The sequence below is a fragment of the Thamnophis elegans genome, chromosome 2 (genome assembly GCF_009769535.1).
Source record: "Thamnophis elegans isolate rThaEle1 chromosome 2, rThaEle1.pri, whole genome shotgun sequence".
NCBI classification, from domain to species: Eukaryota; Metazoa; Chordata; class Lepidosauria; order Squamata; family Colubridae; genus Thamnophis; species Thamnophis elegans.
Genome location: NC_045542.1, coordinates 99128782 through 99199826, shown reverse-complemented (window position 1 = coordinate 99199826; position 71045 = coordinate 99128782). Strand labels below are relative to the sequence as shown.

General features: G+C 38.6%; 5 protein-coding genes across 12 annotated transcripts in view; 1 reads left to right on the top strand and 4 right to left on the bottom strand.

Annotated features, from left to right (window-relative positions):
- Window positions 1-4600, bottom strand: part of LOC116523980 (bromodomain-containing protein 8-like) — a 5518-nt gene extending 918 nt beyond the window's left edge. The window contains exons 1-4 of the mRNA XM_032239074.1: window positions 4393-4600; window positions 3430-3519; window positions 1988-2056; window positions 1-63 (exon numbers count right to left, since the gene is read on the bottom strand). The exon at window positions 1-63 is cut by the window's left edge and continues 168 nt beyond it. Coding sequence (XP_032094965.1) covers window positions 1-63; window positions 1988-2056; window positions 3430-3518 — 221 coding nt within the window. The 5' untranslated portion in view covers window position 3519; window positions 4393-4600. The remainder of the gene's footprint in view (window positions 64-1987; window positions 2057-3429; window positions 3520-4392) is intronic.
- Window positions 4601-13729: 9129 nt separating this feature from the next.
- BRD8 (bromodomain containing 8) lies at window positions 13730-35561 on the bottom strand. Of its 4 annotated transcripts, none has more exons than XM_032209165.1 (22): window positions 35453-35561; window positions 34946-35042; window positions 32109-32178; window positions 31600-31649; window positions 30634-30756; window positions 30450-30530; window positions 29613-29677; window positions 28983-29119; window positions 28503-28718; window positions 24952-25096; window positions 24208-24417; window positions 23465-23763; window positions 22527-22991; window positions 21855-21948; window positions 21703-21749; window positions 21047-21252; window positions 20615-20707; window positions 19650-19718; window positions 19251-19428; window positions 18824-18928; window positions 18512-18556; window positions 13730-14093 (listed from the first exon to the last, which is right to left on the bottom strand). In XM_032209165.1, exons 1-22 carry the CDS (start codon window positions 35469-35471, stop codon window positions 14034-14036), a joined length of 2874 nt encoding a protein of 957 aa, XP_032065056.1. In that variant the 5' UTR covers window positions 35472-35561; the 3' UTR covers window positions 13730-14033. The 4 variants fall into 4 exon arrangements, with proteins under 4 accessions (XP_032065056.1, XP_032065057.1, XP_032065058.1 ...); XM_032209166.1 differs by having other exon boundaries at window positions 22701-22991; XM_032209167.1 differs by lacking the exon at window positions 24208-24417.
- Window positions 35562-35682: 121 nt separating this feature from the next.
- NHP2 (NHP2 ribonucleoprotein) lies at window positions 35683-39409 on the top strand. The gene is made up of 4 exons (XM_032210922.1): window positions 35683-35898; window positions 36005-36074; window positions 36389-36494; window positions 37784-39409. The coding sequence occupies exons 1-4, from the start codon at window positions 35739-35741 to the stop codon at window positions 37907-37909; spliced, it is 462 nt and encodes a 153-aa protein (XP_032066813.1). The 5' UTR covers window positions 35683-35738; the 3' UTR covers window positions 37910-39409.
- On the bottom strand, window positions 38947-49028 carry RMND5B (required for meiotic nuclear division 5 homolog B). Of its 5 annotated transcripts, none has more exons than XM_032210919.1 (10): window positions 47293-49028; window positions 46676-46837; window positions 44939-45084; window positions 43784-43918; window positions 42618-42718; window positions 42123-42289; window positions 41183-41348; window positions 41015-41117; window positions 40751-40905; window positions 38947-39989 (listed from the first exon to the last, which is right to left on the bottom strand). In XM_032210919.1, the coding sequence occupies exons 2-10, from the start codon at window positions 46812-46814 to the stop codon at window positions 39926-39928; spliced, it is 1176 nt and encodes a 391-aa protein (XP_032066810.1). In that variant the 5' UTR covers window positions 46815-46837; window positions 47293-49028; the 3' UTR covers window positions 38947-39925. The 5 variants fall into 5 exon arrangements, with proteins under 5 accessions (XP_032066810.1, XP_032066808.1, XP_032066811.1 ...); XM_032210917.1 differs by lacking the exon at window positions 47293-49028 and adding an exon at window positions 47104-47282; XM_032210920.1 differs by lacking the exon at window positions 46676-46837.
- Window positions 49029-51796: 2768 nt separating this feature from the next.
- On the bottom strand, window positions 51797-59949 carry N4BP3 (NEDD4 binding protein 3). The gene is made up of 4 exons (XM_032211242.1): window positions 59529-59949; window positions 57540-58076; window positions 53587-53844; window positions 51797-53238 (listed from the first exon to the last, which is right to left on the bottom strand). The coding sequence occupies exons 1-4, from the start codon at window positions 59931-59933 to the stop codon at window positions 52663-52665; spliced, it is 1776 nt and encodes a 591-aa protein (XP_032067133.1). The 5' UTR covers window positions 59934-59949; the 3' UTR covers window positions 51797-52662.
- Between the last annotated feature and the right edge of the window lie 11096 nt (window positions 59950-71045).

The window sequence follows — 71045 nt, the reverse complement described above, 5'->3', positions numbered from 1 at the left end:
TGGACCATGTGCTGAATCTGGCCTTTGGACAGGCTTCTCTTTATGGAGGAAAGATCCATTGGTCTTCAGAAAGGCAGGAAAAAGCACAGAATTCAGCTTTGCGTAATAATTTACAGCGTTTGCAAAATAAAAAGGATGCTTCCCAGATCCTTTTCCGTTATCAATATCCCAGAACTAGTGAGAAATCAAATTAAAATTAGACTAATAAAAGCAAGTAGATATGAAACTGTCATTTGTGTTTACAAGATATCTAAACGTAGAACAGAAAACTAGGTTTTCAATAGTACTCAGCTTTTGATAAAGTAATAGCAATTCTAAATACATTCCCTTAATATTGTTATTTAATACTGATATTTATGATGGGCACTTTCAAGTATGCCTACGATCAGTTTATGATTATACTGTTACCTCGGAGAAAATAATGCTGAAGCAAAAACCAATATTATAGCATCTTCAAGGCTACATCTATCACACTTTGGGGGTAAGCAACATTGTACCAAGGAAATACTAAGCCAAAGAAATTGAAAGCTTGACAAGAAAAAATAGCCAATATTTTAAGACTGATAAATATATTATAGGGTTTTGTGAATTACAATCCTTTCATCACCTTCATGAAGAGTCATTTTGAGACAAAGAAATGTGTGGAGGGATATAAGCAAAAAAGAGATGGGAGAGCAAGAAGAAAATTGAATGTCTAACAAGGTACTTGCAAGTTACTTGCGAATAGGGGCAATTCAGGAAACAGTAGCTATGCTATGAAATCTCTTACATTATTGAATTGAGTAGCACGTGTACATTAATGCAAGCTAGGAGAACCCCATGTTTGTCACCCAAATAGTTCCCTTGATTGAAATATCCACTTTTTCATGGGAAGAAGTTCCACTATTTTTTTCTGAGAACCTAACAAACATAGAAGGGTGGCATCTTTACACTGGACTTCAGCCTGTCACTAGACTTCACTTTTCTTTGAAGTGACTCGTTCTCTCTCCTTCCCATCTCCAGAACTTTGGTTCATACCTTCTGAGTTAAATCTAGCCAGGTTCCACTATTTTCTTGATTTAAAAAAAACCCCACTGTTCCTTCCCTTTCAGAATTATTTATCAATACATGAGTACGTATATAGAGGGGGAAGAGATATAATATTAGTACCAGTCAATGGTTAATTGCACATGCAATGAGAAAGCCATTCAAGCCAGAAAAAGGTCCCCAGCCTTGTAGTACCAATTCATATCCTACCTTTCGAAAAACTGATAGAAGAAAGTGAAAGGACATAATACAAAGCATTTCGTCTTTATTTATGACATGACATTACAGCAAATTAGTAGCAGTGCTTCTATATCCCAATAATTCCATTTCTTCTCTCCTACTTAAAAACAGATTTTCTTCCCCTGTTGCATTTCTTCCACAGCTATCCCAGTGAGATAACCCTATGTTTTTCTTTTATATTTGACAGGCTGCTTGCAATGCTCCCACTTCAGTTGCATAGTTCAGGGGAAAACACCTTGAATGCAGCTACACTAGGAGAATTATTGGAATTACACACACCATATTTTTGCCTAAATAGTGCATAGGTAGTTCAAAGCATTTGGGGGGTTGAAGGGAGTGGAAAAAAACTCAGTGGTTGGCATTGATTGGTTTCTGAACTCACCTACTGGCTTACATAGACTGAGCAGTGATTGGCTGAAGGTGAGGCCAAAGCAGGGGGGAAAGTGGATTAAACTTAAACTGTTTTAGGGATTACTTGGAAATGGAATGGGTGGGGGTGGGGTGGAAAAGCTCTTGAATTTTTGGACACTCATAAGCAGTACAGGAGGAACAATTCCTTGCCATAACAAAATAGAAATCGGGATTACAAAATATATTGCACAGAGAAAATTATTTTCGAATTTCTAAAGAGGGACATTCTCATAAGCAGTGGACAGAGACAGAGGAGGAAAAGCAACTGAAAAACACATCCCTTACTAGCACTCCCTTTTCGCTCACTGACCTTTTGACCACATCCTTGTAACCAGGAGCCTGCTTCTCTGAAACCGGTTTCAGGAAGGGACCGCTGTATCTAGGGAGAAAGACCAAAAAGTGGGCTAGCAAACAAACTGCACATCCTTTCCTGTGGAGTTTGAATTAATAGTGAAAAGGCAGGAGGATGAAAGTCAACTCCTCCAATCAGCCCAGATTCGTTACAATAGCAGAGTAATATTTTGAATGTTGATGTTAAATATATCATTTCAGGTACAAAAGCATCTGGAAGTAGTTTATGGAATATAAAATACACAAAACAAAAGCAGATTCCTCCTCAGAGCATTTCTTGAAGCATTCATAGATGGTCTACCATCTGTCGGCTGTGACCAGGGGGGCGTTTGCCCAGGTTCGCCTGGTGCGCCAGTTGCGACCCTACCTGAACCGGGAGGCTCTCACAACAGTCACTCGTGCCCTTGTGACCTCTAGGCTGGAATACTGCAATGTGCTCTACATGGGGCTGCCCTTGAGGAGCATCCGGCGACTTCAGCTAGTCCAGAATGCGGCCGCGTGAGTGATTGTGGGTGCACCTCGGTTCGCCCACATAACACCTATCCTCCGCGAGCTGCGCTGGCTACCTGTTGATCTCCGGGTGCGCTTCAAGGTGCTACTTACCACCCACAAAGCCCTTCACGGTAGTGGATCTGGGTACTTGAGAGACCGCCTCCTGCCAATTACCTCCTCCCGACCCATCAGATCGCATAGATTGGGCCTCCTCCGAGTTCCATCTGCCAGTCAGTGTCGACTGGCAACTACGCGGAGGAGAGCCTTTTCAGTAGCAGCTCCGACCCTTTGGAACGATCTCCCCATGGAGATTCGTACCCTCACCACCCTCCAGACCTTCCGCACAGCCCTCAAGACCTGGCTATCCCGTCAGGCCTGGGGTTAAAGATTATAATCCATCCCCGCCCGAATGATGAATGTTGCTTTATTCTTTTAATTATGTATTGTCCTATATGTCATTGTATGTATCCCCCTCCTACATAAGTTGTAAGCCGCCCTGAGTCCCCTCAGGGAAAAGGGCGGCCTATAAATAAACTTATACAATACAATACAATACAATACAGTCTAAATGAAAAAAAAAGAGTGAGATCAATAAGCACTTAAAAAAATGTAAGTTTGGATCTCACGGATTTCAAGAGAGACAGATTCTCTCAATCTCAAAAGATTAACCTAATCTTAGAGCACGCAGTAGAACCTCCTCTCATGTTAAAAGTTATCAGTTCTGCAAGGTGAAGATGGTTCACCAGGTACCTTGTATAGGGCTTTGATACATAGAAACTGGTTCAATAATTAACTGGTCACACCAGTTATGGACATGACACACACTTTCTTATAGATCTTTACTCTAGATGATTTTTTTTAGTCATCTTCTCCTCAGTGGTCAGTAGTTTCACTAGTTTAGCTGTTTACCTATGACCAGCAACCATCTTCCAGATAGATAATAGAGTTTTCTTGAAGAGCAAATGCTGTTGAAGTGGATCATCTTGGCTCAAGTGCATCCTGGATAGAAAAGAAATCAAAATGATTCATTTGCATTTGTGAATGGGAAAGGAAGAGGGCAGGAACAATAGATGACAAATCCTTCCATTAAAAAATGTAATCTTATGAAGCTCAGAAGCATGCTATTTCTGTCACAGCTCCTACCCTCTGGAATACCATAACCCCTCCCCCCCAGATAAGATTGGAACCTACCCTCTGGTCTTGGGTGAAATATCAAAGGCCTGAATGTGCTCCAGGGCTTGGGAGATGGAAGGCTTCAGTGTCAGGTTTTTGCCAATTGTTTTATTTGGCCAGTGTGGGCTTTTTTTATCCTTTGCTAATATGATTTTTCCTATTATTAAATATGTTATTTACCTTTTGGTTAGTTATATAAATTTATTTAGTAAATAAATGTATCAGTAAGATGAGCGGTGTAGAAATGTAATAAACAAGCAGCACTTTTTAAAAATTCATACGAAATGTGCTAATTCAGCTACTAAACCTAGCAATAGTTTATTCCTTTACTGAATAGAGCTGTACAACTCAACCAACCCACATAATTGTTCTGATTCAAAGCTATTGCTGCAGTTGCATATAACCTGTTGGAATCCACTTACACAAAAAACAGTCGTTTTCTAATAGCACTCTTCACTTCAGATTCTTGATACTCTTTTCTCCCTCCTTTATTGGTCAGAATGTTTATAAAATAGCCAAAGTCCCCCTCTTTCTATAGAGTTTTAGGCTGCAATATCTACTTATCTAAGAAGATTATCCTATTGAATTCAGTGGACGTGTTTCTACATAGATAGGTATAGTGTTGTGCCATTTAACTTAAAGTGGCAGGCATAAATTAGAGAAATAATCCCATTCAAAATCCATGTTACCATTACTTACAAAGGCAGGGAGGCTGTACTTGTTGAAGGAGAGCTTATTAGGGGTGTTCCATAAGGACTGGAGTCGTCATTGCTATAACTCAAATGGAAATCACTGTCTTTCCAATCCTCAGTCTGATCTTCAGTATTTTCCACAGCCGCCTCCTGATGATCACATAGTAGGAATTAACCTCTTGACAAAATAACAATAGGAATCCTAAACCCCATGAAATTCAGCCATGAAGTTCCAGCATGGAAAATGCACTCCTGTGGGAGAAGTAGTGCCAAATACCTCAAAGGAGTTGGTAAAGTGCTCACCCCTCAAAAAAATTAAGAATTAAAAATTTAAAAAATTAAGAACTTTATAAATTCCTTAAAGCTTAAGAACTACCATTCCTTAGCTAACATATGCTTTTTAGGGAAGCTATTTGAAGGGGTAAAGATTGTACAATTGCAGGCACTCTGGAAAGAAATGGATTATTCCTCTATTTCATCCACTCTGGGTTGTTTTAGTTTATGGAGTTGAATGAGCCTTGTTCAGCCATATAAGACAATTTGAGGAGTTCTGGGCACCATATTGTAATGTTCCCGTGCCTTCTTATCCAGATATGTTCAGATGCAAACATAGAATGATTGTAGCTCAGCCTCTTATAGTTGGATGTAAGGTTTCGCAAGGATTCCATTCTCTCTCTTTCTCTCTCTCTTTCCCTCTCCCCCTCCCTCCCTCTCTCTCTCTTCATTATAAGATTTGGAGTTTAGTGTTACACTAGAAGTATGCTGATGATATCCTATCCTATTTCTTCATACTATCAGTTGAGTTAGGGAAGGCTGAACTGGTTGTGCAATTAAATGAACACCAGATGGAGGCTTTATGAAAAGGCAGTTCCCCTCTTTAGAAATCAGGAAATCAAATGTAAGTAGGGTTGCATTCTCCCTAAAGAGCTAGTGTGTAATCAGGTGTGTGTGTGTCTGTTTGTGTGTGTGTGTGTGCGCGCGCTCCTAGAACCATCATCTTGGTGGAAACACAGTGGTCTCTCTGACATGGAATGTTTTCCAGCTCTTAGTGCTGTACCATTCAAGGCAACCGGTCCTTGATAAGAATAATTTGGCCACAGTGATCCATTCATTGGTTACCTCAAGATTATTGCAATGTGGTGCATGCAGGATTACTCTTAAATTGCCCCTGAATCTGCAACTAATCCTTGCAATCCTTGTATGTCATTTATAACGACATACAAACATTGTCTAGATCTAGTCATTTAACCAAATGGCTTGACCAATCTAAGTTATATTTAGGAGGTTCCTTGGAAGGTACCACATCTATGAAGCAGTCCAAGGTAATCATTTCCAACACAAACAGCTTGGTTGTTTGTGGATAGGAAAACATATTTTCCTGTTCAGATGTTGGTAATGTCAATGCCTTAGATTTTGGAGTCCCTTATGTTTAGGATATTTGTATTCATTTATGTAATACGGGTATTACTGTCCTGCATTTTAGAGCTTTTTATGTTAAGATATAATTTTCCTATATCATAGGAAATCACAAATATTTTAATAGACTCCACACCCCATTGGAATTACCTTTAATAATGAAAACACAACTAGTGATTTTATATATAAAATAACAATAAATACATCCAGCTGTCACTTTTTTTTGCTCCCACTTTTCTTTATCCCACTACTAACACACTATTATTTTCACTTTTCCTTGGTTTGTACCTGGCTGGGTTTCTCTATATTTGTCTTTTCAAAAGAACACAATTTCGCCCTTCATCCAGTGAAATGAAAGCGTTTCTCATACAATTGGTTTGCCTCAACGTGGAACTTACAAGGGTTCAAAAAACTCTTTTAACCCCGCCACAAAACATGCTTAAGGAGGGCAAGATGGGGCAGCCAAACAATGTCTTTTGATTGACAGCTTTGGAGCTGGATATTTAACAATCCACAAAGGCAAAAGGTAAGATTCTCCAGTGATCATCCAACCCAAGTAATCCATCTACCTATAAAACAATGTTCTGAGCAAGCCATAGCTTACCATTCTAGTTGGTGGCATCTCTTTCTTCCGTATTTTCCATTCACAAGGAGTTTGGGTCATAAGTTGTAAAGTTGAGGCGTCATCTACATCCGTTTCTGCCGTATCGGCCATCAGGTAGTGCATGACTTTCGTTTCTGAATCCTCATCAAACTGGCTATCCTGAAACCTTGAGCATCCAGGCTCCTCACTCAAACCAGGATGTCCTTCCATGGCCTCCACTTCCAAGTTCACAACCGGCAGTCCTTCTAAGGTCTGCCATGCCCAATTTCCCCTTCTCTCCTTAGCTTGCTTTTTAAAAATCTCTGAATTACTTCCTTGCTCTTTGGCTACAAGTGATCCTTTGTGAGCCACGGCAAGCCTCCCATTCTGCTCTCCAGCACCAGAGAAAACCTGAGATCCCTGTGCCAAGTAAGAGTTGCTAACACGAACGGGCTCCATTAAATATGTCACCTGGAACAGAAGATAAGAAATTAACAGCTGAGGCTTGTAATTAAAACCACTCTCAGAAAAGCACACCTGAGGTTATTTTTCTTTCAGATATTATGTTCTTTCTTCTTAATGAGCATGCTTTGCAGTGACACTGAGACCACATCCCTAATGTGGCAATTTCTCTCTCCTCCAGCCCTCCAGGATTTGCACAGCAGGTATTTGTTGGCTAAGCCCTAAGCGTTGTTGCCAGTCTTGCCCAAAGGGCATTCAGCTGAGGCTGGCTAAAGTGGAATAACATATGTGCTTCTCAGAGATTAGAAAAATTTTCCAGGTCTCCTGAAAATTATTTAGTGTCCAGGTGCTAAAAAAAAGGCCAATATATTAAATTGTCATAACAGATTGCATAAGATTGGAAAGAAATCTCACAGATTTCAGCAATTTTTATTTTTATTTTGGGAGAGTTAAAAGTACCTTGGGGATCCACTGGAAGCCACTTTGCTAACCCCTGATAAATATAAATATATATATGTATGTACGTATGTATGTATGTATGTATGTATGTGGGTTAGGTAGGTAAGTAGGTAGGTAGATATAGATATAGATATATAGATATAGATGTGTATTTAAAGTCACAACCCCTGGTATGCCCAAATATGGGAGGAAGCAGACTGCTTCCATTCTCTGTCTATCGGCTCATCACAAGAGACCATCACGACAGAAACCCAATATTTTTATTGTTGAGTTTGTTACATTTGTGTTGTATTTGTGCTGATAAATAATCTATACTAGTCTCCCTTTATTTATTTATCAGCACAAATACAACATATAGATATATAGATATAGATAGATAGATAGATAGATAGATAGATAGATAGATGATAGATAGATAGATAGATAGATAGATAGATAGATAGATAGATAGATAGATATGGTTTCAATAGCACTAGATCTCTTATCAGAATTAGGTCCCGTATAAATAGTTAAGACCACCATTACTTGGCTTACTATTTTTGAAATAGTAGAAAATATTAATCTTTGCTCATCTTTACCATTTAGATCCTGTCTTTCTATCCTTATTGAAATTTGCCTCTGTAAGCAGACTACCTATTTTACTGAGAACTCTAATCCCAGCCAACGGAGGAAACCAGTATCATATCCCACCGCTTGAAGTCCTCCCTACTAGCTGCTATACCTCAGACAGAAACCTCAAGAGGGCGTCCTCTTTGCATTTCCCGCTCTCATCTTGCTCTCCTTCGTTAGCATATTCCCACGCCGTGGAGTCACCGGCTTCCAGCTGGCTCATTGCCTCCTGGCTGCTGCTCTCTTCTAACTTCTCCTGAGCATCCTCCTCAGTTTCCCTCCAGCTGCTCAGTTCCTTGAGGTCGAGGTCTAAGCTAGAGTCTGGAGAACTACAGAGCGATTTGCAGCAGCTGCTCTTCTCAGACTCAGTGAAGTATTCTTCCTTGGATTCCAGCCAGGTCCACACGTGACCCATCTAAAAAGGTAGAGAGGGAAAAGTTGGTGACTTATGGGGCTGCTTCCTTTCCTTTGAGACATTCTAGGCTAGGGTCTCCTGGATCTGAAGTGGTTCCATCTCTGACGCTAAATAGGGTAGCAATCCCCCATACAAAATGAACAAGTGTGTGTGTGGGGGGGGGTTCCTTTGGACTCAGGGCTCCTGTTTGAAAGGTCAGTAGCAGCAGCCGTGGCCAGAAGAACCTTTGAACAAATCCATTGTGTATATGAATTATGCCCATTTGGGGGTTGGGAGGCTTTTCTCCTAACCATTCACCTTTTGGACTACTGTAATGTACTCCGCATGAAGACCATTTAGATTCAGAAGCAGCACTAGTCTCAAGGTACAATTCAAGACGCCTTAATAAAGCTCAGTATAATTCAGAGTTGAAACCACTTGTTTCCAATGATTTCCATTCATCCCACCATATCTGGCAGAACAACGAGCATGCTCCCAGATTCCTGGAATGCCATCCTGTGGGACTCAGGAGGCATGTTTTCTCTATTACAGTGTATGCTCTTTGAAACAGCTTTCTCTAGTCAAATGACCCCCAACATTACTAGCTTTCCAGAGGACACTGAAGAACAGGCTTTTTCCTTAGACCTTGGGGCCAGCATATTACTTGACCCCGGAACGTATATTTCTTCACGAGATAATTTTGTCGGTATCTCTCATAATAGAAAAATGTTTGGAGCGTCAATTGTGTTGTGCAGTTTGTACAAGTAGTCCTCAACTTAAAATTGAGCCCAACATTTCTATTACTAAGTGACGCAGTTAAGTGAATTCTGCCCCGTTTTATTACCTTTCTTACCACAGTTGTTAAGTGAATCACTACAGTTAACTTAATAACATGGTTGTTATAAGTGAACCTAGCTTCCCCAATGACTTTGCTTGTCAGGTCACAAAAGGTGATCAAATGACCCCAGGACAATGCAACCATCATAAATATGTACCACTGTTGGGCACATATTTGTGCCTTCAAATATTGATCATGTGACATGGTGATGCTGCAACAGTTGTAAGTGTGAACAATGGCCATAAGTCACTTTTTTTCAAGGCTGTTGTAACTTTGAATGGTCACTAAAATGCACCAAAGACAAATTCCTTTTGTCCAATCACACTTGGTCAATAAAGAATTATATTCTATTCCATTCCATTTCCATTCTATTCTATATGAACTGTTGTAAATTGGGGACTACCCATACTCTATTTTATTTTATATTTATTGTTAATTGCCCAAAGTCATTGAGATTGGTGACCGCATGTATTCTTTAAATACGTATATTCCTACACATTCATTGTTCAAACGCAACAGCCATTTTGAGCCAAGACCTTCAGTAGGAAGGCTGAAACCTGGAAGAAAGCCATTTGTTAACAGTGAGGATTGAGACCAATGCATTTCAAAGAAAGAGCACCACTTCTTGGTTAAGATGAGAATTGTCATTATTTCCCTAATAATGACAATTTATTCTTTTCATGAAAAAATGATGTGGCCTTTGTCTTATTACCCTCAGATATAATGATCTACATGGGCTGCATCAGTATTCTTCGAAAATAAAAATGAAGGCTGGCTGCTGTTTAATGCTTTATTTGTAAATGTGCCTCAGCATACTCATGCATTGAAAGAAACAAAGAGAAATAAATTGGGATAACAGACAAAACCTTAGGTTCTAACAAGGATGGCAGGGGAAAACTTTGCTAGTTGGCCTCCAGGTATATTGATATCTTGTAATTAACTATATCCACCATGGCAGGCATTTTCCAACTACAGGTAGTCCTCGACTAACAACCATAGTTGAGCCCAAAACCTATGTTGTTAAGTGAAACATTTAAGTGAGTTTGCTCCATTTTACAAGTTAAGTGAATCATTACATTTGCTAAGTTAGTAACACGGTTAAGTGAATCTGGATTCCCCATTGACTTTACTAGTCAGAAGTTCACAAAAGGTAATCACATGACCCCAGGCATTGCAACTATCATAAATATGAACGAAGCATCTGAATTTTGAATGATGGAGATGCTGCAACGTGTGAACAATGGTCATAAGTCACTTTTTTCAGTGCTGTTGTAACTTTGAACGATCACTAAATGAACTTTCGTTAATTAACGACTACCTGTATTTTGCAGATAGTCTCAGGCCAAAAGGAATAAAATAGTCTTTTACTCTTTTCTTGTGTATTCAACCAATACACTGAATGTATTTATTAAAGGAGGCTGGATCGTAAGATGATGAGAGTGGTTTTAAAACTGGAAGAAGCATCAGTAATCAGCACTGTGCTGATGACACTATTCAAAATGCAAATGATCTGTAAACTTTAGTAAGGAAGACCAAGGAGCACAATGAAAAAGAGGTCTAAAATTCAATATAAAAATGGCTAAATTAATTATAAGAGATACAACAATCACCATTAAAACTGACCATAAAAATATTAATGTGGTGGATACCCTTGCCTAGTATTTTATGATCAACTGTCAACAAAAGGCAACTGGCAATCAAGAAAAATCCTGCATACTAATATGTGATAGGACAACAACAAAGCCTCTGATGTACCTGTAGGTATGATATCAGAATTATGCAAGTAAATTGATTTCCCTGATACTCTTTGGAAGCAAAAATTGGGACTTTGAAGAAGATAGGAAAAGTATGGGCATCTTTAAATTTTAGCATTGAAGAAAACTCCCGAGAACATTAAGGATAGTCAAGAAAACAAATGGATAATAGAACAAATCAATCCAGAATTCTCATAGAGACACAAGTGACCAAGCTCAAATGACTGTATTTTAGATATATTATATATAGATGTAAATATCTGAAAAATTTATAATCCTGGGAAAGATGGAAGGGAAAGAGATGATGATGAAGCAGAAGGATGGCAGATAGATTTGACTGTAGCAAGGATGGATGTACTGGTACTTGAAAGACCAGGATAGAGACATATTATCATACATTTATACAGTCACTAAGAATCAACATCGACTTGCTGCACATAATCAATTTGCATCCAACAAGTTATTGTTTAATATATATTGAATGTAACATTCAATAGATTTCTACCACTTAATGTCTGATCCTGGAATGTTGTTTTGTGAGGTAGGTGCCCAGAATCCAAAGACACATGAACGTCTAGTGAGTCAAAGCTGAACTGTGGCTATTTCCAGCTTGATGTAGTGCACAGGTGATGAGAATGATGTTCTAATTGTGGTATCTCTGTAATACATAGACTCAAATATTACATTATTTAAAGCAATGCAATTACTTTAAATAATGTCATTAATGTTTAATGTCATTAAAGTATTTGCAGGTAGTTATTTCCCATAAGGAACATACCTATTATAAGAAGTTAAAAGAACTGTATGTTTACTCCTTCCTTGTGTTGTTCAATTGAAGCAAAAGAGCTTAATACAGAATGTGGAACTATTGTGTGTAAAAATTGGGCATCACCATGTAAAGAGTGTCATTTGACATCAGTTCTTGACATTTGTAGTTGGAAGAGTGGATAAAAAACATTCAATTAAGCAAAGTTGGAAAAGATGCAAAAGATAAGACTGAAGTTACTGTCAATCAGAGGCATCATACGGTGTAGGGACAAATAGTATGATTCAATCTAATTTAGAGTGGATATTCTTTTAAGAAAAAATGTCAGAGTTCCACAAAGCCGATTGAAAATATTCCTGCTATATAACAAATGAATGATCCTTTGGCCTTCCACTATGCTGTTGACATTCTTATGTTTTTAGAAAAGTCTGCCACTTGAGCCCATGTCCTGTCCCAGAAATGTTTGTATGGCTACTGGAAAAACTGATCGCAAGATTATGTTCAGTAGATCTTTATCATATCTGGTCTGGCTTAGATTTTACAATTACAAAAAAAATTAGAGGGCCGGGGCTGGTAGGACAGACCCAACAAAGAAACCTGGCATATTACGGAGATAACATCTGCCAAGCTTTCTTCTCATAGTGTTTTATGATTCGCAGACATGAAACAGATGTTCAAAGTGCACAGGATTGAATGATATTAAAATATACAATAGCATTAAAACATGCAATCATAATCTGAAACCTTAACTTTTTTGCATCAGGAATAACTGTTATTATACACTACATTACGTATATAAGTCTAAGTCTACTGCTATTACATTGTTTTTTTAAAAAATTCTTGTATTTTGTGATTGTCCAGATAGCTGAGATTGCTGAAAAAAGCATTACCGATTGAGTAAATTTTCAACTGAACATCTGAAGTTTTAATGCTAATGTGCCCTTGGACTATACTACTGACAGACCCAGTTGTTGAAGGGAAACATTTATTTATATCCAGCCTTTATTATTTTCACAAATAACTGAAGGCGGCAAACATATCCAACACACCTTCCTCTTCCTATTTTCCCCGTAGCAACAACCCTCCATGGTGGGTTGGACTCAAAGAGGATGATTGGCCCAACTGGCTTTCATGGCTAAGGCAGGATTTAATTTCTTGCTTTTTAGCCTAGTGCCTTAACCACTAGACCAAACTGGCTCTATGCATACTTTAAATACCATATTGTTTGGACTATAAGACGCACCTAGCTTTTGCAGAGGAAAACAAGGGGGGGAAAAATCTGCCTCTGCCTCCTTGCAGCAAACAGCCTGGCCAGCTTCAGCACAAGCAGATGATTAACAGTTGGATCGGCTTCCCGGAATACTACTAGCTGTTCCAGGCTGAGGAGATTGCCGCTGCTCATCTCCATCTCCACATTCCCATTTTCGGCCTCTGGTGTCTGGTTTTTGGCCTGTTCCAGGTGGCAGGGATCACTGCGCCGCCATCCCAACCACCGGGTACAGACCGAAAATGGGGCACGTGGAGGCGGCGATAGCATTGGGCGGTGACACCGATATCTGCAGCCTGGAACAGCTGATCAGCGGTATTCTGGGAGGCCGATCCAACTGCCAATCAGCTGCTTGTGCTAAATCAAGCTGTGCTGAAGCTGACCAGGCTGTTTGCTGCAAGGAGGCTAATTGCTGAGAGGCAGAGGCTTAAGGATGGGGGCTGGTAGGTGTGCGGTGCTTCAGTAACATTCACTCTATAAGACGCACAGACACTTCCACCCACTTTTTTGGGGGGGAAGAAGTGTGTCTTATATACTGAAAAACAGGGTAATTTAGCATTTCCAAGTTTTTATGACAGAAGCTAAGTTGCTGCAATCACATCTTTTTTCTTCAATATAAAATGTGATTGATTTTGTGTTATTAGTTGTCTAGCACGAGGCATCATTATGAACTGCTGCTACAAGTAAAACAAGATGAAATTTAGAAACAAAAAATATTAGGGAAATGAATGCTTAATAAGAGGTTCTGGCCTGAAAGTAGTAAAATACAAAAATGAAAGTAGCCAGCATACCATGCTATACTTGATTCTCTACAATTTATTATACACATTTACAATCCACAAATACATAAAAAAATCTGTACACATCACATTACAATACATACTAGCCACCAGTTGCTAGCTAATCAGAACACTCACAGGACCTGATTACAACTGCCTTAGAACAGGCAGAGGACTGTTCTCCTGGGCCTGGGATTTCCCCAGTTACACATTCCAGGACAACACACACTGATACACATGTCCATCCAGAGCCGTGTCTCATTCACAACCAGGAAAATTCTCATTCAGATGCCAAAGCCTGGGATGTTTCCTGCTTTTGCGTCATTTCTTCATCTTCATGTCTGCTTCAATGGCACAACGACGCCCTCTAGTTCCCCCATCCTGTTCAAAGGGAGAGGGGAAAAAACTGTTACCAGAAAGACATGCAAAGGACAGAGAGGCTTGGCTGCTATCTGTGTTAGCAGGAAAGACTCAGCACCTAGTCTGACAATACTGCTTTCCTTCCTATAACACAGAGGATTCTTTTCTGGAATGGAATTGTGGGATTTCTGTGTCAGCTCAGGAGCAAATGGGGGAAATATCTATTGTGGCTTGTTTGGGGAGGCTTGGAAATTATACTTGTTATTTTTCTTACATTTGAACAATATATGCTCATTTCTGCAAGTGGACAGAAGGGATGTTGTCTAACATACCTGATCAACTGCTGCTCTTTACAGAAGATCTCTTCCAGATGCAATACCCTGGCACTATTTTCCCTAGCATCTCCTCACAGCGGCTCTCCATGAATGTAGGGCAGTCAGATAGCTTACTTCCATTTGCTGCCCTCTCCATCTGGCTGCCTGTCCTCATGTTTCTCTGTCTTAATAGATAAGTATTAGAAATGTCCTCAACCCTATTCTTTTGGCTGGATGATGAACCTGCCAAAATGTAGTTTTGGCATATTGAGAGACAATGATTGCCCTGATTACCCATGAAAGGAACAAACAAACCACTGTATTTTAGTTTTGTGATAGTTATATATACTATTCATCTCAGAAATTTGGTTCTCATGAGTCAGACTCTTGGAATTGAAAGGAGGCAGTGAAACCAATGTCTTATTTAGCACACAATTCAAATTAAAGTATCTATAACAGATAGCCAAGGTTTGCTGGAATACATCCAATAATGATTAGCCCACCATCACTTTTGCTAACTGTATGTCAAATTACTTTTACTGTTAGGAAGGTTTTTTTCTCTCAATTCAGTCAGAATCTGTGTTTAAGCCCATTATATTAAACATAATGTATTTTAATTTGGCTTCAGTGTAGCATGTTGTGAAAATCCAAAAAGTGGTGGTTAATTCAAAAATGTTTAGCTTTAGGAAAGTATCTAAACCAAGCTACTGTGTTGTTGAAGGACTGCAATGATGAAATACCAACTCTGAAAAAAAAAACTTAATGAAACCAGTAGTGGAGAGGAATAAAAAAGGAAGCAAATTAAAGAATATTTACCGGTTTTTCATCTTTAAAATATGGGAGGAATAGATCTATTCAATATATTCTCCTACACAACCAATAAATGTGTATGCCGTATATAACAACATTAAACATAAATGGCTGTAAAATTGATACATGATCTCAAAGCGACTTCAAATATCAATGATATATTCCAACTGTGGTTATGAAATTTTATCTATTATGCTCTGTTATTGCTTTTAGGCTTTGCTATGGTTACGTCATACTGTATTTTTACATAACTTATTTAAAGTTTAAGTTTTTCCAATGACACTATATTCTGAAGTTCTAAAACATTTAAACAAAGAAATATATTTCCACCTAATTATAACTGAAAAATCAGACAATTTGTAAAAATTAGTTCTCAACTATTCAGCTAGGCAAATATAGTTAGAAAACCACAATATGCAACGTAAAGGTCATTCAGCAAAACAGGTACATGCATATCATCTACATACATTACTTTTTTCTAGAGTGGATATAGCAAGGTACAATCCATAAAGCAAGGTTAGCAAAACATTGCAACAATATGCAATGTACATTGGAACAATGGATCCAAGAAAAACATACATAAGTTTCACAAGAAACAATGTTCTAATGGGAAGTAAGGCTCAAACAGACAGCAACTTACAATCAATCCGAAGGAACAATTATTAGGCGGAGAAACTGAAACTGAAGACGACAAACTACAACATAAAACCTTGGATCTTTTAACAAAGTCTGATTTTTAGAGCACAAGTAGGATTCTATTTCTCCTGATTTTTTTAAATAAAATATTTATTTAAATAAATTACCTTCATTTTCAAATGAACCATCATAGTCACATTTGAAAACATTTAAAAATACTATTGCATCATATGATTCTAGTATTTTCTTGCTAAGAATTGAATTAATGAGTTCTCTGTTTTATATTTAATTTGTTAACTGTTTGTTAACAAATACTTTTTTCTGCCATTCTCTTTTTAACAACAGCCCTATAGAGGAGTTAAGCTAAAATTTAATGATTGGTTTAAAATTGTCCAAAGCATTACAAATTAACTAGGGTTTGAACAGAAATCCTCCTGCTACTTATTCAACTAACAATACAACACTTATCCTCAATTCTTTAGAACTTTCTGAAAGATATACAGTGGGGCAAAAAAGTATTTAGTCAGCAACCAATTGTGCAAGTTCTCCCACTTAAAAAGATGAGAGAGGCCTGTAATTGACAACATAGGTAGACCTCAACTATGAGAGACAAAATGAGAAAACAAATCCAGACAATCACATTGCCTGATTTGGAAAGAATTTTTTTGCAAATTAAGGTGGAAAATAAGTATTTGGTCAATATCAAAAGTTCATCTCAATACTTTGTTATATATCCTTTGTTGGCAATGACAGAGGTCAAATGTTTTCTGTAAGTCGTCACAAGGTTGGCATACACTGTTGCTGGTATGTTGGCCCATTCCTCCATGCAGATCTCCTCTAGAGCAGTGATGTTTTGGGGCTGTCGCTAGGCAACATGGACTTTCAACTCCCTCCAAAGGTTTTCTATGGGGTTGAGATCTGGAGACTGGCTAGGCCACTCCAGTACCTTGAAATGCTTCTTACGAAGCCACTCCTTCGTTGCCCGGGCAGTGTGTTTGGGAACATTGTTATGCTGAAAGACTCAGTCAAGTTTCATCTTCAATGCCCTTGCTGATGGAAGGAGGTTTGCACTCAAAATCTCACGATACATGGCCCCATTCATTCTTTCCTGTACACGGATCAGTCGTCCTGGTCCCTTTGCAGAGAAAGAGCCCTAAAGCATGATGTTGCCACCCCCATGCTTCACAGTAGGTATGGTGTTCTTTGGATGCAACTCAGCATTCTCTCTCCTCCAAACACGTCGAGTTGCGTTTCTACCAAACAGTTCTACTTTGGTTTCATCTGACCATATGATATTCTCCCAATCCTCTTCTGGATCATCCAAATGCTATCTAGCAAACTAGATGGGCCCGGACATGTACTGGCTTAAGCAGGGGGACCCGTCTGGCACTGCAGGATCTGAGTTCCTGGCGGCATAGTGTGTTACTGATGGTAGCGTTTGTTACATTGGTCCCAGCTCTCTGCAGGTCATTCACTGGGTCCCCCCGTGTGGTTCTGGGATTTTTGCTCACCGTTCTTGTGATCATTTTGACCCCACAGGGTGAGATCTTGTGTGGAGCCCCAGATCGAGGGAGATTATCAGTGGTCTTGTATGTCTTCCATTTTCTAATTATTGCTCCCACAGTTGATTTCTTCACACCACGCTGCTTGCCTATTGAAGATTCAGTCTTCCCAGCCTGCTGCAGGTCTACAATTTTGTTTCTGGTGTCCTTCGACAGTTCTTTGGTCTTCACCATAGTGGAGTTTGGAGTGTGACTGTTTGAGGTTGTGGACAGATATCTTTTATACTGGTAACAAGTTCAAATAGGTGCCATTAATACAGGTAATGAGTGGAGGACAGAGGAGCCTCTTAAAGAAGAAGTTACAGGTCTGTGAGAGCCAGAAATCTTGCTTGTTTGTAGGTGACCAAATACTTATTTTCCACCATAATTTGCAAAAACATTCTTTCCAAATCAGACAATGTGATTGTCTGGATTTGTTTTCTCATTTTGTCTCTCATAGTTGAGGTCTACCTATGATGTCAATTACAGGCCTCTCTCATCTTTTTAAGTGGGAGAACTTGCACAATTGGTGGCTGACTAAATACTTTTTTGCCCCACTGTAACTGGCTATTTCTGGAATTCCCTGTCCAGAGAAAATCAGCTCTATCCAAACTTTAACAAGGTTTCTTTTTTTAATTAGATTCTATTTAAATTATTTATGTTCAAGGAGGATGAATAAGACTGGTATGATTCTGTATTTAAATATTTGTATTGATCTTTGCTGACTATCTAAATGTTTCGTTGCAGTTTTATTTTATTATTATCTCTCTAAAAACACCAAATATTCTGCAGGCAAGTATGGAAGAACGATGTAAAATGCTGCAAATCAAGATACTACTAAGTTACACTCATTTTATTTATTTTCAATAACCCAGTTTGCCTTTTCAAAATGCTGAAGACAATCTTACGAACTACCATATATAGTACAAAGCTATAAATGTAAAGCACAACAGGGCCTTCCACCCAAAAATGACAAGCCTCTATCTCTATTATACAATTAAAACATTTTAAAGCAGAACTGAGTGTTTCTTAGATTTCACTAACAAAAGATCTAGAATCTTCCTATCATTTTAGGAAGGCCTCTCTCATGTATTCAATATTCCCAATTTTATTGTAATTGTGATTGTTAGGTACTTACAAAGAGGGAAAGAAGGAATGCTGGGGAACCCATAGGGCCATTGTCCTATTAAGAAACAAACAAAGAGGTAAATGGATTTGACGAGAATGAATACAAAATATCTAAGCTCCTAATTGTAACTATAGTCACTGTTTCGTATATTTTATATGCAGACCCAGGAATCTCCAGTTCATAGGATACTATTAGGCAGGTAAGTCTTAACAATTTAAATATCAAAACACCAGGAGTTTTGTGGTTTCAAAAGCTGTTTAAATCCTCCCATGCCTGTGAGAATATTAAAAATCAAGATTCATTAGCTCTTATTGATCCTACCTTTTCCGAAGCATCTTGTTTCCGAGTAGAATCTCGTCCACGGAGACTTTTTGCACTGATCCCAGACTCATTCGTCTGCATGATCAACTGAGTGGCTAGAAATTGCTAAAAACAAAAACCATAACACAATATGCATTAGGATTCAGAATGAACAGAAAGTTTCATTCTTACCATCCTACCAAGATGATAAGAACAGCATCTTACCATCATAACATTGGAAACAATTAGGCTGTTTTAACCTTCTTTAATTCTTCTTGCTTGTTTTGAAATAATCAGGTATCAGTCTTGTAAGTTAACCTATTTTTCTATTCTATGCCAGAGAAACATTAATAATACCAAAAGAAGGAGCCCACTCCCCTAAACAGATTAACATCTCCCATGTCAAATCAGAATGTTATTCAACGAAGACATTACATTGTGCCTTTACCTGAATCTGCTCTAAGACATCTCGCTGCATTTCCACAGCCATGTGATAAACATCATGATCAGAGCTATTGTACATGACAGCATTTTGGAACATCAGCATAATATCTCGTTGGAACTCTGCTGTGGTTCTTATCAACCCATTCTCAATATTTTTCTTGATTGTTGACAAATCCATTGGCCTACAAAAGAATCAAACTTAAAATTAAATGCATTAAAAATGAAGCGCATTATGAGCGGGCTCCAAGCCTCAGAGGATCACTTAAATTAATTGTGCTGTCATGTTTTCCTCTGCTATTTTATTATTAGACTGAATAGGCCCCAGGCCAGATTATAAAAGCAGTAGCAGACCAAGGACTAGTGTTGATAGGTGGCTCAAAATCAATATGAAACAAATACTAACCTCTGTACAATACTATGGTAGCCTGGAGCAATATCATCAGTCACGGGCTGTAAGAAGACATTGGCATACCTGTTCAAAGAAGACATATTAGTCCTAAGAAATATTAGTCCTAAAATAGACATATTAGTCCTAAGCAATAAACATAATTCCCACTTATTTATTTATATTTCACCTTTGTTATCTTTACAAATAACTCAAGGAGGCAAACATATCCAGCACGCCTTCCTCCTCCTCCTCCTCCTCTTTTACCAACAAAAGCAACCCAGTGAAGTGAGTTGGGTAGAGAGAGTGATGGGCCCGGTCACCCAGTTGGATTTCATGGCCAATGGAAGAAGTTTGGAAAACTTTTCTAATATACTACCCATTTATTTGCTCAATATAAGGAAGAAAAAATGCAACTGAAAGCCTGGGACATGAATTCCAGAAAAAAACAGAAGTGTATATTTGCACCAGGTGTTATAATACAGTACAGCAAAGCTGTAATAAATACTAGCAAGCATGCAAAAGGCAAGCAGATGCAGCTCCAAGCAAAAAGATGCTAACCTCTATCACCAGATACACTGCTTTTGAAAGCTTCTGCCAAAATTAATTCATTTCACACATTTTCTAATGCAGCTCTATGTGCCTGATAAGGACTTTTTGGTAAAGAAGTTGTTAAAGTAAAAAATGGACTTCAGAGGCTGCCAGATTATGTGCTAAAGGCTCCATGAGTAAGTCTAGACTGTAAAGTTTTTTGAAAACATTTTAATAATAAAAATAAATTATCTCTCTCTCTCTCTCTATATATATATATATATATATATATAATATTTGATAGTTGCAAATAGGAAGCATGCAATTAAGAGGTTCTTTCCACTCCATCATCCTACACAACACAAGCTTTCTTTCAAGATAATGCTTGTTGTGACACAACATTCCTATTTCTGTTTTCCAGAACCGAGACAAGACCAAGGTTGCTGATTTACCTGTGATTAGCAGCTGCTCTCCAAACCAGCATAATAGCCTTCTTCCAGATTTTTTGTGCCTGAATAGCCTCCTGATCCTCACTGCAAACAGAGCTAGAACAAGACAGGAAAAGCCATTTGATAGAAAAGAATACAAGTACTTTACTTCCTGAAGTAAAACATATAAAGGATCTAGTAATGAACTCAGTGGTAATCCCCATCTCTTTTACATTTTCCTGCAAAAAGGATGGCTGCTCTCCTCGAAGCTGGAGTCTAACCATGAGGCTCCACCAGAAATCAGCAACTTATTAGACAGTGTTCTAAATTAGACAGGTTGCAATTAATACACACTACATACTATGGTACAAAGGGACAAAACTATATCTAGCTTTCAGACAGCTAGAGTTTGCTCTGGGGTATCTACTGAATAGCTGGAGATTGACTGATACTCACAACTGTGAGGAGGCAGGGCTGCTGGGAATGGAATCAGCCAGTGTGTGAGATTGCAAAGGTGCATTATGGATACTGAAGCCATCATCACTCTCACTCACAGGGGGCTCATTGTCCATTTCTGAGAGATATCCCTCACCCTGATCTTCCTCTTTGGGCTCCTCCAAACTGGCAGCCTCGCTGGCACCATCCTCCTCATCCTCTTCACCCTGAGCATCCCGAAATACAGGATTAAAAGTCTAGCATGTCAGCCCAGCCAAGATGCAACTGCCAACAACAGCACTTGCACCAGCCTCCAAAGATAATGGTTGCAGGGAAAGCAAAAGCTTCATGCAGAAACACCCCACACACACACACCCGTGTATGGCAGAACATGCCCAGAACATGCCAACAGCTTCCCCATCTAATCTGTACTGCCTGATTAGATGTTCAGATGGAGCTCTGCCTCACATATCTGAATATGGACCAAGGGCCTTTTCAAAACCAGGACCTTTTCAGCAATGGCATCATCATCAAGCAAAATCCAGCCATTCCTTTAGATTAACAGTAAATACTGCAGTTCTTTTCCCACAACCTATTTGCAGCTGCCCTTACCCACCACTAATCTCCCCCATCTACCCTGCTTTCATCTGCACCTTTGCAAAGAGTAAATAAAATACCTTCAGCTGGTTTTCAAAAAGAGCTTGCGCTTCATTTTTCATTGATTCTGACAAGAAAACAATAGGTGAAATGCTCATAATGTTAAAGGATATGCTCCATCAGATCCACATAAGTTGCCCTTCCTGCTTCCCAGTCTAGCCAATGCAGTTACCTGACAGTTCATATTTGTGGTGGACATCTGGCTGTGAGGAATCCTCACTTGCACTTGGAGCATGTGGAGAGGAAGTCTCCTCATCAGGGGGAAGCTAGAAAGAAAATAAGTTTTGTTGTGTAGGACAATGAAAGCAGGCCAGGAGGCTGAAGTGACAGAACCCCCAACTGGGTAGCCCCATGTATGCCTATCCAGACAGGGGACTTCTTGAAGACCTAACCAATGACCAGAGCTCTGGATGGGGTGTAATCTCAAGGGGAAGAAAGATAGTATATGATATTAGGAATTGCCTTCTAGTTGCTGAGAATCTTGGGCTTCATTTATGAAGCAGCGAGGGACATTTCTAGACCAGTGACTGCACAGGGACATTTGTACTGTCTTCAACCAAAGAAGAGAACTCAGTACAATTTTAAAAATACTGTAGCTGGGACATTGTGACTCCTAGATACTTCTGGTTAATAAACAATGATATATTATGTAAAATAATAACTGATCACAAATGTTGTATATTGGGGTTAACATTCAATATTGAATTTCAATGTCTTGGCACCAGAACAATACAGTGCCAAATTTAGCCAAAATGTTAAATGGAACCAAACCTAGTACATGGGCTACCCTTTCCATTTCTTACTTACAAATTCTAAATTACCCATAGCTTCTTTATTGATTTACCTCTGCTTTCACACTGCCATGATCCATGTCATCTTTTGTTGACTCTGCATCCATATCAGAGCCTGTCAAACCAACCATTGTTGTCTCTTCATCTTCAGATATATGGCCCCTCAATTCAGAAGCTTCACTTGTTCTAGCTGCTAGTACAGCGGCTTCTTCGGAGCCCAAACGTACCTGCCCTTGTTCAGCAGGCTCAGTTTTTATATCTGCTCCCAAATCTCCAAGGCTCATCAGATCTCGGATCCCTTTTGCTTCTAATTCCTCACAGTCTGGTCTTTCTTGCTTTATTGTTACTGTCATTTGGGGCATCTGGCTCTGCTTCTCGTGCTCCTGTTGGATTGGATGCTCCCGCTGGAGGGGATGCTCCCAAGGACTGGTCAGAGACTGAGGATCCTCAATTTCTTCACAGAAAGACAAGGCAGCCTCTACCGCTGCTACATCCAAGACTTCAGGATGATCATCCACCTTTTCAAACAAGAACATAAGAAGCAGAAATAGATCATTTGTGCAATAGAGAGGTAACTGGGACTACAGGGGTGAGGTTCCAACTGTTCTACATGACAGAATGCAGTGATAATATGGATGGAAACATTTTTTGCCACTTTCTCGCACATCAGTCATACTATTACAGATGGATAACTATGTAAACCAGTGGCTTTTGGATTGTGAAAGATTATAACAAACGCAAAGCTTCTATTGAAAGGAAATTATTTCCAATTTTGGCTGTGATTACTAAATCTGTGGGCCTCTATTTTTCATCAGTCAAAGAAACTTAATATATTTTGAGCTGAAACTATCAGTTCGGGTAGTTAAAACAATGAGGGAAAGTAAACCAGGCAAATGCCTTTTCAATGAAAGAAATTTATTATTATTTATTTGTCTTGTATGCCGCCCTTGTTAGAAACTAAGACTAAAAGCTCAGGCCTCTGGATAATTACCTTGTCCTCAATGATAGCTATGATGTCCCCAACAGTTTCAAAATCAAGTTCTTCCCCAGTGTAGGAAGGCTCCTCCCCTGTGTAGGAAACGGCAATATCCATCTTCTCAGCCAGATCCAGGTCTTCTTTGCTATCCATGTGGTCTTTGGAAGTCCCTACAGCACCAGATGCCCCAGAGGCTAGGCAGTCTTTCTTGATGGAATCAATGATCATGGAAATTTCACTGCTATCCATTGATACTGTCACAGTGTGAGGATCAGGCACTGCCTCCATGGAAACACAGGTGTTGGGCTGATTCACTGGACAAGAGTGACAAGTCAAGTGAAAGCCTGGCAGCTGCAGCAACCAGCAATGTGGGTCAGATCAAGGCATCAAAAAAGCATTCCACAGCCCTGCATTAAGGCACATGCAGGCTGGTACCACTTTCTCTCCCCTCCCCCAACAAGTTCTGAAATCAAAAGAGCTATTTCTTAGCATCAAAGCCTAATTCTAGTCCCACCGCAGTACTTTTACCATAACCCTTTCTTTCATCTGCTCTGACTGAAACTCACGAGAACTTTTCCTTAACAGCCTTGAACCAATCATTTGCTCTATAATTAGCATGATGATACTGAAGTCCAGCCATCTATCACTCTGCTATTAAAATTAGATGCCCACAGCCCACATTCATACAGCCCTTCCTCTAAATCAAGGGAAACAGTCTTCTGTTAGGTACTGAGTGGCATATGAGTGCAAGGACGCACCTGTCGCTACACTTTCTGGAGTTGCAGCAGATGGCACAGCAGGTGGCGCTTGTAGCGTGGGCACCATGACTATGGTGGCCTGAGACACGGACTCTATAGGGGGAGGCAGGAGTTTGGCTGGAGGTTCACTGGCAACAGCAGAAAAGGAAGCAAGCGATGTGGTGAATTGTGCTGGACCAGCTTCTAAAAGGCGGGAAAGAGTAGGAGCACCTAACAAAGTAGGAAGACAGGAAAGGCACATTAGGCCACAAGCAACAGCTACAAAGCAAGCAATTCCTGTACTTATCCCACAATAGCTCATGCCACAACACTAACATACAACAACACCTTTTACAAAATGGTTATAGGCAGCTACACTGGAAGTAACCTATTAGAATCCCAAAACATACACAAACAACATCGTAGCATGCTTTCAAGTAGGCATTAATACAATTTATGTATCACTGGAAAAATGCAATCCGTGTTTTGTATCAAAGAGTTCTATTTTATCAAATTGTAAAAAAAAATATTTAATTTATAAAGATATGCAGAATTCTCTCTCGCTCTCAAATTCTACATCATGCTGAAAGTATTCAAATTTACACAGCAGTAACAGAAGGATCAAGTATTACATAACATTCATAAAGCCTAGTTTAAAAATATTGCACTGTACAATTATCATGTTTTCCCAGAACCTAACTTTTGCAATGTTACATTCACAGGTTTTAAACAGTAGATAAAACAGTGTAAAACAACATGTCCTACCTGAAGCAGCAGGAGTCGCAGGAATAGTGGTAGAAGATGACTGCATTTCCCCACCATGTAATACTGGAAGAACCCCTCCCACTTCCAGGAGGAGACCAGAGCTGCTTGGATGACCAGCAACAACAGAGAGCTCACCCTCTGCCACCTGCCAAAACACATCATATTCTAAAGGTCAACACAGAGAAGATTTAACTTTCTGTAAAGTAACAAAGTCTCACCCAATATGTTGCACCACAATAAATCAAGGTTGAAGCTTTCTTGCCTTTTTGTAGGAATGAAGAAATGCAAATGATTTCGTTGCTGCGTGTAAAAGTTCACCAAGGAGAAAAAGGGGAAATTTTAAAAATGCAATATCTATCCCTATACTAAACAATGTTTTTATGTTGGGTTGGATTTAAATACAGTTCTTTAGAGTGAACACCAGAACAAAGGAATCTTAAATTCTCATGTTAAATGCAGGGAGACTGCACTGTCTCCATTTGCCTAACATTCTAACCTAAATTTGTAGAATACTACAATGGCTCCTGCCTCTAGTTATCATACCAGATTGAGGCTTACTATACTGTTCAAAAGTTCTTTCTGAATGATAATCAGCAATGGCTTTTTAATAACTGCATTAACTGGGAGGATAGGAACCAGAATACGCTGGAGGATGCATTCCTTGCTTACCAATAAACTAGAAAAATATGTCATGAAAACCAGCTCTAAATAGACTTATGTTGGATTCAAATTTTTGATAAAATACCAGGAAACAAAATTTGGCTACAAAATGGAACAAAGCTGAGAACATCTTTTTGGAAACCAGAGGGAGAACCTTTCCAAATAGGATGACACTCTCAGAAACAAAGAACAGGTTTCGTCAAAACACAAACACACACACACAAGAGGAAGAGATAAATTAACCATGGTGTAAACAGTGAAACAAACATAGGTATATATTATCTTCGTAAAAGTACAGTACCTCAATACAAAGGGTCAGCACCATCATCCAGTGCAACTTTCCTAATATGGCTCATTATACGTCTCTTTTTCTTGCATAATCTCCCACCCCAATAGAAGTTGGTTACAGCTACGCTATAACTACCTACCTGTATGTATGTATGTATGTATAATTACCATCTCATGGATTTGTGATTCATAGTTTCATCAAAACAAGAGAAAGCAGTTTTTTGAGCTCCATGAATGTTTCCACATTCAAGGATGTGTTCTAAATATATTAAGTCTAATGCAATCTAATGCAAACTTTAAGCAGCAAAAATGAAGTAAGGTTTCATGCATACTGCACTTTACATTTGTCCTATAATAGTTTAAGAGACACCATTTAAAGGAATCTATAAACTACTAAAACTCTGTGGGTAACCTATAATTGTAAAAAATGTTGCATCGTAGGGCAACAATTTTTGAACCATGGTATCTCAAATGACCTAACTTACAGAATGTGTCCAAAATTCGTAATCCAGAACGCCCATGGAATTGAACCTGGCAAATTTTATTAAAATTATGACATAATTCAAACTATAAAAAATGTTATGATAGTTTATATTGTTATAAAATATTTTATTGTCAACTGTGGTCAACTCCTGATTCTTGACTGTGCTATACAGTTCAGTGTGGCCTATTTTCATCTCTGAATATCTCCCTGAATTTTTAAGAACTTTTCCAGTGAAGGCATTGCATTAGAAGCTCTGCCATTGTTCAAGGCATTGAGGAATCTGGTGAGGAAATATCTCTGAAACCAGGGCCTAATGGGTCATGGGTTTTCAAGTCACACATAGCACAGGCAAATTTTCTTTCACTCTATGAAAGAAAAGGTTAGTCCTGCCACCTCTTTCATAGTTTTAATATTTGCAGAATTCATTTAAGATATTCTTTATTTTACCTAGATTGAATACATTTGTAACACACAGGAAGTCATGAGTATTCATTCAGCAACCGTTTGAAGATATAATGGTGCTGAATGAATGGTTGTGACCAATTCCAGCCATCCCAGAACCTATGCACTCAAGTGATCGCTATGTAGGCGCTTAGCAACTGATCTGCACTTGTGAATGGTTGCAGTACCCCATTATCATGAAATTGGCATTTGAAACCTGTCTTCCTGGTTTCCCCAAAAAGTGAATGGGGAAGCCAGCAGGGAAAGTCAATGGGATAAGTCTTCCATACCCATGCACCCATCCCTAGCCCCTCTGTGTTTGTGCCATGTTTGCCACTCATCCACGCCCATGTACCCTCCCTGAGCATCACACACTTCCCACACCACTTGCACACCCCACCACTCTCCCTGAACAATGATACACCCCTCATAGACCACATTGTGCTCCCCCCCCCCCAACAGCAGCCACTTACCTGCCTGCCAGCCTGCTTGTGAGCTGCCTGAGACTTAACTTCTTGCTGGCTTCCCCACTAACTTGCTTATGGGAAGTCAGCAGGAAGTTGCCTCTCCTAACAACTGTGGGATTTGGTTAACAATGGCAAACAGTACAGCACAGTTTGTTGTAAGTGATATGGTCATGCTATATAATTTCATTGCTTAGTGACAGAAATTTCAGGCCCAGTTGCTGTCTTAAGTCAAGAACTATCTGTACAGCTACTCCTTGACTTAGGATTGGTTGCTTAATGACCATTTGAACTTAAAAAAAGTACTTATGATCCATCCTCAAAACTGCCGTACACTCTGTGGTCATGTGATTGCATTTCTGGCACTTGGCAGCTGGCTTACATCCATGGCTGGTTGAAACATCCCATGGTTCCGTGATCACAATTTGTGACGCTTTTGGCCAATTTCTGGCAGGTTTTGTCAGTTTTGCTTAACAATCATGATTCATTTCACAACCATGTGATTCATTTCACAACTAGTCACTCACTTCACAACTGTTATAAAAATGATCATAAAATCAAGTCCAGTCACCTGGTGCCTCAACTTACAACTGAAATTTTGGGACTCACTATGGTCATAACTCAAGGACTATCTATAACTAAAAGTAACCTGATCCTGAAACATTATTAAAGTAGAGTAATGAGTGAAGCATAACCATTATTAATAAATATTAACCTTACTAAAAGAAAAAACTGTAGGAACAGCAGCCTTCCCCAAATCTGATTTTTTGGAATTGGAACTTACAACTATCACAACTAAAGCCCATATTGTCTATGAATTCTGGTGCCAATATGCCCCGAACATGCCAGACTGTGGAAGGCTGATGATCAGATTGGGGACAGTTTTCTCAAATGTGTTGTCCACATGTGCCAAAGTATATTTGACTATACATATTCCTCAACCTGCAAGCACAATAGGGATCAAAAAATTTACTGTTAAACTTTGCTTAAGTGAGGCATCACACGGCTACACCCAATTTTACCACCTTTTTGCCACGGCTGTTAAGCATGCTTCATTGCACTATGGAAAAAGTATTATCTTGATGCCGTGCATCACTTTCACTCCTAAAATCTATCCAAACTATTCCATTTGAAAAGCTTTGTGCCTTTTCTGGTGAAAGTCAGTCACAGAGATTCCCCCAGATTTTTAAACATGTAAGGAGGGGACTCCATACCAGCCTGGGGCTTGTGGGCAGGAGGCTGCCTTTCTTCAGCAGCTCTGAAAGCAGAGGAGAAGGAGGCGGAGTCGCTTTCTGTCCTAGCATCTTTTTCTGGGTTGAATCATCTGTGACTGGGGTCAAGGGGGCATCCAGGGAGGTGGAGCCCATGGGGGTGTCAGGGATCCCAATGAAGGAAGCAACTGGGGTGCTGGGCAATGTCCCTGGAGTTACCTGAGGAAGAGAAAAACCACACTGTTCAAAGCCACATCCTCACCATCTTGACATGTCCCTGTGACTCCTCCCAACAGGGCCAATGGCACAGCCTATGCCAAGCAGCTCCTCCATCACACTAGCTTCCCTTGTCATTCATGTATCTCTACCTGTTTTTCCCTGTATTAGTACTGTCACCAAAATGTGCCTGTAAAGCAGGAAGTCTGTGAGAGCTGTGGAAAGCTCTGTACAGCCTAATGGCTTCATGTTCCTGCCAGATCTTACCCCTGGACTTGTCTCTTCCACACTGGGTTGAGACAAGTCTCCCAGAGCATACTCTGCTCCTGGTGATGTTGACCCTGCTGGAGAACGGACCATCATTCCCGGCATCCTCCTTGATGGATTTTTAACTGCTTGACGAGCTAGAGAAACAAAGGCAGAAAATTACATTCTAGTTCACATTATTCAGATCAATTAAGAATTGTCAACACAAAATGTGGTCCATTTTTTCACCCCCAAGTCAGTCCAAAACGTATCCTCCTATATTTTTCTCACATGCTTTTTATGAATACGGAACAGGAAAAATGTTCATTACTAGTTCTCTGATAATTTCTTGCTTATGTCCATATTGGACAGGGTTTCTTTTTCATTTCTTCTATGCTACTTTTTGGTACAGGATCATTACAGCAATCTATTGTGCCTTGAGTCCTAAGTCCAGCCTTAAAGACAGTATTGTAAAGAGAAGTCTATGAAATGCTCATCCTTTCCAGAGGAAATTTGAAGAGAAAATTGGGATCACCAAATAATTTTGCAGGTCTTAGTTTTTCAAACTGCATTTTACTACTTTTAATTCCTGTCTAAGAAGTTTAATTGTGAGGATCTTGGCTCAACTAAAAATCCAAAATTCCAACTAACCTTGATAAGCAGCATCAGTAGCTTTTCTCTTCACTTCAGCCTCCTCTTCTTCTATTCTTTTTTTCCTGAAAAAATGCAGATCACACATAGTTATGGAAGCAAAACCGGATACTTACCACTCGTATAACTAGTCCTCACTTAACAACAGTAATTGGGAACAGAATTTCTGTCACCAAGCAAGCTGGCTGTAAAGCACAATGTCAAGTGACTGTGCTGTTTAGTAACAGCACTTCTGATTGCTGTCATTAAATGAATCCCACATGGATGCCATTTATGACCTTCTGCCAGTTGACTTTATTTATCAGAAATCGGCGGTGATAGTCATGAATTTATAATATAACCAATAACAAGACCGGATGCTGCAATGTCATAATTGTGAAACAATTGCTAAGCACCCAGATCATGATCATGTGACTGTGGGGATACCTTCATTCAGCACCACTGTAACTTTGAAACAAAGTTGCTGAACAAATGGTCATTAAACAAGAACTACCTGTATATAACACAAACATGGGATAAAAACAGTGAGAAACTCTTCATTTTAAAATCCCTGAAAACAATTTTTAACCAAAATTTAAAAGATGTCAGCTACAGATAGCAGAACCTGTAGGCAATTCATCAAAATTCTACTACAAAGGGCAAATAGCCTGGCAAGGCATGACATGAACACTACGATAGAAGCATAAGAATACATTGCTTATATCAGTAATTTTAACGTATATTTTAAAAAACTTAATTTTTGAGGTTCATTTAAAAGTTCGCTTGATCCTAGACATGGAGTTTGAGAGTAGAAAAGTTGGGGAAAATGTGACAGAACAGAGAAATAAGATAACCCACATCACAATGTCATTGCAAATTTCCTCTAGCCTGTGATCCATATGTCCTGCCTGGATCAGTTCTGCATCTCTCTTTAGCTGCCTGTAAAGAAAATACAGGATGTACAATTAATTTCATTAATTATTAGCCATCGTTCTTGAAGAAAACACAGGTATCATTGACATCTCAAAAATCTGAGACCTACCTGTACTTTTCCTGGGTCTCCTTAATCAGCTTCTTAAGCTCCTCCACTCGTTCTGCTGTCAGTTTTCTCACAATAACATCTTCTATAGTTTCTACAACTTCTCCTTTCTCACCACGCTTTCTTCTACACACAAAATATCAAAAGGGAAGGGAAGAAGACTCTAGGGACCAGTAACAGAAATCCAACCCCTGCAGATGAAGCACCCTGCATTCACATACATCCAATCTTTCTGTACCTCCTTACCCCAATTACTTATTACTTACTGCTTTTGGTCTTTTGTAAAGCATTACAAAAACTATTGTAAAATTTAAGATTACACTAAAGTAATCTTAAACAAGTACCTATTGGCATGAAAGTTTGTGATCAGAATTAGCTATTTCTGCAGTACTATGTGAACAATTTAATGAGTGTGTCACTTCAAATCTATTTTAATTAGATTCTGGTTAAACAAACATCACAAAATACAGTATATTTTGCTGTATTTTTAATGAAAACATTATTGGAAAAAGTATGAGAAAAATATTCTGAAAAGATCAATAACTAAATAAAAAGCAGAATGCATTCCTGAGTTGTGATTATTTACTCTATTCTTACTTTTAGCCACCAAATCTACAATGTAAATGGGAAGCTGGGATTCAGGTTATTTGAATACCAGCAATATCTTCTATTTGAATGTACCCAAACTATCACAGTTGTGGTAATCCTTTAATAATCAGTGTCTGGGAGCAGTTTCAACTGCTCTGGTAAATTCACTCTGCTGTCATGCTCTTCAGAGTTCAAAGGCTGAACACCATGTTAATAGAGATGAACCAGCTTCAAAAATAATTTAGAAGTGCTTTGCACCCAACATTTTCCAGGCTTCCATGGAAGCCTGCCAGCAGTCAGGCTACTTTAACAAATAACAAGGTCATACTGTGTCCAACTTCTAATCTTCCCGATAAGAAATGGTTCAGCATTTAAACTCACTTTGGAGTCTCTGTTGTCTCCAGGAGCTCAGAATATTGTGATGCACAGTGCTAGAAAAAAGAAAATATATACATTTTTTTTAGAAATCAGTCACTATAAACAACCATCAAAAATAATATTTCAACAATGTATAATATAAAACACATTTTCCACATTATAAAGATATTTTTTAAAGTTGTGGAAGAGGACATACTTTCCTGATAAACTATATGGAACTTTCTTTATGTGCAGCAACCAGGCAGAGATGTTGACCGCAGCACTGGCACCATTAGAGCTATCTCCAGAGACACTCTAAAATAGTGGTCTATTAATGAAAATTAATGCAATGTCAAGGGTTTTTTTCTCTTTCTTTTTTTGCAATGTGAATGTCCTGTGGAGCAAAGCTCCAAACAGTTTAATCCATGATTTTTATTTCCTAGATGTTCACAATAACTCTCTTGAGCAGATATTCCCCAATAGTAAAACAAAAGGCCATTATTATGCACAAATGTAGCATTTAATCTTCTTACCTTCTGAGAAAACCAATCTGGTGGACGGCCTTGTTCTGCAAAGGGTTTAATAGCTCGGCTGACAGATACCCTACAGATAAGATGGATTCAAGATTTTTTTTCTCTTTCTCTGTACATCAGAGATGATACATTTTTACTAGAGTGGGAAAAATACTATAAAATACACTTTAAAATTCATTTTGGTTTGTATTCCATTCATAGAGATCTAAGGTCAGATATCTATTCATATTTGAAACTCATTGGATGACATTGGTCAATTATACTCCATTAATCTGATCTACAGTATCTCAGTGTTGATACCTGGATAATTAGAAAAGAAAACCACTATGAGCAATTTGATTCGTTAGGAATAAAAGGGGCTGTAAATGTAAACAATAATAATTATTTCCTACTGCTCTTTTCTATTATACAAGTCCAATTTGAATAAAAATACATCATTCTGTTTTCAAATATAAATTACATGAATTTTAATTAATTCCAGACTTTTGGTTGACATCGCAGCAAGAACACCTGGAAAATAGCAGCACTCTGCTAGGCTCTGTGAAATGCAGCCGGCAACTGCTTGCTGGGAGACTCTATGCAATTTCCTCGCTCATGCAAAGAAAGCTCTCCTGAACAGCAGCAGAGAAATAGCGACAAAGAACTATAAGAAGTTGATGGGAATATTTAAAGATAAAGATGAGAAAGTTGAGGACACTCAACAAATGGTGGGAAAAGATGAATACGATACACAGAAAACAGCTGAGAAATTAGGAGTGGTGCAAAATAAACCACAAAAAGATAAAAATAAATTAAAAGCAGAGAAAAATACTGAAAGGACAACAATAACGAATACTAGAAATCAAATAGGCAATCCATTAAGTGCTTATAATATAATAGAGGGAAAAAGGAGGAGCTCACAAAAACAAAAAAAGGGTTATGGATGGATATTCAAAAGACACAGCAGAAGGAGATAAATGATAAGAGGGAATAATCAGTTTGCGTAAAAAGGAAGACATATAGAATTCGAAGAGAGAAATATAAAATAATCACCAAAAAATCAATAAATGATTAAATTCTAGAAAGACTGAGAGATGATGGATAGAGAAACAATATTTTGTAAGGTAGTAATATTGAAAAACAATAGAAATAAGTAGAAAGTTTGAATTGGGAAAATAGTAGTTAGTGTGTGTGTGTGTGTGTATGAATTTATTATACAGATATAATAAGATTAGGAGATGGAAGACTAGGACTAGGTATATTTTAAAGTATTATGATTAACAGGATAGAAAAAATATATTGGAAAATATAGCCTATAAGGACTATAAATCCAGGGGACTTAAGAGATATAAATTTGGGACTGATTAGATCTTACGGATAATTGGTTTTAATGGTGTTTATAGAAAGTTGAGATATTGAAAATGTGATGGAACACTGAGTGACATTATAATATCAAAATGTTAGGAATTCATAAGTATATAAAAGAATATATTACAATTATAATGAGCACCTTAAGGTTAGAAGTTGAAAGATAAAAAATTTATATATGTAATTGTATTATTACTGTGAACACCGTTTGAAACATGTTAACCCAGTCATTACACGGTCCCCCCAAAAATGTTGGTTGTTAAAGAAAAACTGCAAATAAAACTTATACACACACACACACAAACACACACAATTTTAATTAATTCCTCTTCAGATTTGTGTCTCATTCCAGAAGTAGAAATCCAGTAAGACTAAGATAAGAGTACCAAGTTATATAATCTCTAGCGCGTTTCAACAGTCAAACAAAAAACTATGGTTATGTGCTTTTTCCCTCCAATCTGTGCTTCTGAATATAATCAGAAGTGCTTAATCACTTTTCAACTAAAATTTGAGGCTGGAAAGTAGTACATGATCTGTTGATCTGGCTATTTGCACTAATAAATAATCTCACTTTTCATTAACAGTACTAGGGGGGGATTGCAGGTTTTGCATCAGACCAAAGCAACCAAATAATCTCCATCATAGAGTTTGCAGAAAAAATGGGAATGTTTATTGCAAATTATTTTAGGAACCTCTGAAGTATGAGAGTTGAAAATAACAGATATTTCTCATTTCGTTTTCATCAAAATATCTATCACTAATATTGAGTTACACTTTAAAATAATTTAATAGAAAGGGTATTGTAACATGGCTTACTATAAAGTTACTGTAGTTAGTTCTTTTGTTAATATTAGGGATACTGTAAACTGGTACATAGCGGTTCAAATTAAATTATTTTTTTATTCCAGTGATGGTACTACAGGTGGTCCTTGACTTACAACCATTCATTTAGTGACTATTCAAAGTCATAACAGCACTGAAAAAAGATCTATTACGATTTTTCACACTTACAACTGTTGCAGCATTTCCATGATCTTGTGATAAAAATTCAGGCACTTGGCAACTGTTCCAGGGTCATGCAGTCACCTTCTGTAACCTTCCTATTTGGTTTCCGACAAACGAAGTCAATGAGGGAACCTAGACTCACCTAACGACTGCATGATTCACTTAATAACTGGAGTGATTTGCAAATTTAACAACTGTGGTAAAAAAAGATTACAAAATGGGGCAAAATTAATTTAGCAACTGCCTTACTTAACAACAGAAATTTTGGCCTCAATTGTGGTCATAGGTCAAAGATTACCTATACTCTCAAATGTTAAAATCACTAACAGCTTTCGTACTTATTTCGTATTTAGAACAAGAAGGTTCGCAAATCGCTGTCTGATTCTGCACCATTGAAGAACATGCACTACATGCTATTTTAAGCCATTAATATTGAATACAACTTGGCAGCAAATGTTCGAATCCATTAACAGTATTTTTCTCACCAGTTCTGGTCCCCACTTCGCATGACAGAAGAAGCCAAGCACAGCTTCTCTCGAATAGACCACGGTTCTGTGGGCCCGGCATTCATCAACTTGTGTTCTAGTAGCGGGGGAAAAAATCATAATATTGCTGTAGGATGAGGCAAATTCTACATTCCTGATCTACCTGAAGAAAAAACCCAGATACAATTATCTGGGAAACTCTGGGAATAGGAGAAGGAAAGAGTATTAAATATGTTCGACACGTTACTTATAACAAAATAGTAAAGGCGAAATTAAATTTAAAAAAAACATTATTTCGCAAACAAATGGTCCCTAGAAGGCAAAAAAAGGTGGTTAAAGGCAAACTCCCTGCGTGCAATTGACAGATATGCAGGATGAAGCTTGGCTGTACACAGCTGCGCCAGATGCCCCGCTGCTCCTCAGAAATGTAAGGCAAGGGACATCCCAAGATATAAAAAGGAGGCCCTGATACTTTTGCCCTTAGCCAGAAAAAAGATCGTTACTCACTACCCGCTCCGGCCGCCATTTTCGCGAAAGGACGACAGATTCCGAACCTCGCCACACACCGAGTCCCCAACGTTAGGTCTCGGCTCAGAGCGGTAGGCGGTCCGTTCTATTCAAGGCCTCCTCCTATTGGTTGATTGCGGAGGGGAAAAATGGTGGCCGGAAACAACGGGGTTTAAAAAACTCTATGGTAGGTTTCCCAGGCATCAGTGCTCTGAGAACGGAAACGGAAATAGGTTAGTAGGGGTAGAAGCGGCGCGTGTGTTTCTAGCTTGTTCGAGTTGCGGCTATGGGTCGAGTCAAACACCAGGAGCCCGAGGAAGCGCCGGAGACCGAAGCAACAACCCCAGAACGGTCGTACCACGAGCTGGTCGCAAACGTAAATGCTATTGCGCGGCCGTTAGCCTCTCGGAAGCTCACACGCAAACTCTACAAGTGCATCAAAAAAGGTGTGCGAGATTGGTGGGGGTGAGAGCCCTTTCCGGGTGGGCTGTGATGGACTCAGTTTCGAGCTTTACTGTCTCTTCCTGAAACTTCTCGCGTTTTATTTTGTAGCATCGAAGTTGAAACAGATTCGGCGAGGGGTGAAAGAGGTCCAGAAATTCATCAACAAAGGCGAAAAAGGGTAAGAACCTGTGTTACTCCAGGCGATGGGATTTTTGAGAGAGTTAATCTCCGTATTTCCGCTTGAAGTAACTGCTGTGGTGTGCTTTGGTTTAACTCTAAAGCAAAACCCCTTTAAGGCATTTAAGATAAATGCTTAAATTAGCTTTTTCTACACAAAGTTCACAGAAACTAGTGTGACATTCTAAGCAAATTAGAGACATTTCTTTTGTTAGCGGTAAGAAACTTATTTGAGATTTTCCATTATGTTGAATTTCATGTTTTACTAATCCCTAATTTTTAACCAAGTGCTAAAATTTGTCTTGTTTCTCATAGAATCACAGTTCTTGCAGGAGATACATTGCCTATTGATGTTTATTGCCACATCCCCATCATGTGTGAAGACAGGAGTCTTCCCTATGTATATATTCCATCTAAAACGGTAATAATTGGTTAAAGGAGTTTTCTTTCTGCTTGTCCTTGAGAAAGGAATGAATGTATAAAATGGGTCAAAAGAATTCAATAGAATTTTGTCTTGCATGATCATTTTATTTACCTATGTAAACAGAAATAAATTCTTAGATACTTAGATATGAATACTTAAGCTTTTCTCAAAAGCTACTATTTATCTCTATTCCATGATGCGGATGTCGTTGATTATTAAAGTCCCAGTAATAGTTTATGAACAAACTTTAGTATGTTTTGTGTCTTTTTTGTGACTTAAATATATAACAGAACTGGGTGCAATAACATATTAACATTCAGAAGTGCTAAACTCATGTTATAGATGGATTGCTGAATAACATATGGCGGGGGTGTCAAACTGGGGGCCCACAAGTCGGATGCATCATGCACAGGCCATGCTTACCTCAGCTGCACGAATTGGAAAAATATGTGATGGCAATGTGACGCTGCAAGTTTGATACCTGTGACATATGACATCTGCATTCATATAATAAACTGTCATATACTACAAGATTAAATTATTGCTTAGTACAGTGTTTCAATCTAACAAGTGGATATTAGATATTCAGGCTACAGATCCTTATAATGCCATATATAGTTTCAGCATAATCATGTCCAACTATTGAATATGATACTAATATATGAATTTTAATAAAATAGCTAAAAAGTGGTACACGTCATGTTTAAAGACTTCAGTACCATATTTTGTTAATACCTTGAGGTTATGAGAGGCCAGTTAATATTGAAGTCCCTGAGAATTCCTTTCTATTGCGAGCTCAGAAATTCAAATGACAGGGAAAAGGTAATTTAAGAATTTTAATGCCAATGATTCCCATGAATTTTGTCCTGCAGGTGCCATGTTAAATTTTAAGCTATTTTTTGTATAAGGTTTGTAAACATCGATGGTCATACAAAAACATTAAAATCCCTAATATTTTTCCTTTAAATTATGTTAAATTTTAATATCTTAGCAAGATCATTTTGTCTCAAATGTGATATCTAATTCTGAAGCATTAAGTAAGCCTTATTTATTCTCAGGTTGTTGAAATTTTGTTTCCATTTTAAAAAAATGTTTGCAGTGCAGTTGCTGAATTAAGCTTTAGAGAAGTTAGATCTTCACCCTGAGTGGGGGCTAAAATCAAATTTCTAAAATACTGGATTTGTTTAGTTTGCATCTTGAAATATGAATAAATAGTCTGTGCTGAAAAAAGTGAGACCTCTATGTGTGATCCAAGGAACTAAATCTTTTACTTCTTTTGCATTCAGGATTTGGGAGCAGCAGCAGGCTCAAAACGCCCAACCTGCGTTATCATGATAAAGGCTCATGAGGACTATCAAGAAGCTTACAATGAGTGCTTGGAGGAAGTGGAGGCTCTTCCCCTTCCTTTGTGAAGAACATTGATAACGAATGCTATTAAGACTCCAAGATATGATATACTGGATTCTATAGGCTTTGTGTGGTTAAATATGTTTCATGCCAGTTTGATATGACAGTTGGCCTGGATTGTTACACTGAGGAATAGATCAAGTGACTTATTGGAACCATGGCAGCTATGCTGTAATCTATTTTTGAAGAATTTTGGTTGAAATTCTTGCTGGAAATGTGTGTTAAAATGTTGTCCGATGTTCAGCTCTAAAAGAATTCTAGACCATTAACATAGAGGAACTGTTAAATAATAAAATGTTTATAGATATATTGGCCTTATCCAAGTCAATATACTATAGTCTTCAATATCACATGATCTTACTTGCTTACTCCAAACCAGGGGTCCCCAACTTCTGGTCTGTGGACCAGCAGAAGTCCACAGCTTGCCAGCAACTGGGTCCACAGAAACAAGCAAAGCCCCATCCATGGGATTCTGGTCCACGGAAAAACCTTTATCCACAGAACCAGTCTCTGGTGCCCAAAAGGTGCTATAAAGTACCTTCAAGTTGTATTCCTGTCTACTTGAGGTAGAAAACATTTCTTGCCTCAGTGCACGCTCCTTTATGCATACAGAAATGCTATTAAAAATTGAAAAATACAAGTCATCTATAGCCTCTTTATTTAAAGGGCAGTGTTATTTCAGCCCTTGTTAACTAGATCATACTGGAGTACAGAAGCAAATATGAAGTATTCTCCCTCCCTCCCCCTCCCCCCCAAAAAAATCCAGCCCCGGGCCAGCTAGACTAAGTTGCTTTATACAAATTAGTCTTACACTGAATACCTATAATTTTGTAGGTATTGGACTGTATGGTAACATGCAAAGGAAAAGTAATTTATTTCAATTTGTTTCTATGTCTCCTGCTATCCTCTTTAGATGTCTGATATGTACAAGATTGGATAGAATTGAGAATACCTGCAGCAAGATAAAGCCTCTGCTACTCTTAAAGGCTATAGTGGCAGTAGATTTTTTTTCAGTTATCCTTTCTCTAGGTTTTTGCTTCAGAAAAAGGCAATGTCATTTTGTAAAGTGTAAGTTGTAAGCATAGTTCTTACTTGAAGCCTCCAAGTTAAAATAACAATGTAACACTTTAGAAAATTATTTCTAAAGAGCTGTACCTTTGAGGAAATCTTTAAGATTACTCCATAAAATCACCAATCCTGGATAGTAGGAATAATCTATGCCTAAGGATGTCTCTAAATTAAAATCTCTAAGGCAGATTTGAAAACCCTTTTACATACACAAAATGCAACATTTTATTACAAGCTGTTAACACCAAACTCTCGTTCATTACCTATACAGGTTTTAGATTTACCATATTTAAATAGTACATGCTCTGATGCTATAAATTGTTTATATAAGGAAGAAAACTGATCCTGACTTTTGAGCTCTTATTTCTCTACTTAAGTAAGTTGTGTATTTGTATTCATATTCTAAAATATTCCACTGTATACTCATATCTTAGTCTCTGAAGAACAATATTGTATACAGAGGCTGACTTAAAATGTTAGGAAACACCAGTTTCCTACAATTGTCCTCATTTGCATTCTAATTTACTTGAATTTTTTTCTTTGAAACAGGAGAAAGTTGGATTCTCCACATGCTTTTCTTACCTCAGAAACACATTTCTGTTTTCAAGAATTTGGTAATCTGTAAGCATTAAAAGTGGAGAGTAGGGGGTAGCAGCTCCACATACAGTGCTTGTGGTATCCAACAAGGAACAGAATTGTGACCAGGGATAGGATAAACTCTACAACAGGAGCAGTGCCTGTTGAAGCTACCAGGATGAAGCCTAAAACGCTTAGACATGGAGTATACATACAGGATATTGCATTGCCTCAACCTGGGAAGTTTTTATCTGGTCCACTAAACTAGTCAGCTTCCATTGTATAGCAGCTATTATATTAAGCAGGACATTGTAGAGTTCTGCTTGCACACAACTGCTGTATTTGAAGAGCCTATTTCATAACAAGTCTTGCCATTATCAAAAGATGAGGCGTTTTCCATCGGCTGGGTTTTGTTCCATAGGGCAATATGGACACTTCAGTCTGCAGAATGTAACAAAAAAAGAATCAAATCAGGACTTTGGAATCCTTACAAGAAACTACTTTTGTAACTATGAAGATGATCCGCCCCACGCTCCTGAAAAACTGGCAGCAAGTTATGTTGTATGAAAGTGTGATGGAGTGATTGTGCTGGCACCACAGACATCCAGGTCAAGTCTATTGTCTGTTACTGAAGCTTGCTGTGCTTTGGGCTTTGTTCTTGGCCCAGTTTACTTAATGTTTCTTATGAAAAATGGGAGCACTACATGTCTTTGAGTTTCTGAACAAAAGCAGGATAGAAATCTTTAATATTCACCAACTTCGTTTCTATTTTTGACTCCATATTATTATTTTTTTAAATCTGGATTTTGTTCCAGTAATGTCATTCATTTTAAGATGTGTGGATCTCAACTCCCAGAATTCCTCAGCCAGTATGTGGCTGGGGAATTCTGAGAAATGAAGTCTACGCATCGTAAAAGTTGCCAAGTTTGAAAAATATTGATTTGGAGTTTTTAAAATAGCCCTATTCAACAACTGAGCTGAAGATAGCAGACATAATGCAGCCACAGTATATAAAAAATTTAAAAAGTATTTTGAGGGGAAAGTTTTAGTAAATCTACATGGCATTGCATGTATAAACATGGGACCAATAAAGTATATGATCTAACTGCAGTATGGAAATGGAAATAGTTCAGGCAATTACTTATCATCTACTAACCCCATAACTTTCATTGAGATAGCAAGATTTGATGAAAATCACTCACTTCCCTCCATTGATAAGCTTGTTGAGAGCATCTCTAGAAATAACATGTCCACAAATCAACTTGATAGGTGGATTGGAATCTGTGGTCTGTTGGCGCAGGATGGGACATGCAAAGACTGAATGATACCAGCATTTCATTCCCAGTTCAACTTCAATCTGTTAAGAAAATAAAAGTTAACTTTAGCATATAGTTCTATTTATTTTCTTCAGCAAAAATCCCAACCGATCCTATAATTCCTTCCCCAGAATGGGTTAAGTAACTCACCGGCAGCTCATCCTTGTGGCTCCAGACACCTGTGCATTGTCTCTGCTCAATCACAGCCTTGATGTTCATCAGAACTGGCAATGCTACACATCCTGCAGCAAAACTGCAGAGATAGAATGCTCAGTGCTGCCCAGTACAGCCCCCAGTCCCGCCTCTATGAAGCTTTACCTGACACTAAGAGGTGACTCCACTGAGAGACCCAGCAAGGAACATGCATCACGAGTGAAAGTCTCACAAATCTCTGTCCAATGACTTTCATCCAGTAGATGCCTATATGGAGAATTCTGAAGGCCTAAGCGTAGGTATACCAGACTTCCCATCATCACTTGGATCTCTGTTCAGCAAGATACAGGAAGTGCCACTTTAGTGAACAACCTTCACTAAGGTCACCTGGGCCTATTTCAGAATGAATTGTAGGAAACTGATGACAATACAAATGAACAGGCTGAGGAGATGATGCCTTTGCTTTGAATCAAGGAATTGACCAGTTAAGTTTGCCTCTTGTATTAAAACTGGGGAATGTACACAGAGCATGGTTTCTGGAATTCTTTTCTACCCCTTCATACCAGCTGCACTCAGTCACATGACCAGGTGGGAGGCAGGCGAGGCTTAAGAATGGAGCAGCCGGTAGCATTCCAAGGGCTGTCCAGCTGCTTCTCCCATATGAATGAATGAAGGGGAAGTTTTCTGGAATGCCTTTCTTCAAAGGCTCAAGCTAGATCAGGCTATTTTCAGGCTTGGTCTTTTGTCAGCTTTTCCCACCACACCAAATCTGGTCCTGTTTTTTTCAGTGCTCAGACAGGTACCCTGCTGAGAGATGAACAGGCTCGGTCCCTCTTTCCAGCATCCCATTGGGTTGGAGAGAAAATGGGAATACTGAGATTCCAACATTCTTTAGTTTTAAGAGTTGTTTGAAGCAACAAAATCAGAAACAAAAGGCATCAATTCTGACAACTGTAAAGAAACATTATGAAAATCAATCTTCATAGAAATAAAATGTATTATTTTACCTTTGTCAAGGATGCTGAGCAGAGCATTAGCCCAACAGTCCTAGGAAAGAGGTATTAGTTCATAGCAAGAAAGCAGATCCAAGGGAAAAGTGTCCCACCTTGCTTGTGTAGGTGGGCGAAGGGTTGAAAGTGACGTGCATAGCTCAAGGCCTCCAACTCCTTGCCGGGGCCGCCAGAAAGAAGTCTGATGAAATGGAGCCGATGCAACTGAAATTCCAGAGTACTGTTCAGATCGGCCAGCTGCTGCCTGTGGAAGACTGCCCAGCTAGGCAAGGTACATTATTCCCTCAGCAACTAGAGTCTATAAAGGAATTGTTCTCAGAGTAATTATAATGGGGGAAAAAAGACTTTCAATGTTCCAAACTCACTTACATATTGGCTACAGGAGGTTATGAATGCTGGCAGCATGTTTTTAAGCGAAATCTCAGAAATGTACTAGATTTCATAGATGAGAAACAAAGCATCTTAAAAAGTAATTAAAAACTAATCAAAGTAAATTGAAAACCTAAACTAAAACAATCAGATTAGGAATTATAGGAAGAAAAGAACCTGGATTCCCCAAAGGCACACAGTGCACTGTTCCAAAGACTTACCTCAGAGCAGGTCCCAGGTCTTGTTTGTGCAGAGCTTCCAGAATGCTGTTCAGTTCCAGGAATGGTTTTTTGAAATCTACATCCACTTTCACAGTTGATTCCTGCCGAGGAGAAACCAGAAGTTGATTGAAAAACAAATTGTCTCGCCTTCTCCTGAAAATAAAGGAGCAGGCAAGAAATGGAAACAGATGGAGATTCAAATAAAGATTATGGATAATCGTTGACTTATAACTGGTTGTTTAATGACTTTTCAAAGTTACGATGGACCCCCTCAAAAGCTACTTACAAGCCAGTCCCACCCCCATGGTGACATGATCGCATTTTGAGTGCTTGGCAAGTGGCTCACCTTTACGGCCATTTGAGCATCTCATGATCACATCACCACAATTTGCTATGAATTCTGCTGTTTTCCAGTGTCTACTTCCAGTTTCTGGCAAAAAAATGCATCTGGGGAAAATGGATTTACTTAATGAGCATGGTGTTTGCTTAACAACTGCTACAAAATATGTTTTTTTAAAAATCAGGTCCAGTCACATGATGCCTTGACTTATGACTGCAATGATTTATGACCCTAATTGTTATCTGTCAAGAACTACCTATAGCCATTTCAGAATGGGCAAAAATGATATACAACAGAACACAGTAATTGAATCAAGTGCTTCTTCTGGTACTATAGGCAAGAAAGTAAGTTTGTGGCCAGCAGACTTGAATAACCTAACTGAAGCATAAGCCAAAAAGTGTAACACAATGTAGGATTACAACCATCATGGATTACAATTTAGTCCTCGCTTACTGACCATTAGTTCAAAGTTACAACTGTTCAAAGTTACAGTTGAGCTGACCAACAAGATTTAAGCGTTTTCAAAGTTGCAGTCATTGTCACATGATCATTATTTGGGTTCTTGGCAACTAGCGCATTTATGATAGTTGCAGGTTCCATAATCATGTAATCATCTTGTGACCTTCATAGTTGGCTTCTGATAAGCAATGTCAATTGGGAAGCCAGCAGGCAGTCATAAATTGCACTCACCTGATGTCAACTTAATGATCTGTGGTGATTAGCTTTACAATCACACAGCGACAGGGTTGATAGTCCCAACTGTAGTTGGTAAGTGAGGACTTCCTGTATACCATGCAGAGATTTCTGTCATTAAAGAGATTAGTACCTGACACAATTCTTCAGCCACTCCCAACATTCCTTGTTGATAGAGATGTTCTATAATTGCCAGTACCAGGATCTGTTTCTCTTGGGTTTCCCAGACCAGAGCCGGAACAATGCCACACAAGTCAGCATCAAAATTCTGGAACAAAAAATTGTGAAAATGAAAGAGAAGCAGATGATCCTTCAATCTGTATTTCAGAAAGGAAGCAAAGTAACTTGCTAGAATGATAAATTGCCTTATCTTTAAGCATGTAAATATGGTGTAAAGATAAGGCAAATTATCATTCTAGCAATTTAAAGAAGGATACCATACCATCTATAATGAAAGCTAGGTAGTCCTCAAATGAGATTAAATTTCTTTCTTATGAACAGCATATATTGATGTTCGATATGAAAACTTGAACATTTCTCTACTGTGCAAAAATATAGGAGATTCTTATTCACAGGCCCTGCCTCATATACCTCTACTTAATGCCCTTAATATTTTTATTCCCAATGATAACTCACAACCAAATTGCTTCTGATAAGAGAAGCCCACGCATCACAATTATTTGGCATATAGCAAACAATATAGTTAGCTACTTTACGTAATATGGGTAGTTCTCATTTAGCAACTACAGTTGGGGCTGATCATTACGTGAAGCCATTGCTAAGTGAAACCACAACAGTGTTTATGATCTTACTTCAGCTTTCCTTTACTTTACAGACCTGCAAAGGTCGTAAGTGCAAGGATTAGTCAAAAAGTTACTTTTTCATCACCACCATGATTGCAAATTTAGGCAGTCCCTAAAGAAGGCAGTCCCTAAAGAAGGACAGTCCCTAAAGAAGGACTACCCGTAGTCACGTTTTGAAGAATCATTTGCTTGCATACCTCTTGGACCATTTTTCATGCAATATTTTAGATTCAGTGTAATGTGAAGAAAATGAAGGTTGAGAAAACACAACAAGAGCTTTCCTGTACTATACTAAATAAGTGTTTATGCTATCAAAGAACAAAATAATAGAACATGCATATTTCACTAGTTAACAAGCATTCCAAAATCGACAGCATAAAATCATTGGAGTAACATCTATTCTCATGGTTCCCAATTTAAAATCCAAAGCAATTTCCTTCTTGGTCCCACACACCCACACACCCAAATTAGTAGAAGATACTTACTCTATCTATTGCTTTGCCCACGCGGGAGATACTGCTGTGAATATCTTTGTGATCTGAAGCTAAGTTTTGAACAGTATCCTTAATTTTCTTACAGCATTGGGACATAACAAGGGAGAGTGTAGCAGAAAGAGGTCCTCGCTGCAAGGCTGTAATAGGAAAAGCAATGGCATTTTAGTTTTAGATATCACCTCAAGTGCTCAGTCTCTGCCTACTTGCAATTTTCATTTGACATAAATAGGTGAAGATATTTTATGGTATCCTCACCTGTAAGGGACATATTTGGGGAAAGGCACCACTAGATACAACAGTTCCATATAATAGTAATATTTTCATACTCAACATTTCTTCAACATCTGTTCACAAGTATCTTGGAATTCAATTGTGAAAATTAAGGGAAGACAGCAATGAAAATAAACCAGTTGTATAATAGCACGGAGAAAATACACCTTCTGGGTCCCAAGAGATGGCATTGTTTCAAAGAAGTCCCAGGAGTATGGCCTATGTGGACAGGGTGGTATCCTTGAGAACAAATACCAGTAGTTCCCAAATAATCCAGTCCTAGGTCATAAGGGACTTTACAGGTGTCAACCAGCACACTGAATTGCACCCAGACCTAGAATGCTATTGGTAGCCAGTGTCAGATGGGCATAACAAGCAATGACCACAACTACCGTACTTGCATCACTGCATAATGGACCAATTGCAGTTTTTGGATGTTCAAAGACAGCACAATGCAATTGTCCTGATGAGAGGGGAATAAGATGTGGGTGATCATGAGCAGGGTCCATAATGCGGAAATGGGTACAAACTGCACACCAAACCAAGTTATGCAAAGACACCCCTGGCCACAGCTGTGAACAGTTCTTCAATTTGGATCTGAGAGTCCTGGAGGACCCCAAATTATGCACTGGTTTCAAGCAAGGCAAGGTAAAACTGCTCAGTGTCAAAGATCAATCCTCTCCAGTATTGGGACTTTTGGAAACTAAAACCTACAGCCACTTGGTTTTGGTAGGGTAGAGCTAAATCCTGTTCCTCCCCATCTGGACCTTTGCAACCTCTAGACACAGGAATAGAGCCTCAATAGCTTCGGTTGAATTTGAAGGAGGTAATATGTACACTTGAATATTATCTACATACTGTATTGCATTGTAACAGCCAATTAGATTGATCATTCATTCATTCATTCATTCATTCATTCATTCAAACAAGCTCAGTTTTGGCTAATCTCAAAGAATATACTTTTTACTGAATTAACCCATTTTCTGGGATTACTCAAATACATTTGACTCATAAACTAATTAAATGGGCTGCGTTCACATTAGGGGATTCACAATCTATACATCTAACCAAGGACAAACTTAAGGTTGTTAAAAAACTTCACTAAGTTTTATTAAGTGTATTTTGCAAGCCCGCTCAATCCAATAAGCATGGAACACAAAAACTCCCAAGCAAAGATCAGCTTCCTACAGTTTCATGGATCAGATGTGTGCCTTCTTTTCTGGCAAACAAGATAAAACGTGGTTTTCCATTGTGTTCTTCCAGGATGCTTCGACACTATGACTTTCTAGTGTAGGGTTGCCTTGGTGGTCTCTCATTAGCCAGATCCGCATCTGCCTGGCTTTTTACGACCAGGTGGCTCATGTTCAAAGCCGAGACCGCAATCCCAGACCCCTTCCGCGCCTGTCAGGCAAGGCGAGCCTGCCGCAGCCCTGCCTCCAAGGCAAGGGGCATCCGTACCTGCAGCGCCCAGCTCCTCCCTTAGCTGGCTGACGTAGCGCAGTAGCTCTTCCAGGCCTCGCTCACAATGCTGGCCGTAGCACAGGAACTTCTGCAGCACTTTGTCCACCTCCCTCTCTACGCAGGCGCACCGCTCCATTAGCCCGGCCTGCCTGACACGCTCTGAAGCGGAAGGAGAAAAAGCTTCCAGTCAGGACAGCCGATGGTGACCTTTTCCAGGCGCCAGAGACCGGCCGCAGGGGTCGGCTGAGGCGGAAGGTCCTCGCCGGTTGAACGCCGGCGGCGCTGCTGACGAGAAGAACTGGAGGCGAGGCCAACCAGCCGGGCATCCACCTCTCTTCTCCCCCCACCTCCTCCACTCCGGTTTAAGGGATCGAGAGAGAGAGAGAATAGTTCGCGGACGGGATTCTGCCTGTGCCACGGCTCACCCCTTAATGAATGCGGTCGCCACAAATCGACCCTGTGGGATCCTTGGTGGTTCCTATCACAGACGAGCGATAGGTTAGAAAGGCACCCTCCGTACGCTGAATGGCACGTTCCTTTACTATTCAGTATGAAGGTTGGGTGGAGCCACTTCGGGGGAAAAAGGGGGGAGGGAAGCTTGAAATAACGCTAACCTGAGACCCGTGGAAAGAGACGCCGGTTTTCTTCAATCTGAGAAAATAGAATAATTAATAATTAGCTTCCTTCTTGTCTTATGCTGCCGTCCTACGCGTACCTAATTGCTAAAGTTTCATGATGGAGCAAACCATTTTTATTGGGAAGGGTGTGCCTGGAATAAACTACATAGGGTGCAACAGCTGATTGGAACAAACCATTTTTGGCTTAGGTAAATTGTAAGTGACGTGTAGGTTTGGAGTGAACCATTTGGTAGACAATTTGGAGTTGCTTGTACGGAGAGTGTCAAATGCAGATAAGATGAAATATCAATAACAGATCAGGCAAACGTTTGATGAACTGTGACCCCAACCTGTCTTAGACTTGGTAGTATCAATTAAAATAGATCAAGTCTTTCAGCTTTCGGCCCCTCACCTGTTCCCACATGCAGTTTGGGAGCATCACAACATCCTGAATAACTTGTCTTCTCCCTTTGTATCCAATGCTGGTCTTATCTTATCCCCAGCCCTTTATTTAAATATTCTTGTGTCATCATTTCCTGTCCTGGAATAATTTCTCTCTCTCTCAATCTCATCATATCCCATAAAAATGTCATATTCTATAAAATTAACACTGTGCCATCCATTAGGTTGGAGCTAAATTCATATTACCTGTTGTATGCAAATGACCATGTGCTTTGGGTGTGGCTTTGCCATCCAGCCTAGGAAAGATCTGATGACCTGTTACTCAAAGTATGTTTTGGAGTATGTGCTTGGAGGTATAGACACTCCTCCCTTGTGGTCATTAGTCTTCATTGCAGCTATTGCTCCCAGCAGTTACCTTACCACTAAATATATTCCTGTGTTCCTTTTATCCCTGTAATATTCCCCCACCCTATTTTGGAATTAATATTTCTTCAGTATTCTAACCAGAAACGCAAAAGAAGAGATGCTGTAGGTTCATTATTTTATTGAGAGAAGTGTGCCATGTTTATGCAATTCTACATTTGCATAATTCCAAAATATTTTTACGAAACATCAGTTTCACGTTTTTCCTCAATGCAGCATTTGTAAAATCATGAGGGTTGTTAAACTGGGCATTTATTATTTGCCAGTTTCTCTGTTAATTTCTTACTTTCCTGGAAATAATTGTGTACCCAGGATACAGTTATACAATTCTGTAGTTTTGGTTAACCATGTAATTACATCTCTCTCTCTCTCTATTTGCAATGATTTTCAGTCTGATGTCTCCCTAAAAGTGTTTACTTTTATCTCAATTAAAATATGCGGGAACTGCTCAATTAATTCAAACATTTTTGGAGACAATTGGGAGCCTTCTTGGAATTTGCCCAAGATGGATGTGGAAGATAAACCAATGTAAGGAGTTGTCCTCCTAAATTGTGAAATTATTTCCGGTCGGGGAATGTTTTCCTGCTAGAGAAAGATGTGAAAATGGATAATAACAAGGTTATAGAAAAAGGCAAATTGGCATGCATATAACAATTGGTATCGTTGTGAATCTGGACTATGCAGTTTAACAGGCAATTGCAACAGAAGAGCAATTGAGATTGGCCCTTCTAAGAGGCAATTTTATGATGGGATTATTTTGTACCAACATGAAGAATGGAATTTTTTTTAAGATTGCCATTTTGTAATGTATCTTTTCTGGAATACAACTGTTAATTCTTTGTCTTAGAAAATTACCAGATTGTGTGAACCTTAAATATTTCTATTTTAATTACATATCTTAATAAATATTCAGCTGCTGTAATATATTTACACTGTGTGGCTATGAAGTCATTTTAGAAACAACAACTGTTCAAAATATAGTGGCTGATTTATTATCTTGGGTCATGAATACAGAGTGCATTAGACCAATTCCTGAAAAAAATATAGTAATTTCCAACTATTTCCAATTGAAACTAGATTTGGTATTGACCTATATTCCCTTAATAGTCTAGGCCTGCATATGTCATATATCAAACAACTTATCTATCTACCTGCAGTATTTATCTGCAGTTGAAAATTAACACAACTGTATTTTAAGAAAAGTTTTTTGTTTAGTTTCCCTCTTACTACATGATTGTGGTTATTATTAAGTTGCTTGATGCTTAGTCAAATACTGATTGCTGTCATTAAGTGTGACATCATGTCACAACTTGCAATCTCCTACCAGCTTCCCTATTGACATTGTTAGTTGGAAACTGGAAAGGTTGCAAATGATGACATGTGATTATGAGATGCTGCAACAGTCATTAAGCGAGGACCACCTGTAAAGCAATTTGTCCACATAGAAGGGATGTTGACATCCCAGTTGTCAGTGAAGTTATACTGGAACTTATTTAGCTATTTCAGTCCCTGGTATTACTAGAACAGACATAGGTAAATCTTTTGTCAGACTATATTAGAGCTTTTATTGGTGGTACTACTATTACTACTGGGAAGTAAGCAGAAAAATGTCTGACGTAACCTTGGATTGTCACAAATACACAGAATATAAATCTTTGCTGAATATGAATAGCAAAAATACAAAAGTTGCTGCGTGAAGCCCAGCTATATTTTTGGAAAGTAAATTAAGAATTCCTAGCAATACAAATCAAATGTACAAAAAAATGAAAAGCATATACTTAAGAGATATATCAGACAAGTTGCTCTTTCAATTCTCTGAGAGAAATGTGGTTCAGCTCTAGATGTCTAGAGCGGTCAGACTATCTGAGCCCACCAAGTATTTTAAGATTAGAACTATAAAACTGCATCCCTCTTCATAATTTTGGCAGATGCCTGGGTTTTACTGCTTGGATGAAATGAACCAGTCCTGTGGAATTCAGGAAACTGGTTTATCCAGCAGTTCTAAGAGGCAAATACCCTTGTTACTTTTTGTGACGCCTTGACTCTTCCCTGTGGCATCTGAGCAAGCAACTTGGTTTCTGGTTTAGCTGCCAAGTTTTGGTGCCGCCCTCCCTAGGTTGCTTCTCAACTCCCTGCAGTTCTAATTGATGGGTGGAAACCTGCTGTGGGGATTTTGGAGTGAGGCACTAACAGAATTTTGGACTGGCGTGGGCACAGGGAACCAAACAAGAAATTTCAACAACCAGCTGCCTTGCAAGAAAAACAAGCATTTGTGGTTTCTTGGGACCAACAAAGGAAAAAAAAAAAATCTGATATAGCAGGAAGTATGTCATTAGTCCAGCTCAGTGTAATCTAATTTACAGTATCTTTTTTTCAGTCCTTTTATAATTTGCTCATTTAGGTTGGTATCTTGAAAATTAACCACATCCATATAAGTAGTTTCCTGATAAGGGATTAAATGTATATAGTTGAGAGTGAGACTGCAGTAAGCGTCAACTGTTTAGTGGATTTCTAATTATATTAAGTGCTTACACTCCAGGACAATTCAAAGATGATTCTGCAACAAAGACCTCTAGCACAAAAACTGGATTGTTTCACATCTAGTATGAAACATTTTCATCTAGGTTCCATCAAATCACTTAATAGCTAACAGCTTTTCTGCTCTGGAAAATGAAATATAGTAGGCAGTGATGTCTTATAGATAAAATGACATATACTAGGCAGTGATGTCTCTGAATAGCATACTAATGACAAGTTGTGTAGCATCAGTGAACATGGATTAAAACAAGAAATGCAATCTGAGACATATTAAGATGTCCTGAGCTGATCACTATCAAGCATGTTTAATATAGGATTTCATGCACCATATTGGATAATGGCAATCCAAAAATAGTAAGATGATTTGAGTAAGCTGACAAAACGTTGGCATTTGGAACAAAACAAGACAGCACTCTGCATTGATCTGTTATATAGTGTATTTCTCTTAGGGCAGGGGTGTCAAACGTCATTATAGGACGTATTGCAATTTTTTCACCTTTCCTAAAATGGGGGTGGGCGTGGCCAGTGCATGACACATCCGGCCCATGGGCCACGAGTTTGACATCCCTGTCTTAAGGCATATATAAAGTAAAGCTTCTGACTTCATGCCAGAGCTTTGTATATCCTTAAGAACACACTTTTTTCTTTATGTTCACATCTGTGTATAGTCCATACAACCTGATACCATTTGGCTTGGGCAAGCACTATTCTACAAGCAAGGAGGTTTTCCCTCATCACTGCAGACTTTCCTTACCAGTGGGATATCTAAAGCTCCGTTTTAAAAGAGAAAAACTGCAAAATTGTTGAAAATATCATTCATCCTCTTCTTGCTGGTTTAAAGGATTTCTTGGCATAAGATTATTTTCATTTTACATCCATAGATTCCCAAAAGTGTTTTAAGAGATTTCCTAGCCCAATCTTCCTCCCCTCAGGAGAAATCCCCCAAATTAGACATTGTTTCTTCGTTAAAAATGCATGTCCTAATTTTTTTTATTATATTGGCTTATCAGGTTTTAGAGTTTATAAAACAACATGCAGTTTATCTGTTGAGAACATTCATTATATGACACATGGGAAAAATACTAGGAACAGAAAACATTACAACAGGAAAAAAATAGCAGTCATAAAAGAGCCAGAATATTTAGGCAAATATTTATTCAATATATTGCCAGGCTGTGCTTCCATTTCAGAATTCTTTATGTTAGCAAGAACCTTCAAACCTAAAACTGAGACACCAAGCAGCAACCGAGCAAATATGTTCACAGCTTCATTCTCATTATTATGGAGAAACTGACTATAAGCCAGGTAACATTGTCCTATGGTATTTTAATGGCTGAGCCCAAATGGTTTGGCTTGTGCGTTAGGCCAATGGAACTGGAGTTGCTGCTTCATTTCCCAGAGCCAAGGAAGGATCTCTCTTACAATACAAGATCATACAATCACATTGTACCTGGAGCTTTGACCTTGACATAGCATGAGGCCCCGCCAGATGGATAGAAAACAAATGCTATACAGAGGGACTCCTGATAGAGCAGATATTCTATGCCTTTCCTTCTAGTACAGCAAGCCAAGTTTCAAATGATTAATGGACAAGGCTAAACCTTTCTAATAAGGAATAACCTATATATTCTTCGTTTGTTTTCCCCACTGAGCCATAGCAGGAGGGTTCCCAATTGCAGCTAATTCACATTCCATAATTTAAAAAGAAACTTCTGTATTGACCCCATGCAGGATACAAAAGGAAAACCTTTTGCTCTCCAACACAGCAGTGGTGTGGAGGCAACGGTCTACCTGGATTGACAAAAAATTCCAAATATATTGCTGTGATTCCGTCCTTCGAACAACAATCTGCAAAATCCTGTATGTTATTACAGGAACAAAATTCTGAGCTGGGTTAAGAGGCTCTTTAGCTTAGACATTTCTTCTACCAAATCTTATAGTCCATGTTGCAGCATGGGGCTTCTGCCCATTTGCAATCCCAGCAGATTATTTCTCAAATATAGCTCAGATTTTGGAAGATTCAGCTCTCTCAATCCAAGGTGATTCTGAATCACTAGAATTTCTAGACTCAGCTGGGAACTGATGGAATTCACTCAGCTGCCTTTCCAGAGCCTGATTTCGATGGTACATCTCCATGTAGCTGGCCTGAATCTCACGCTGATAACGCAAGACTTTTTCTTTTTCCTCTCGCCATGTTTTTCGCTCATGCTCAAAGTTTACCGCTTGCAGTTGGGCCTGGCGCCTTTCCCGCAACAATTCTGCCCACAGCCATTCAGTTCCTTCTGCACTCTCGCCCTGCATTCCCCGACATTTAGAATCATCCGTTTCACAACCCAAAAAGTCCTGGCATGCTTGCATGGGAGATTCCCTGGAAGAAGGAATAGAGGAACCATGATCTGATAAAGGTTGGAAAGAGTCCCCCAACTGCGCCAGCTGTGAGCCCTTGGCTTTCAACTCTGTTCGAGCCTCCCGCAGCTGTGTTTTCAAACTGAAGATTTCACCCAGTTTCTGGGCCATCTCTTCTTGGGCATCGCGGAGCTGCTGCTTCAGCAGTGAAATCTCTGCAGTTTTTTGACATACCTGTGGAAAAAATACACTAGGATGAAGACAAGAAATTAACAAAGAAAACGTAGCAAGATAAGAGAGCCTGTGAGATGGTGGAATATTTCCAACAGAGGCGACAATGACAAGCCCAGATACAAAGGGAGAGGATGGGATAGCTCATACTGAAGATTTTTTTTGTGCCTTTACATCTGAAATCTAATTTCATGGTTGGACAAATCTCTAGTATGGCAGTAATTTTGTCAGTTATCTAACAAGAGTATGCCTGCTTCATAAAGAAGTCCACAAGTTCAGTTTAATTGACTGCTCGCACTCAGCATAGACACTAGAACTAAATAAAGGTAGTCTTTTGTGCATACTCCTCACCTCCCATTTGGTCTCCTCCAGTTTCGGACTGAGGCGTTCTGCTTGCTGCTGCTGCAACCTCAGCTCTTCACAGTGGTTCTGTTGAAGGTCCAGTTCTTCCTGCAGCCTCTTCTTCTCCTGCTGTACTTTGTAGAGTTGTAGCTGAAGGGCCCTCTGGCTGCGCTGGGCTTGGTACATTACCTGTTGCAGCTTGGCTACATACATTTGCTTTAGCTCATCCAGCTCTTCCATCCAAAGACGCTGTTTGTCTTCAAACACCTGCCAGAGTAAGATAAGATTATGGTGGACTCACAAAGATTAGGCTTCCTATGGAACGTCACATCCAGTTCTTTCAAGAGATGGCATAACAGTCACATCTATACATAGATACACTGCAGTAGCTGAGTACAACCTAAGATTTTGCTGCGCCAAATTCGGCAATTCAAAATGGCAGCCGTTCGTGCGCGTGTGAATTGAGCGATGACGGGGCCTTGGGGAGCCTAGCGCTCCTCATGAGGGGATCCCTGGCTACCTAACTCGCCCCTCAGGTTCAAGGGGCTGCTGCCCTGAGCACCCCGATCTTACGTTCTCTCAGAACAGCGCCTGGGCTGTCAGCGCTGCAAAGGAGCCTGTCCCGGTGTTGCGAAGGCAAACGGAGCGATCGGAGGCTTCATAAGAACAGAAAACACTGCAAAGTAAATACAAGTCTAATACTAAGCTAGAAAGGAAGAATTAAAATAAAAGGAGCTACACTAACTCTAGGATTAGGGGTCCAGCTTGCTGCACAAGGACTGGAACCCCAGAAATACATCCTATAGGGCGACTGAGTTTTTTGAAACTGGGCCTCTGAGGCAACCAAGAAGCGGAGCTACAATCAATTTTAAAACTCAGTTCCTTGGGCAGCAAGCTGAAGTTAACCCATGCTTGGACACTCCAAGCAGCGCCTAGGAGAATTAACCAGTACCTTATAACCAAACTGTTTAAAGAAATATGAAGATGCAAGATTAATCTTAGTAGTAATTAAACTTAAAAAAAATTATATAAATTTCTTGTTGCCCAACATTTTATAGATGACAACTTAAATCATATCCTGGTGGTAGGGAGACTATTGTGAACTCCCAAGACTGGATGACAACACACGCAGACATTGCTCTGATCTCTTCAAAAATAAAAGACACCGATAGCAACATAGCAGCCTATCCCAAACTGGTATAGGTAGGTAGTCCTCGAATTAAGACCATAACTGAACCCAAAATTTAATTGCTAAGTGAAGCAGTTGTTGAGCTTTTCCCTATTTTACATTTCTTGCCACAGTTTGTAAGTGAATCATTGCAGTTGTTAAATTAGTAACGTGGTTGTAAAATTAAATTGGCTTCTGCAATGACTTTCTTAGCAGAAAGACGCAAAACATGTCCCCAGGACATTGCAACCATCATAAATATGAGCCAGTTGCCAAGCATCTGAAATCTGATCACGTGATCATGGGGATTCTGCAACTGTTGTAAGTGTGAGAAACAGTCATAAGACACTTTCTTCAGTGCTGTTGTAACTTTGAACAGTCACTGAATGAATGGTTGTAAGTTGAGAACCACCTGTATTTTCTACAATGGGAAATATTACCCATCATATCTTGGTTTGAGAAAGCTGCTGTCTATAATGTTTTCCATCCTTTAATCTAGATTGTTCTCTTTTCTGAATTCATTTATTCATTTAACAAATGAAGCAAGGATTTTCAGCCAAACTGTTTCAGAAAAAAATTGTGAAGATTAATTCATTTGATTGTCCATGACATACAAGAACTGTCTGTCAGGGGAAGAAAGTTGGAGGCAAAATGCCAACCACTTAAGGCTATAAGCCTGGTGAGCAAGGCTCACTATACACACTTCTATCCTGGCAGAAAGATCACAAGGGGGAGGGGGGTTATCTCAGTGCTGTCTTCCCCCACCTTGATAGTTAGCTCAATTAAATCACAACTATGGAGTGCTCAGCTTTGAAGTGATGGCTCCCCAGTGAGACAGCTTCATTCCATTTTTCTCTCTCTTGGTGAGGGCATGCAAACAAAATGCAGGGATTTGTGAAGCAAGCTCAGAGGAAATAGTGATAGTTTCCCCATCTTTAGCCTAAGCAATCAGGCAGGAAAGCATTTTTTATTTTTATAATATATAAATGTGTGTGTATAACACACACGTACACACTTCAACAAATGTCAAGATTATTTTAAGACCTGCCCTAACTACATAAACAATTACATATTTTTGTAGCTTCAGTAAGTCCAATAATGTTTCCCAAAGAGTTGTTATAGTGTCTTGACTACTATAACATGTACCATATGGGGCTACCCTCAAAAGTATACAGAAGGTTTAGTTGGTTCAAATTGCAGCAGCCCATATAGTTTTGTGTTCATGTGTCACCTCTCTTGGGGAGCTGCATTAGTTGCCAATTTGCTTTGTGGGTCTAAATCAAGGTGCTAGGTATTACCTGTAAAGCCCTTATATGGTTTGGGCCCACCTTATTTGAAGGACCATCTTTTCCCAATTACATCTACTTAATTCAGCAGATTGGAGACACAGGGTATGTTGTAGGTTCCTCCTACTAAAGAAGTCCACCTTTTCCATGGTACCTCCCTCCCTGTGGAACACCATCCCCACCAAGGTAAGACTGGCTTCATATTCTGCCAAAAGATCCTGCAGGTATGCTTTTGGCAGTGGGCCTGGAGATCCTGGATTAATATGGAGCCCATCAGATGGCTTGTTTGAATGTTGTTACTGGGGTGGGGTGTAATAGGTTTTGTATTTGGGGGTTTCATTCCTATAAGCCGCCTGGAGTCAATGTGAGTGAGTTGGGCAGCCATATAAATCGCCTTAATAAATAAAAGCAGATATTAAGATCATTAACATTAATAAATAAAATAATAAAATAAAAGCAAAAAGAATCATTAATCTTAATATTAAAATATTAAGATAGGATATGCCCAGTTTAATGAAAAGGTCTAGGGGTGATATGATAACCATGTTCCAATATCTAAATGGTTGCCACCAAAAATATGGGGTCAACCTCTTTTCCAAAGCACTTGAAGGCAGGACAAGAAGCAATGGATAGAAACTAATCAAGGTGAGAACCAATCTAGAACTAAGGACAAATTTCATGACAGAACAATTAATCGGTGGAATGACTTGCCTCCAGAAGGTGTAGGTGAACCATCACTGGAGGTTTTTAAGAAGAGATTGGACAACCACTTGTTTGAAATATTATAGAGTTTCCTGCTTGAGTAAGGGATTGGACTAGAAGATCCGCAAAGTCCCTTCCAACTCTGTTATTCTGATCAACAGCCATAAATGGGAGCATCAATTCTCAACTATCCAGGATCTTTCACCCATGACATCATTCAAGATAGCTCATTTCTTAATAAAAACCATCGCCTCCCACTGACACAATGCATATTGCAAACAACTCAGGCAAGTCATACAACTCTTCCTACATAAACTTTCTTTTCTGACTCTATTATAAATTACAAACATAATGAGAAACATCTGTGAAATTAAAAAAGCAGGTTGAGGACTAGATCAGTGACAGGATTTGCCTCAGCTTGGGTGTGGAAGACATAAGAGCTTCAGAATAAGATTCTTGCAAATAAATCAGAATTACTTGTCTACTTGCCCAAATATATCTGTTATTCACTTGTGCCATGCATTCAAAAAAAAGGGGGAGGGGAGCAACCAACTGCGTCTCTCTAAAAGCTTTCCAGCTTCATTGCCTTGAGGCAATTTTTATTCATTACGAGGTATCCATGCAAGTGGCTATTAAAATGCTTATAGAAAGGTTAAAGAATGGATAACAGATAGATAATAGATAACAACTATTACAGAGTCATATGGAGAATTTTACAAACTGAGAGGAAGCCAAGTCCAGCAGGATAATTGAGTTCGTAATATCCACAGGACAAAAAAAAATGCCTACGAAGAAAATTTACCCACCTGTGTGAAGGGGTCATCATTCTCACTCAGATTTCTCTTAAGCTGACGGAGCTCCATGCCTTTCTCACTCAGTCGGTCCTCAAGCTGCTTCACTACATCTTCCAAAGAATACGTGGGCTCATATGGAGGAGGTGGTTCCCCTGAGCTCTGTAGTCGGCTCAGACTCTTGCAAGACAGTGGAGCTTTCTCTACAGCCAAAGGATCTCGTGGTCCCCGAGAAACTCTATCTAAGGAGCCACCAATGTGATTGAGGTGTCCTATGGAAGCACTCAGCTGATTTGGACTAGGCTTGATGCGGGGATTGTATGTGGGAAAGCTCTGAAAGGAGTTTGTGCCCTCATCAAGACTGATGGTGTGCAACAGATGGCTACGCAGAGGTCCACGTTGTGAGGCGCTGCCCGTACTGCTCTGGGTTAAGAGCGTATGCAGACTCCCATTGCTCTTTGACATCTTCTGCCCTTTGCTGGATGACAGTCCCTGCAGAGATAATAAGCTCCGCCCGGGCACCACCTTGAAAGCTGAGGGCCTGATCCGACACTGAAAATAACACAATGGCGATTAGCAGTTAAATTGGTTTTTGCACACTGGGTGAATTAGTTTAGCAAGATCGTTTAGCATAGCAGGAATGAAAGGAAATAAGCATATTATTATCATACTTGTAGAATTAGTCATTTATAACAACTTGCCTCTCTCCTATCCATATTCAGCCTTTCAATTTCTTTCAGCTGGTTGATTTTTTTTTTAACAAACTAGGTAACATCAGTGCTGATCAGAAGGGAGTGCACCAAAGACCCCACAGTCAACTCTGAGCTATAAATATTCTCTTTTATTAGTAAGATCTAAAGTGATAAAACAATTTTTTTTTCTAGTCAGGATGAGGAGGGGAGAGAGATTTCCTTTACAGCAACTTTCCAGAGATTAAGCTGTTTTTAACTATAAAACATGGAAGCAACCCATCTGGCTGGCATTAAATAAGGACGTTGTTGAGAAGAATGAAGCAGTATTGCGATATTACTGATAGCACTACTCTTTCTCATTGCCTAGATTGGCACTAGCATTTAGGATCCTGTTTCAGAGCTAGATGAATCCTTCAAAGCTGAAGGAAAAGATTCCTCTGCTCCAACTCCGACATGGATGATTGTGATTTTCTATCTCAGAAAGAATAGCTTTTTTAAACTCGGCTTTTCTGCTGTTTTAGAGAGCCTCCTAGAAATGACCATTAACTAAATTAAGTTTAGCACATCTGACAGTTTGGCACCAGTTCTCAGCAATCACTTTCACACTTTTGAGAGATAAACATATCACATTGCAAGAGCCTTTGCACTTAACATCAGGGCCTTTGAGGCATCACTTCTTTACCATGACACTAAAATGACCTGGAAGTGGAGGAATAAGATCTGTGTATGGATCAACAGGTGTTTTCCAAGCCAGCAGAGCAGCATGCTAAGTGACATCTCTGAACTAACAAGTGTTGAAATTTGTGGAGAACTGGTTTGGGGTGGATGTGCACCACATGGCCATTCCTACTCTAAAGATTCAGTAGCCAATTCAGTTCTGTTCAGGGAAGATTACAATTAGCTCAGTTCCTCTGATCCATTAGCTTCTTAGTTTCACGAATAGAATAGAATAGAATAGAATAGAATTCTTTACTGGCCAAGTGTGACTGGACACACAAGGAATTTGTCTTTGGTGCATATGCTCTCACTGTACATAAAAAGACAAGCTACATTCATCAAGAATCATAAGGTACAACACTTAATGATAATCATAGGATACAAATAAGCAATCAGGAAACAATCGATATCAATATAAATCGGAATCGTAATCACATCATCACCTTCCCAAAGCATGTGCTAACTATAAATCTGTATATTTTAATAGCACAAAACTCAGAAGTACTCTAGAGCTACAGGATAAAGGACAAATATATTTGTTTCAGGCCAGAAAACTATTTTTTAAAACCCGTTAGAACATTCTTGAAGTCCATACCTTGTCAAAGCGTCCACGTTCAGGCAAAGAAGTCTTGGAAAAATCTGCTCCTCGAAGATTGTCCTGGAAGTACCGCTCAGGGGATTGATTCTCCCGGTCACTCTCATAATCCCGTTTAAAGCCACCACCAGATGAGTGGTGCTTCTTCTCAGCCCGAACATCCCGTTTGCCCCCATGTGGGTAGCCGGAGATTTCACGTTGTGATATTCCTTTCCGGAGCAACCCATCTGGCTGGCGCATCCGTCGCAGCCCTCCTGAGGCAGAGGGCGAGAACTCTTGTTTCTCTACTAGGCTGCCCACGCTGCCCATCTCACAGTTGCTGTCAGGCTCAGAATCCAGAGAATGAGGATCAAAGAGACAATGGCTGAGGTCACAGGTCACATGAGAGGCCTGTGCTGTTGCCATGGAGATTTAGAGATAATTCCAGCACTGCCAAAAGAAATCATATTCACAAAAATTAGTGATAACTTTGATCCCACCAGGCCCTGGATACATCGATCCCAATCTATTCCTGACAGTCAAAAGAACACCAGTTAATCCTTTCACGGAGATAAGAAAATGGTAATCTTTCAGCCTCGGTAACTTCAATGCCAGACTCCCCAGTTTTTTCAAAATTAAAAAAAAAACAGCAACCAATACCCAAAGACAGCCGACTGCATGAACAGAACTCTGTGATTTTCTCAAAAACAGTTCCAAAACGATTTGCCATTGCCTTCTTCAAACATCACTGCTAACTTTTAACTCCTGTCTTCTGCACCACTGTCATGCTTTACTCACCTCCTGTCAACTAGGTCGAAATGGTACCTCACCAGGAAGAACCTTTTCCAAAAAGTACTAAGTTCCACCCAGTTCAGGCCTAAGTGTACGTCGCGCCCTTTCTATGACACACTGATTCCTAAATCAAGCTCCTCCCCTTACTCTAGGCAATATTGGAATCACTTGTACAGCCACCAGCTCTTTAATGATCAGAAGGGATCGATCTAGGACTGATCAGCATATAAGATTTTGTAAGAACACCAAAAGCAATCACTGACCATCTCCCCTGCTTGCTTGGCTTCATATATGGAAATCTGCCAGCAGCAAAGCAGCAGTAGTCCTTGACTTACAACTAGTTGTTTAGTGACCATTTGAAGTTACATGGGCACTGAAAAAAGTGACTTACGACTAGTCCTTGCACTTACAATTATTGCCCTATGATCATATGGTCGAAATTTGGGTGCTTGGCAATCGGCATATATATTTACCACTTTTGCAGCATTCTAGAATCATATGATTATCATTAGTGAACCTCTCAACCAGGGGTGGGTTTCAGGCGGTTCGCGGCGGTTCCCGCGAACCGGTTGGTCGGCGAACCCGGAAGTAAGTAACTTCCGGGAACACCGAAGGGCCCACCCGCCCACCCTTCTTACCCGGTTTTGACGAGTTCTGCGCTTCCACGCATGTGCAGGACGCATACAGTGCCTGCGCGATCCTCCAGGAGCAGCTGGAGCATTGCACAGACGCTAGTACGCATGCGTGCACTGCGCGCGTGCACGAGGACGCCGCCGGTTGGAACGGGGCGAGAAACCCACCCCTGTTCTCAACCAACTTCCAACAAGCAAAGACAATGCGGGAAACCTGATTCACTTAATGAATATGTCTAAAGCTGCAAATTGTCACTGTCTTTTAAAGCACCATTTGCTGGCAGCCAAGTACTGTGTGGAAATTCCTGAGAGGAGGAAGCTGGCAGTGAAATGGAATAAGCAACTGCAATTCATACTGTACTAATTGTTTGGCATTCAACATTGTGTGGAAGATGCAGTTTTTTCTCTTCTTTAGTTTGCTGTATCTAATCATTTCAAAAACTTCCACACTTGTTTTGAAATCTTTGAATTTCTCTTTAAGGGCATCTTAAAGAATATGCCTTAGTATATTAAATACCATATTTACTAGGACCAACAGTACATACGTATATTTCCATTACACTATTTCCTTTTAGGATAAGCAACATTATGTAGAGTGTGGGGAAAAAAGAGGAAGAAATAGTTAAGCCAAGGAAATTGAAGGCAAGAATAAGAAAAAAGATATGGCAATGTAATTGATTGTCCAACACAAATGCAATATGCACAAACACATTAAACAAGTTGTATAGACATCTACGAGCAAGCATAACTGCTGTTGTAGGGGAAATGCCTACTTTAATAAGGAAGTGCAGCATTTGGAGGCTGTTGAAACAGAAATATTTTTATTGGCATGCACAATTACAGTAATCCCTGGGCTCTTTGCCAAAGGGATACAGAAGAGCCTTAAACAAAGCTGTGGTACAGGTTGTATATCTTTGCTTTGCTGGACAGGAATGATAAAATAAATATTGAATATCATATTATAACCTTTACAACCATAATGTAGCAACTGACAACATGTCCTCTAACTACACATACTAACACTCATATACCATAAACAATTTATCATGGCCATTTACTGCCTCCTCTTCACACCATAAAAAGGCAGGTTTGGGTTTTATTATCTGTCCCTTTTTCAGGGTCAACATTCCAACTAGCTCTTTTTTCCTCTCATAATTTTCTCATGTTTCAGCCATAGCCATAATATGAAATTAAACCTCCACTCTGTAATTTAACATTTCTTCACTTATAGTTAACAGTTTCAGTTAAGGAAATGTGGTTGCCAAAAAAAACCACCACAAAATTACTAGATATCATCAGCCGACACCAAATTGAGCATACAAGACTGGAAAATGTGGAGACACCTGGTCCACAGAATGGCGGAGAATCAGATATGATTGAACAGATAGCATTAGCATCATAAGTTGCGCCATCTATACCTGCAGCCTTAGCCTTCCATTCAAAGCATTTATTACTTCCTTTCCATCATTTTTTTCTTGAACATTAACAACTATAGAATTCGTTTCAATTCCATTCCTTAGTATATCACTATCATTCCCTGTATCGCACTAAGATCCACCGTTCGATACCTTCAGTTTAGTTTCCTCATAAAATACCCCCTTCATTAATAGCAGAGTAAAATCACTCTGCTGGAAACTCCTTCTTCAGCTCACCTACAGAATAAACAGGATGACCTTGATGGACAGAAGAGGGATCTATTAAAGCAACGAGAAGGGAAATATGGCCTAAGCCCAAATAACGTAGGGGTTTTGTGTAAATGTCTCAGATAGAAAAACCCCTAATTCATATAAGCTGGGGAAAAGGTATAGCATAATCAGATTTGCAAGATTTTGTTATTATAGTGTATCTTAATAAAAGTTGTTTTAGTCTTCTGGGGAATTTATTTCTTAGCCTGGTCTACCTCATGGACTTGACAGCTCCCGTGACCCACTTTCACCAATTTTTATTTCCATTAAATTGTTCGGCAAGTTCTCTTACTCTTTTAATCTGTATTGTTCCTTGTTCTCCATATAAATTATACAATATCTTTTTTCTCATTCTCATTTTTGCAGATTAATATTTATGCATTTAATCTCACCCATCTCATCATCTCATGAAGCATAGGCATCCACAGAAATCAGTGTTTTTCTCAAGAGCAGTGCAATCTCTGTCTTTTTTGTATATGTATAAAAAGGTATGTATGATGCTACAACATGCACACAAAAGCAACAAAAAAGCATCACATCAACATGATTCTCCTTTCATAATTTCCCTTATTTGCCCTTCTTTTGCGGATGCCTCTCCTTAAACTATCTACCGGGGGATCCAGAATTTTAAAAAAAATCAAACTGATTATAATCAAGAAAGCAAAACCTAATCTTTTTATGATTCCTACCTGTATCTATTTGTGTCATTTATGGCATTTAATACTGTATTTCCCCAGGGTCTTATTTTCTTTTGACCCCCGAAACAAGCACTTGGCCTTATTTGGGGAGGTCTTATTTTTGAGATGCAGGAGGTGGCGTGGTCACCTCATGGCTGTGTTGCAATATTTTGGGGGAGGGCTTATTTTGGGGCGAGGGCTTATTGCAGTGCAAACACTCAAAAGCCTGATTGGGTTTATTATCCAGGGAGGTCTTATTTTCAGGGAAACAGGGTATCATCTTAAATACCATCTGATTTTGATTTGATTTAAATCAAGCCTTTTTACCAGTGATTTAAATCATGATTTAAATCATGATTTAAATTGACTTGATTTATATCAAATCCATGCTGCATACAGCTCTGCCTGCTAACAGTAAAGACAGCTTGGTTTACTTTTGGTATGTGTGAAGCAATATGCTGGAAGTGTGACCAAATATATTTTACCCTCAGCATTTTTACATTACTAGAAATACATTTATCATCATCATCATTATTATAAACATACTAGGGGGGGGGAGGACATGATGGCAAGAGAGAGTGTTTTCTAACTCTGCTGCCATCTAGTGGTTGTTTGGTTATTTGCAGCCTAGTATTAGTAGCCTAGTAGGTAATGGAATCTTTAGAAATCAGATCAACAGATTGGAGAGAATTATGAATTGGTACTTCTAGACTTAAATGTTCAATATGAAACTATACCCCAATTAAAAGAGGGTAATCAGCAAAGGAAGCAGAGAACATTTGTTGCAAAATGCAATTATGAGAGTCTCATGTTTGTTTCCCACTTACAACTGCAATTGCTATTGCATCTTATCTGAACTGCATTTCATGATTCTTGCCCTGTCACAATAGGGAGGACCAGTGCCTTCCATATAGAAGAACTCTGCCTTATTGCAATCATTCTCTCTTGAGCATTTTCGTTTCCATACAGCGTCAGGAAAAAGCTAGTTATATAATGAGTGTATTTGTACAATAGGCTTAATCTGATTACAGTGAATTTATTTCCCAACACTTATATACCACTTACTAGCCAACCCCTAGTTATTTCATAATAATAATAAACAGGATAATGCTATCAATAGATCAAGGCATTAAAAGAGAACGAAAGTCAACCAAATTCAAAAGAATTAAAGTTAACTAAGTTCAGTAATGCCACTGAATGAGTAGTCTTGTACCTCCAATGTTGCAAAAGAGTGGAATTGCTCCTGTTGCAGAATATATAGATCCTCGTTTACGTAATTTCTAATTGACTGAAAAAATGTATATCATAATTTATACCTGAAGATTAGAACTGAGAGGTCTGAGTAAAATGGACCCATTCTATAAATGCTGAGGTGATTTTGACATACTCTCTCTACAGATACTTGTTTTGTATAATATATGATCAGTGTCTCCTTTCAGATCAATCAAGCAGTAATTAGGAACAGTACATACAAATCAATATTACCAAGTGTACTACATTAAAATTATTTCTTTCTATCAGTCCTGAATCTGTCTGCAATTAGTTTCAGTGGATGATTTAAATTCTAACACATGCAGAAAGGAAAAAAACCTCTCTATGAGCCATAAATTACTTAATAGGCATTCATTGCATCTCCCTTTACTCTTCATTTTTCAACTGGAAGAACCATTTCTCATAGAGGAATCATTTAGTTATTTCTGAAGCTTTAAAAAAAAACCTATTATGGCTAATATTATTAGATATCTATTCTCAAATTCCATTTAAAGTCATGTAAAACTGTGACATCATTAGTGATGATACAGTAGTAATAATAATACTTATCTGAATTCATTTCTTTATTTTTTTCTGAATCTACTGTCAAACAATGACTATGAATTCTAGTAAGAATTGTACTCGTTCTACACAGTGCATAATTTTTCTAAACCTTCGTTAGTCATGTGTTCCTGCAAAGGGCTTCATATGCTTACAATTTTCCTTAGAGGAAAATATTTCCATGCCATGATCATTTCTTCTAGTTATGCAATGACCTTTCTCAGACAGAGGGATCATAATCATACATTTCAATCAATAGAATAGCCAGTGGAAACTTCACTCCCTAATTAGGTCTTCATCAGCCAGCTTCTTAATTCAGGAATACCTTTTCACAGAATCCATTATGTTTTGTTTCCGGAACATCACATCCTCCAAGATACCCCAAGGGGATTTGTGGGCTATTTGCTGTTGTAAAAGTGTGGCAAGAGCTATTTTGCAAGATATGTTTTCCAATGGAGAAAGGAAAAGTCATGGAGAAGTACAATAAAACCTTGACATAATGGGCTGTGAATACAATGGGCAAGAGGGGAAGTGAAATCCAGGTTTCATTATACAACGGTATTCAATACCTATAGATAACAGACAGTATTTAAATATTGCAATAAGCCGTAAAGTAATTTGTTTGGTTTTGATTTAGCATAACTTACCCTGTTTGATAAACCAATTGACTACAGTTTATTCAAAGTGAATGGGTAAACAAAATGTTATTTAGTAAAGGATGTGAAGTAGGTCACCACATAGATGTTCTGAGCTAGCCACACCCATTGCAGATTCTTAGTAGACTATGCACACTGCTGACAGTACAGAATAGTGGAGCACCTCACAAGACCAACCAAATACTTTCAGGCAAGACCAGTATCCAGAGAGGAAGAAAGACAGCCTTAATCCCTGTGCGGCCCATGTAAACTATAATTTCTTCTCTAAACAAGGTGAGGTAGCAATTGAAAACAAGGAAATAGCCAGTATTTCCTGTAACCTACAAACTCTAAGAATAGCAGTGTCACAGGAAGCAGCCTGTGAAACCCCCAGGCAGGTAAAGCTGACTGTGTCTGGAGCATTCAGAACTGGAAAGCAATATCCAGACATTCCTTTGAGTATGAGTATTTTCAGTCTTGGCTCTGCTCTGAGAGCGCTCTTTCAGGAACAAAATAAATATGTCTACAGAACTGCTTTGCCACAGACAGACGCCCCAACTCAAATCATCTTATGGCAAGAGATACAGTAAATAGCGCATGATCATCAATGTCCTACAAAGAACTCCAAATAAATGAACAAGTTGCTTGATTTTTAGCTCTCCTGCAAATGAATAATCCTCTCTTTAAGGAGAATTCTATAGCCCTAATGTTTTTGGCTAGATGATTCAAAGCAATTAGATTTGTAGTTTCAAATACTATGAAATAGATCTATTTCAGATAAGAGTGCATAGTTATGGGGCTTAAAACAGCTACTGTGGCCATGTTGCCCACACATACTCTCAGGGTTAATTTAATCACAGTTTATTCAATTGAACCAATTTTCTGTGTTCTTTTAACAATGGATAACATTATCTACCATTAATTAGTGGTATTCATAATTATTAGCTACATGCTAATTGGAATTGTATGTTAGGCTAAAACTCAGTTGAATTAGAAGTATATGATAGGCTAAAATCGGTTGGACAGATTGTGGCTCAGTATTTTATGCAATCTTTTTCATTATGTGTTTTTGCACAGTGCAAAAATAATAAATATAATATTGCCCACATAAAATACGTACATATTCATATAAAATGCAATCAACTTGTATTCTGAAATAAGAAAATGCCTTATTTTAGTGCACGTAGCCTATTATCTAATGCAAACTGCACATTTTTAAAGTAATGTTTTATTTATAAACTGCCATACTTCATAGGCTCTACACAATTATATAAAATCAAACCCAGTACAAAGAACAATTGTAAGACAATAAATTCACTTAGGTATGATGAGTCGTATAGAAATGTGATGAATGAATGTAATTGTAAATATAACAAAAAAAGCAATGATGCAGATCTTCCCATAATTTAGTCACCAAAGGCCTTCCAGAAAAAAACAATGTTGTCAACAATGTTTGCATATATTATATCGCTGAGAGAATACTTCTGATTATCAAAAGTGGGAAGATAATACCAAAATAAAATAGCTACGATAAAACTGTTTATCTGATAATTTTTTGTAGCATGAATTGCAACAAACATGAAACCAAGTATTAAAGCTCTTACCTAATATAATCCCACTTTGATTTCATATCTAACAAAAGGTTTTATTCCAAACTTTAGCAAATTTTCTGCAACTATTTCTGCCATTATTTATAAGAATTGGAAAACAAAGTACATGCTGTGACTGAATCCTCTCCCTACGTAAAAATCCCCATGAAATCAAAAGGACATTAGTGCTATCTTGTTTGTGATCTGGATTATAGTTTACTCATGACCCTGATTATAAATACATAGAAATCATAAGGATAACTTGCACAATGTTTAGCTTATTTAACTTTTCAGAGTTGGGAATTTCCCTCAACAATCAGTGAGCCCGGAGGGTTTTATAGTCCCTAAATATTATCCTGCTTACAGCAGGAGACAACAAGCTATTTTTACAGCACAGCCCACTGTTTCCATTTAGTAAACTGTAGTTAGAATGTGTAACTTGATCTGTAGTAGGTGGAAAGAATGATACTGTTGCTACCATCGATAGATAAATGATCCTGATTCCTGACTTAACATTTTTTTCTGTCCAAAGTCTTGATTCTACCAATAATCAAATGTTATATTTGTAACTATAAATTAATGAGTGACCACACAGCAAACTATTCATGCGTATGGAGATGGAAATTTATAATCAGACTTGGAGATTCCTTACAGCAACCTCTCCAATAAAGTGGATTAGAATGAAGATCCCATTTCACTAAGACTCAAACAGAATGGGACAACTTGCCACAGCCAATTTGCTACAGCCAACTAGCCATGAGACAACTTGCCACAGGACAATTCAACAATTCAATTTAATTGTCTAAAATAATTAAAACATTTTAATTTTTGTCATTCACATTTCATCTTGACCCTTTTTGGCATCGTTCCTTTAATGATTCTGTTCCACCATTTCTTTGATATCAGTGTAACTCTTGTCCCGTGACAAATTACACTGTTTGAAAACAGATTAAGACCAGGTTGTCTTGGAGAAAATCTATGTAACCATTAAGAGTCAATATGGATGTGATGGCACATAATCAGTTAAAAATATACAGGAAAAATATACTGGTTAAAAGTAAAGGAAGGAGAGAAAATGCAGAGCAATTTTGATGGAAATAAAAAAAAATAGTTTACCACTCCTTACCTAGTTTTAGAACTTTAAGGCTTAATTTCCAATACAGAGAAAGTAAGTAAAGATAAATGTGATGAAATGCTTTGGGATGAAACTGAAGGAAAGGAATACAGAAAGGAGTATTTTAGAGATTTTTATGGGAATGATAATAATATGGAAACAAATGCACTAATGGTTAAACAAAATTGAAAAAAAAGGCTATCATAAATGCCATACTGTACTGAAAAATGGTAAAGGCGTGGGTGATGTAACTACAGCTATTACAATATTGATGAGGCTTGCTTATGGAGTGGCTGAACAAGTTGAAAGTTGTTGGCTATATGTGAATGGAGTGATATTAATTAAGGAAGTAAAGCATGGGAGAATAAATAGAATGTTTAAAAATGCTTCAGTAGGGAGCAGGAACTAAGGCAAGAATGTGTGATTAATTTATAAACAGGTAAATCTCTAAATGCTTATGGTAATAATAGAGCTATGTTGGTTGGGGATGTGAATGTATGTGTTCTTTTTATGAAGATGATGCCATTTTGCTAGCCAAGAACTGAACTATTTACAGTCAATATTAGACTGACTACATGATGAGAAACATTGATCTGAACATGAACACACTGAAATGCCTATGTTTAAAAGTGTGCACCTGTCCCTTTTGCTATGTGGGATAGGCTACATAAAATTAAGTTCAATATTACAGGAAGAGAACATTTGAAAAATGTGTGTGATAAAACAGGAAGAGATAGGATGAAGGAATAATGAATGAATGTAGATAGAATACAGGTAGTCCTCAACTTATGACCACAATTGAGCCCAACATTTCTGTTGCTAAGTGAGATGGTTGTTAAGTGAATTTTTCCCCATTTTACCTTTCTTGCCACAGTTAAGTGAATCACTGCAGTTGTTAACTTAATAACATAGTTGTCAAGTGAATCTGGCTTCCCCATCAATTTTGTTTGTCGGAAGATTGCAAAAGGTAATCACATGATCCTGGACACTGTAATCATTACAAATATGAAAGTTGCCAAGCGTCTGAATTTTGAACACATTACAAGGAAGATTTTGCAATGGTCCTAAGTGTGAAAAATCATAAGGCATTCTTTTCAGTGTTATTGTAACTTTGAATGGTCACTAAATAAATTGATGTAAGTCAAGGTGTACCTATATAATGTGGAGTAAATAAGTGTGAGTTTTAGAGTCTTAGACTAATACAGAAAAGTGATTCACTAATGTGAAAGAAATATGTTGAAGGGGTTTGGAATGGACTGAAAGGAAGGGGCAAATTGAGAAAATTGTGGTGGAATGGAGTTAGGACTAAATGGAAAAAAAGGAGACGTTTAGATAATAAAGTTAGTTTATGAAGCAATGTATGGATATGATAAAAGCATCAGTGATTTGCAAAGATAGTAAGTAGGAAAACATACAGTGAATGGTATATATAATCACAATTTACTTTTCTCATCTCATGCCTTTAATTTTTTTAGCTATTTTACCCTCTTTTTAGGATTTATATAATTGTTTAAAAAGTATTGTTTAGCCCCCAAAAGAAGAGCATGATAGGTACAAATACAAATGAATCCAGGTTTTAAAAATCCACAGTTTCACATCTGAAAAAGATTAAATTATCTGTTATTGATATTAGCTTATACTTTCCTAACTCTGAAATGAAGGGCCACAAAGAATGTGAAGTCTTCAAGATGTCCTTTAGTACCATATAATCAAAACTTAAATGCACATGCGCGGGCACACAAACAGAAATTATATCATAGCAAACACAATTCCATATACATTAGGTGTATCTATAAAGAGATCTCTAATCGCAAAGAGACTACATTTAAACAGCCATATTTCTATCCAAGCACTATTTGCTAGCATGAATCCATTAGGAATGAGCTTTTTTGGCATTTGGGGGGAAATTTTCAAATATTTGGGGGAAGAGGTAATGATGGCAATGGAATCAGTTTGTCTCCCAAGACCTCCCATTCTCACTCTTAAATTTCTACACACAAATACACACACAAATCACCAGATGGCCTCCAGCTGTCCTTTGGAATAGGGGTCTCCAACTTTAAGACTTCAAACTCCAAAGCTCCTCAGCCAGCAAAGGTTCCCCTACAACTACTAACCCTTCAAGTTTTGCTTACACCAATATTTGGTGTTTCCCAAACATTCTTATTCTTCTTGATTTGTAAGAATCTTCTGGTGACCTTAGAAGAAATAACTGCATTTGTCCCATTTTAAAACAAATTGTAACTTGTGGACAATTCTTCTGCAAAGCAGCTCCTCACAACTAGGTTTTCTATCAATAACCAGTTGTATAAAACCCACTAGTTATCGTTGAACCAATGCTGTTTATCTATGGATTTAAAATATGGGTAGTAAGGAGTGAAAGAAGGGATCAGGAGTCAGAATTCATTTCCATCTCTTCCAAACTTTTACAGGGAGATTTAAATATAGATTTGTGCTACTACCTTATCAACAAAGAATGCTATTACAATTGTTCTTTAAAATTCTTGGTAATTTAACTGATTACCTAAATTTAATTTAAAAATACCAGAACAGTGTTCCAAGGTTGAGATCTTGCAATTTCCATAATTTTTGTTTACTCAGG

Coding starts and splice junctions, on each gene's coding strand:
- RMND5B (XM_032210919.1), bottom strand. CDS start 46,814: ATGGAGCGGTGCGCCTGCGTAGAGAGGGAGGTGGACAAAGTGCTGCAG. Junction 42,719..43,783: donor TGGCTGAAGAATTGTGTCAG/GTACTAATCTCT, acceptor TCTCCTCGGCAG/GAATCAACTGTGAAAGTGGA. Junction 42,290..42,617: donor GACCTGGGACCTGCTCTGAG/GTAAGTCTTTGG, acceptor TACCTTGCCTAG/CTGGGCAGTCTTCCACAGGC.
- BRD8 (XM_032209165.1), bottom strand. Junction 29,120..29,612: donor TACTGATGCTGCTTATCAAG/GTTAGTTGGAAT, acceptor TTGTTTCTCTAG/CTCGTCAAGCAGTTAAAAAT. Junction 21,253..21,702: donor TTTTTGAAAACCAGCTGAAG/GTATTTTATTTA, acceptor CGGGATGCTCAG/GGTGAAGAGGATGAGGAGGA.
- NHP2 (XM_032210922.1), top strand. CDS start 35,739: ATGGGTCGAGTCAAACACCAGGAGCCCGAGGAAGCGCCGGAGACCGAA. Junction 36,075..36,388: donor ATCAACAAAGGCGAAAAAGG/GTAAGAACCTGT, acceptor TGTTTCTCATAG/AATCACAGTTCTTGCAGGAG. Junction 36,495..37,783: donor TATATATTCCATCTAAAACG/GTAATAATTGGT, acceptor TTTTGCATTCAG/GATTTGGGAGCAGCAGCAGG.
- N4BP3 (XM_032211242.1), bottom strand. CDS start 59,933: ATGGCAACAGCACAGGCCTCTCATGTGACCTGTGACCTCAGCCATTGT. Junction 58,077..59,528: donor AACGTGGACGCTTTGACAAG/GTATGGACTTCA, acceptor TGTTATTTTCAG/TGTCGGATCAGGCCCTCAGC. Junction 53,845..57,539: donor ATGATGACCCCTTCACACAG/GTGGGTAAATTT, acceptor TTACTCTGGCAG/GTGTTTGAAGACAAACAGCG.